Source organism: Athene cunicularia (genome assembly GCF_003259725.1).
Source record: "Athene cunicularia isolate RWA chromosome 5 unlocalized genomic scaffold, athCun1 chr5_part1, whole genome shotgun sequence".
NCBI classification, from domain to species: Eukaryota; Metazoa; Chordata; class Aves; order Strigiformes; family Strigidae; genus Athene; species Athene cunicularia.
In genome coordinates this window covers 11,554,036-11,605,614 of record NW_020799101.1, presented here as the reverse complement: position 1 = coordinate 11,605,614, position 51,579 = coordinate 11,554,036, and the positions used below count along the sequence as shown (strand labels likewise).

Below are 51,579 nucleotides of genomic sequence, written 5' to 3'. Positions count from 1 at the left end.
AACTGCATCTAAGAGAAAGATGCTGATAATCAGAAGAATCTCATAAACTACATCCACAGAGAAAGAGAGGTTTGCTTAACATTTGCCAGTGCAGAGCAGTGGCCTTAAACCTTTTTGTCTACAGACTAAAAAAGTACTTCCAGGGAAGGCACAGAGCACAGACACAATAATTGTCTTCCAGTCAGTTAAAAAATTGCAGTAAAAGGGAAGGAATAAGCTCCTCTCTATTTTCTGTGAGGGTCAGGCATAGAGAAACAAGATTCTGCTAGAGCAAGTAGATGCAAGTTAGATGCAGCAAAGCCACCACTAGTGCTGACGGGGCTGAAGCACTGTGGACAGCGTGGTGTCTGTACCATCAGTGGCATTTAGCAGCATGCCAGGCACATAGCTGCAGGAGATGTGCCGGCATGGCTGGTCCTGCTCTGTGATGGGGACAGACGTGCTGCGTCCCTTTCAGCAGTGCTGCATGACCGCAGACACCAGAGCAGGAGCGCCTTGGTGACCTGAGCCACCAGGCTGATAACACATGGTGACACTGATGCTGTGGCTCTCTAGGGCTAGAGGGATGTGAGGGACCGTGAGGCCATAACCAGCCCCAGGGGTTTCTTTTGCTTTAAGATGCCAACCTACAATGAGGAGCTGCATCTTCAGTGGCCCACAGTGCCAGCAGCAATAACAAGACCAGGGAGTTTCTCTTGCTTTGACATGCACATATTAAGTGATGCTTTCTGGTGATACTCATCACAGGTAATCCCAGAACTGAAATTAAAGAAAATCGAAGTAATCACAAATGCCTGTCATCCTGAACAAGGCACAAAATGTTGGGGATCATTTCCTGAGTGAGCAAACTCACAACTTTACAATACTTTTTCCATAACTCAGGAAAAAATATTTCTGCTACAAACAAAAGCTCATTCAGTAGATAAGAGGAAAGCATAGAATTAATCATCAGAGATTCATTAGGAGGAGCAAGGCCAAAAAAGCTGGTGGCTTTTGTCTCCAAAAGAATGTCACTTGCACATGGGGACCGTCATCTCCCCCTCACAGCCCTGATTACAGCTCAAGAATGCGTTACACATGCTTTCATATTGAGAGACCTTTAAACAAACGGGCCTTGAGCCCTCCAAAGCACTACCAAAAGCCCACAGTGCCTCTTTCCCTCAGTGATCTCAAGGCTGAATCCACCCTGCACGTGTTCTTGCGAAGCAGCCATTAGTCACACTCCGAAACAAAGACTGTTCCCTGGGATGACGTGTGTACTGCTATCAAGGAGACAACAACCCAAAGGGTCAGGCTCGATTTGCCTGTGGTGAACAGTTCTCCCAGCAAGCTCACGGAGGAGCTGTTATTTGGAAGCACGATTGCTTGTGGCAGCTGAAGGATGCACAAGACACTGTGTTGTCTCAGGAGACCTCTTTTTTGATCTGATGAACTGGGTCCTGGTGGCATAGGGAGAGGGGCAAAGGGGAAACAGTGAGGTGCAGGGAGGGGGAGCACAGAGAAATAGTTTGTGCTGCTCACTCCATACATATCCTGCTCCTGACTTAGTCTGCAGCCCAGCGGGAGATGATGTCCCCGGGACAGGAGGCACCCACATAGCCCTGGTCCTGCATCCCCACCTATCTTGGGAGTGCCTCTAGCCCTAAGAGTGGATGTGCAGTCTTGTGGCATCACATGTGCAACTATCTCAAAAAACAACTCTTTTTTCCTTTTTTGTTAACCATGTGACCTTTGCACTTTTCTTCACTACCAAACAGCACAAAACTCAATTCAGCCCCAGCACATAAAAAAAGAATCATAGAATGGTTTATGTTGGAAGGGACCTTAAGGATCATCTAGTTCACACATACACCCCCAAGACAGATCCATGGGATTGTACCAAGTTGTGGTCTAAATGTCAACCTGATTATTCTGTGCAAGGAAAAAAGCCACCCTTGAGAGGATCCTGTGCTTGCAGTGCTGGCCAGGATCTTGGAGCAGCTGTATCACCCTCCCAGGGCGGGCATGCCCTTGGCAGAGCAGCACTCGGTGTTGTGGTGAAGGCTACATATGCCATGGCAAGAGAGCACCTCACAGGAGCCCCCATTGTGGACCCCCACATGCGACGTTTCAGCACTGCTCTCTGGGAGACTGCTGAACTTGAACACACTATTTCCTTTACTTTTGGCCCCGACCCTTGGGCCTGGGATTCCTCATTTCCATCAAAATGCCTTTCGCAAGTGGTAAGATACTGAAACAGCTCAAGGTTGTCTCTTCTAAGTGAATTAGTTAAAAAAAAAAAAAAAAAAAAAAAAAAAAAAAAAAAAAAAAAGGATTTATTTGGCTTGCAACAGGGCAGAAATACTTGAATGGATGCCTGGTTTTGCTCTATCAAACATCCAGAGCAGAGAAAAATCTTAACAAAACTGCTTACAGGCAGGAAGCAAAACTCACAACAATATTGTTCAATTTCCCAGAGTTATTCTCAACCTACTGCAAACAACAACTGCTACATCTCCACAATTAGCTAACCTTGGGCCTTGGTCTGTGGATTTAGATGCCATTGTTTTAGCAATGACATTAAAAATTAATCACATTGTTGATGTTACAGCTCTATTTCTGGGAAAATGCTTGCATGGGGTATACCAAATAGAATCCGTAAAGGAATATTATTTTCCACAGCTAAAAAAACCCCACCTTTAATACTATAGGTAACAGCCTTTTCAACCTCTTATTAGTGAAGCTGCTTCTTCCTAATGCAGGTAGATAGAAGCCTGAAGGAGTTAAAAGTGCATACTCAGGACTTACCTTTAAACACTGCATCCAAAATACCGCTATTACATAGGCATTGCTTTCATATCCATCACTCATCTTTACTCACTTGAGAGCTTTTCCTCTGTCTTATGAAGCGGATGTTAGAAATACTACATCAATCTCATCTGTTGCTGGAATCGTTTAGGAATTGCTGCTGTTGCTATTGGGACAGCTCCCAGGAGAGCAAATATGTACAAAGCACCTTCCCCTGCCCAGCAGTGCAGGCTCTGCCAGGCCAGGGAGAGGTGAAGAAAAAGGTTATCATCCTGAAAAGCCAGCAGAATTCCTAAGATGTTTGTTGAGGAAAGAGGAATATTTTACTGCAAGGTCAGTGGGAACTTCAGTCCTTGGGAGATCTGTAAATCTTACTTAGGAACATGCCACTATTTACAAAGAGATGAAGAGCCTCTCTACTGCCAGTAAATTTGATAGCAACAACTCTGTTGATTTCAACAGTGCAGGATAAGTGCTGAGTTCCTTACTGAGTCAGAGGTTTTGAAACAGAGGCTATTGAGTCCTCACAGCCACTTGGATTTCCCCCGGAAACTTCCCTCTGTGACACTCAGCAAGCCTGAGTTTGGTTGGACACACAGGGATAACCCAGCAGGAGAGAGCCCGGGAACAGCAATAGGTAAACCTTGAGGACCCAAAAGGAAGTTCAAAACAGAACAACTTCCTGGTGTCTTGTTTTCAAGACTTCAAAAAGAAGTACTGCTTTTGCAGTTTCCCACATGTTCTTCCCCAGTACTTTCCACCATGTGGTGATGGGGAGTTTGTGGGCAGCCTTTCCTGCTGGTCAGAAGGAGATGCCCCAAGGCAGTGAGTCCTGGAGCTGGGGAGGTGCCTGGCTTGGGGGAAAAAAACTGCAGTGAAAAGACATCCTGATTAGTCCCACCAGGTCTAAACTCCATTATGAGGGCCAGCTGGGATTTGGTCCCATCCAGTGACCTTTGGGATCAGTGTTTCATTCCCTGATCTAAAATTAGGTCTGTCATCCCCTGCACACAAGCTGTGTGCCAGCCCAAGCACAGCCATCAGTGTCTGGGGAGGACCTCTGAGCTGAGTGCTAGTGAGGACAGGCATGCCCTGGCCCTGGTTTTTAAACACGGATGGGCACATTTCTCCCGCACCAATGGGCAGCGGGTACTCAGGCTGCTCTGCCGACAGGGCTGAAGCAGTGCTGGCTGCCGCAGAGCGGTTTTGGCAGTGCTAGGGCTCAGCTGGCAAGGCTTGTTTTGCAGTGGCTGTTGAGGAGCACTTGACTTACAGGCAGACCAGTGTAAGTGTCAATCTCAAGCTTGGTTTTGTATTCAAGACCTGATGCTGCAGAGCAGGAGCAACAAGACCAGGAGACAGGCAACCCCGCCCCGTGCTGTGCAGCACAGCTGTGCTATCACATCTGGGAGCACCAAGCCACGTCACAAAGAGCACATATGTCCAAAGCTGCCCAGGATGTGGCTTCTTGCATGATTTGTTGTAGTTTAGCTGGTGAGGCAGTTCCCATTTGCCTTCCCTCAGCCCTTGGCTGTGCTGACCTCTGAGGGCATCCAGGTCAAAAGCAGTCCCATCTTAGTGACCCCTTTTCAGTGCCAGAGCACTGTGAGAAAAACAGCCTGCATCTTGCAAGCACACACACATGCACATGTCCAGCTTTACAGAGAGCTGGTCCTTGTGTGTTCATGCTGTCGCCCCCAAGGGCATTTAGGAAGCTGTAAACAGAGAAGCAGTGTTATATAAAGAAGCAAGAGTAAGCTGAGAAAAATAAAGAACTATGGTAGCAAGTGCCAGAGTACCTCAAAAATAGGGTGATAAAAACAACAGTGCTTTTCTGTCAGAGGATCTCTGAGGTTTCTCCAAAGCAGCAGTGTTCCTTCCCAAAACATCTGTAGTACAGGCAGATGTGACCCCCTCCAATTGCCCCAGCACAGAGCTCTTACAGATCCACTCTGAGTGCCTTGTTCAGCCCTGTCGCAGACCTGGTGCTGTGGCCCCACAATGTGCCCTGTTTCCCAACGGGAGCAGGTGGCGGGAAGCACGAGTTCCCACTCCTCTGAAGCGAGTTGTGCTGAGATGACTGGACATCTACACCAGGAAAAAGCATTTTGAGTTTCCTTCAGGTGAAGGGGAAAAAGCTACACCCTTCCCTTAGTGCCCACTGCTCCTCCCTAAGTCACCACATGGCAGATGTTGAGGATGCCCATCAGGTTGCAAACAGCTCAAACAAGGACAATATCACTACCTCCATTTCATGGGGGAGGGCAATTTGTCCCAGGCTATGAAACCATTTGGTTGAAGGTCCAGGGATAGCAAACTGGGAAGGGCTGGCAGGACAAGGGGACCTCTCTTCCAGCAGATGATCTCTCCTGCCCTCTTAACATGTCAGGGACAACTGGGCCCAGCCAGACACCTTCAATGTGTACCCCTCCTCCAGCCTCCATGTCAGGTGGAGAGTGGCAGAGCAACCTCAAAAATGTACACCTCCCTCACACAAATATCAGGGGGAGAGTTACCAGAGTGGCCTCAGAGATGGATGCCTCCTCCACCAGAAATATCATGGCAAAGATGTCATCAGCCTCAGCTATGGACCACTCCTCAAGCAGAAATATCAGGGTGGGGATGCAGACCATGCCTGCATACAAGCCTTTCCTTTGAGGAAGATTTAGGACATTCCTGACAGACTTCAATTCCTGGTTCATTACTCAGGCATATAGAATTTTTGATGTCAGTAGAAACCAAAGGAAGGCACTGTATATTTAGATCAGTTCAGATGTGGCTGAAGAGGGCAGAACTATCACCATATGAGGTTTGTATTGCTGGTAGCAAAGTTCTCAAAAGGGGTTCACACTTTTCAAGATTACCAAATCACTGCTTTGCTGCAGGTCAAATCTCCAACACTCACCTCCCTCGAATAGACCTGGGTAAAAACATCTATTCACCCTTTGGGGAGAAAGAGAAAGGAGCCAGAATTATGGAAGATGAAGATACACTGCTGCAGTGGCTGTTGCTGCTGAACATGGTTGGTGAAAGTCATCCTGCTACCTTTCACATCTAGATTCAGCAAAGCCTGAGTAGATCACTCTTCTCAGCACAAGGGCAGGCTTTTGCCTATGGCAACAGGGTCCATGTTGGAAAGGACATAGGATTTTGCAGGAGAAAGGAAACTCTTTGGATCTGAGAACACCAGTTTGGGTGAGTCCAATACTTTAAAAATACTCAATATGGTTTGACATTAAAGTGTTGAGTTGGGTGTTCCTTTTTTCCAGTAAGATATTACTAGAATTGGCCAACTTGATCGTTCCCTTTAAACTTCAGACTGAGTTATCACAGACGTGAGGGAAGAGTCTGATTCTCACCTACCACAGAACATAACCTGCACAAGAAGTTCTTTAGAGAAGGCCATGAGTAGGCTTCAAAGACAGCAGAAATCTGTCCCTTGGTGTGTTACTATGACCATTTTGAAAGCCAAGGGATGTTGTACTTAAAACCATATAACTTAACACATGTCTACAGACAAAGGATTCATTGCAAATGCATAATTATCAAGGGTTGTGGGGCACAAATAAAAACAAAGTTGGACCAGGGAAGTAGTTCATGAAATAAGAGTTAAAATGAGAGGTTATATTCTGTCATCTCGCAGGATGTGTTTCAGACTGGCTAGAAACAACAGTCATATTTGCCTGCAAGGCTTCAGACTTGTGTCTCACTCACCCGCTGAAGTTGGGCCCTAGGACATCTAGAAGAAGTCCAGTTAGCTGCAACCTAGGAGGTTCCCAGTTCATTGACACATAGAGAAACTGCAAGAGGAAGGAAAACTTCATCCTAGTGATTTTGGGTATTGTTTGGGAGAAGTCCTGGGTCCTCCATCTCTGCTCACCGTTACTTATTTATGTCTTTTACATGAAGTAGTCGTCACTTGCTGCAGGAACTTTCCCCTCAGTGGTTAGTATTGCATGACACAATCTGCACAGAGAACTCAGGTCCCCTCATCACTTCCCATTTGCCATGCTCTGTTCCCGACATACACAACCACCCTGTTCCTATGCTATAAAGCCAATGTCTGGGTATATCATCACAGCTCTTCTGAGCCTGGTCACTGATGGAGGAAAAGAGCTCTTATTTCCATTACTTGCAGTCATGAATACTGGAGAGGAAGACACCTCAATCAATCAGAAATAACATTTTGGTGAGCACATCATCCAAGCAACCCTTTTATGACCCAGGTGGTCTGAGTTAAAATGCACAACAGTCTTGAGAGCTGGATCCATTTCCTCTAGACCTCTCAGTTACCAGCTGCTATGCCTCAGCTGCTGAGCAGCAACAGTGCCTTTTGAGTCAGCTTCCCATTCCACAGCTTACTGACATGACATGTCCCTCCACTCAGGCACAGGAGCTGAGTCCCCTCATGACCTAGCTGCCATTGCTCTGGCCTGCAAATCTGAGTCAGTCATCAGAACTCAAACTTTCGGCCCTTTTGCTGACCCTGAGCTTTATAAACTTCTGGAGAGCGCCAGATAAGTGTGGCTGGCACGACCTCTTGGTCTTTTACCCCACAGTTTAACAAGGGCCCCAAATTCTCCTCTGTTACCCTGTTTGCACATGCCTTCACTTCTATCAAAATACCCCACAGTGACTAGAAATAAAAGAGGTAGTTCTGTGAACAGGAGTTGTGAAGCAACCAGGTATGAGTAGCTCAGGGCACAGCAAACACATCCCCCATTACATGCTCCTTCATGTGCCTCCATCAGCCCTACAGGGTGATCAGCCACCACAGTGGCATCCTTCTCCATCCCCCCTCCCAAGCTGCTGCACACCTCACCCCACATGGAACAGCTACTAGACATTACCTGTCCCTGGTTTTCCAGCCCAACCTCACACTGAGAGCATTTTCTGATTCTCTCAAACTCTACTTCAGGCATCTGTACTTGAGTTTCTGTGTGCCACCAGCTCCAGGAGACAGTTCCCAAATCCCCCACAGAAGATAACAATGGCATTTACTCACCCAAAGAGCTGCTGGCAGCCACCTGAACCAGACCTGCTGCTTTTCTATCACTGAAACATGCACAGCTGAAATTGCTTAGGACAAATGAGTTAAGCTCATGGAAAATCCCACAGGAAAACTAATAGTTCTCCTGTCTGGTAATAAAGCTGATTAAAACAAGCTTGAATGAAAATTTCAAATACCATTCAATGAATAAACATATTGAATTAATGGATTCCAGGAAGAAAACCTTTACCCTCATAACAATCTGCTTCTTGACACACCTTTAGCTGGCAATGAAGGGTAACAGAACTTCAGCATTGTGAAAGAGGAAAATAAAACTTCACTTCAAAAATCTCCTTATAAACACCTCTTGTTTATAGTATCTTCATTTTTACAGAAAAGACAAATATTTCATTGTCTAGTGGAAAGGATTCACAACTTTTTTTTTTTTTTTTAGTAGAGAACTGTTGCTTTTGTATGTTTCTGCCCAGCTAAATTTCAATATCAAGACTGCTAGTGAAAAAGTCTCTGATGATCAATACAGAAGAGGTGAACAATCCCATGCAAGTTTGCTGTTCAAATTTAAGGAAGCATCTGAAAAATTAAGTTACCTGAAGAACATCTTGTTTTTAGGTGTGCGTTGCAGCTGAGAAATGTTTCATATATATTATGGAAGTTAAGCATAAAATCCCAGATTTCTCAAAATTATGGAACCATAAAATCCTACAATGGTTTGAGTTGAAAGGCACCTTAAAGACCATCTAGCTCCAACCCCCCCTGCCATGGGCAGGGACACCTTCCACTAGCCCAGGTTGCCCAAAGCCCCGTCCAGCCTGGCCTTGAACACTGCCAGGGAGGGGGCAGCCACAGCTTCTCTGGGCAGCCTGTGCCAGGGCCTCACCACCCTCACAGGGAAGAATTTCTTCCTTACCTCTAATCTAAATCTACCTTCTTTCAGTTTAAAACCATTACCCCTCATCCTATCACTACACTCTCTCATAAAGAGTCCCTCCCCACCTTTCCTGTAGGTCCCCTTTAAGTACTGGGAGGCCACTACAAGGTCTCCCCAGAGCCTTCCCTTCTCCCAGCTGAGCAACCCCAATTCTCTCGGCCTGTCCTCATAGGTAAGGGAGGTGCTTCAGCCCCTGATCATCTTCCTGGCCTCCTCTGGACTCATTCCGACAAGTCCATGTCCTTGTGTTGGGGGCCCCAGAGCTGGACACAGTACTCCAGGTGGGGTCTCATGAGGGTGGAGTAGAGGGGGAAAATCACCTCGATCTGCTGGCCACATTTATTTTGATGCAGCCCTGGATACAGTTGGCTTTTTGGGCTGTGAGTGCACACTGCTGGCTCATAATCAGTTTTCCATCCGCTACTATTCCCAGGTCCTTTTCCACAAGGCTGCTCTCAATCCCCTCATCACCAGCCTGTATTTGTGCTTGGGATTGCCCCGACCCTTGCACTTGGCCTTGTGAACTTCATGAGGTTCACACAGATCCACCTCTCCGGGCCTGTCCAGGTCCCTCTGGACAGCACATCCCTTCCCTCCAGCGTGTTGACAGCACCACACAGCTTGGTGTCATCGGCAAACTTGCTGAGAGTGCCTTGATCCCTCTGTCCATGTCACTGAAAGATGTTAAATAGTGCTGGTCCCAAGACTGACCCCTGAGGAATGCCACTCATCACTGCTCTTCACTTGGACATTGAGCCATTGACCACAACTCTTTTATCCACTAATTCCCTACACAGTGAGTGGGCCACCCATCAAATCCAAGTCTCTCCAATTTAGAGACAAGCATGTCATGCAGGAAAAATTACAGACTTAAGATAGCTTCTTAGATAGCATAAACTATAAACACAGAATACTAGTGTAGCCCTGTGCAATACACTGAGTAGTTACAGAGCATAGAAGAATTCCTGTGTAGCACTAGAAGATGTGCAGCCCGGTATAACTTGGTTAGCCACTGCCCGATATTATGTAGGTAAATACAAGATGTCTGTCTCAGAAATCAGGCTACACAGACAAGCAATGTTGTGCTGGTGTATCAGCAGGAGGTCAAAGTGCAGTGTTAGGTTTGTTTTGGGTAAATAAGGGCACCCAAATAATGACACCTAAGCTCTAGGCTTTTAATTTAAGACCCAATTACAAGATGTTTCTTGTTCCCCTGTCTGCTGACAGAATTGCCCTGCCCCACTGAACTTACTTACAGTAGCTAAAGATGAGGCCCAGGAACAGACCCCACTATGTGAATCTACTTTGGATCCCACATAAACCATTCTGTATAGACGTTTATCCAAGAAAAGAGCCAAGGATGCCCACAGATTTGCAGCTACATTTGCTAACACCAGCTGAGCATCAGCCTTCCTTGGGCCTTCCCACATTGCTTGCTGCAGGAGTCCCCTACAGTCAGGGCCTCCTGTGTTAAGCTGGGATGAGACACTGGTCTCATAAAACAGTAGTACTGCTGCTGAGCCAAATGCAAAAGACCACCTGAATATTTAAAGAGAGGTTTCTGTGGGCCTGAGACATGTGCCACTGAGCCCCTTCCCACTGCAAATTCACAGCATGTGTGGGGACAGACACCCCTGTGTCCTGCAGAGATCATGTAACTGAGGCTGTAACCAGCCCCAGGGTCCTCTCTGAATTCAGAACAACATCCTCTGTTTTCAGACAGCCATGAATACTGCCTGCCCAGCCATACCCAGAGCTGTGTGTGTGTAACTGCAGGCTACACCAGGCTCCCTGGTGCCTCTCAGGAACCACGTCCTTTTACCTCTTGCATGAAAGGGTCATTGGATACAGCATCAAGCTCACCTCCAGCTGCACCGAGCTGCCCCAAAACTGGCTGTAATGGCAGATGGCAAACCTTGCCTCTCCCCTTCTCATTGCCATTGGAGGAGGTGAGGAAGCACAGAGAGAGTTACTGCACTTCAGTGCCAAATCTTGCACTGTTTCATGTTTCCAGTGATTTCTAGGCTGACCTGGCACCGGGCTTTTCTGTCCCATGACAATGGTTGTTTCTGACCACCAATTGTCAAATAGCGAGGGGACCCAACCCTGAGGCAATCCCAGAGGGGAACCCTCCGCCCAGCTCAGTTGCACGCTGCCAGAGATCAGTCAGTGTTTTCCAGAGACCGGAGAACATGGGCTTGCCCATCGAGGCGGCCCCTCTGCTTCTGCTTCCTGTTTTGGCAGACATTGTTGAGGGGGGATGGTTTTTTCCCTGCCACCATGGTCTTTTTCAGGAAAGTGTCCCAGAGAGGAAAGCAGCAGCCCCAGCAAGCAGCTTGGCTGCCAAAAGGCACAGACCAGGAGACACATCTACTCTACCGAACCGTGCCCACTCAGCCGGTCACCTTCCAGCACAAACACTGGCCCCAGGCCACGTCTGCTGCTGGGGAATGTCCCCATGTTGGGCCTGCATAGCCCCCCAAGAAGTTGTACAGCCACACAGGCACTGAATGTGGGCATCAGCAGCACCACGAAAGCTCACAGTTCACACTCAGCTTTAAGTGTCTGGACCATTTTTTTTTTATTTTGCATTAGACTACAGCTATCTGACATAAAGCAGAAATCATCCCAGGCTCTGGGACCTGCTGTGGGCCCCACTCCCTGCCCCACATCAGCTTCTCAGGAGTGAGAGAAGAGGTAGGTCCTTCAGGAGCACAATATTTTTATTTTCTGCCTGTAGGGCAGATGCTTTGGCCCAGATCTCACCCAGGTGGATGCAGAAGATGCTCCACATTAAGGCTATCTAAGCAAGGGATGGCACAGCCCTTGAACAGACCTTCTGCAATGGCCCCCCACAGTCATTGCTGTCACCCAGGCATCCCCTGGCTGTCCTCCAGCCATCCCCTGCCATGGCAGTACACACGCTTCCCCAGTGTAACGGGCTCACCACGCCACCATAGCCAGTGGTGCAGGTGCAAATCAGGGACAGAAATCTAGAAGACAAATGTCCCTTCTGGAAGTGGAAGAAGCAGGTTCAGAGGCTTTGGGGTGAGGAGGGAAGCCTGTGCCTCCCACACCTTAGGCAGGGACCCACCACACTACACTCAAGATGCTTGATGATCTTAGTGTCTCCTGGGAGCACCACGAGCCCTGCTCTGGGGAAGGCACGTCACCCCTGGCACGATGCTGAACCCCAATACGGCAGGCTGTGCTTTCAGGCTCGCACCTCATCCCTGCCAGCTGCCCGTGCCGATGCCCTGCTCAGGGAGCAGAGCTTTGGGAGGTGCCTGCTCCATCCCTTAGCGGGGGTTTCCAAGCCCGCAATGGGACACATCCCATACAAACCCTGGAGGCAGTGAGGCCAGGGTGCCCCCATGCCCCAACCCCCGGTCCCTCAGCCGGGGCTCAGCTCCCCCCCGGGGACCAGCCCGGGGCAGCCGCCGCCACCACCACCGGGACAGCAGCCACCCCCCTGCGCCGGGACTTCTTCCCCGTCGGAGGGGATTTCTCGCTTCCCTTTGGCTTGAGCCCATTTTTGGAGGGGAGGCGCAGCCGGAGTTTCCAGCCACCGGGCTCCCTGCGCGCCGGGTCCCCGCCTCCGCGCCCTCCCCTTATAGCCGGGCTGCCCCGGGGCTCCCCAGCCAGCGCCGCCGCCGCCGCCCGCCCCGGAGCCGCAGCAGAGTAAGTCCTTCGTGCCGCCTGTCCGTCCTGCGGGGCTCGGGGCTCCCCCCTTCCCCGTAGGGCCGGTGTCCCTCCCGCTTCCCCCGCGCCTCTGCCTCCCTCCCGGCTAGCGAGAGCCGAGGCTCCCCGTCGTGTCTGGGAGGGGGGCGGGGGGGATCGGCGGAAGGTGTAAAGGATGGATTCCAGAACTGTGCAACAGATTTCAGCCCCACCTTGTAGTTACCGGAGTAGAGAATAAATCGACCTGCTGCGAGAAGGACAGCAGCTCCAGACGCATCCCAAGGCTGGGGACCGCAAGAGTATGTGTCCGGCAATTGCTTTGCGACAGCTGGGTCTGATTTCTGTTGCTCACCCCCCGAATTTCAGGGCATGAACTCAGGCTGCGAGCGGTGACTCCTGCTACCCACTCCCCCAACCCCTTCCCAAAATGCAGACGTAGGTCTCGGGCACCGAAGCATCCTCAACCCAGATCAGGCACCGAGAGCCAGACTCAGCGTGGCACTTCCCACCCCCTCCTCTTTGTTTGGAAGTGGGTTTTTCCAAGATCACAGGAAAATAATTGGATTGGGATTCATTCAGCTCAGCTGCACTGGCAAAACACAATTTCAGTGCCTAAATCCTGTACGGCCCCAGGCAGCCCCTGTGCCCTGTGCCCTGCATGGGTCACTGCTCTGAGCTGATTCTGCACTGCCATGCTCACCATTCTGTGACTGTATTTTTTCCTAGTCAGGTTAGTCTCACCACCCCTAGGACCTGCCCTCTCCTGGAGCACTGAAGAGCCTGATGAAATTCCCTCCTATCCTTGGGCAGCTGTCCCACACCCACTGTGTCAGCTCCTCAGGCACAGATTGAAGGGTTCAACATCAGGGTTAGGATCCTTGGGGTGTTTAAAGTAGGATTTCTTCTTGAGGCTGCTACAAAGTAAGGAACTGACTTTTTGTGACTGGAGCATATGACTTTAGTCATATGGCATCTAGCAGCCATGGTCCCTCGCCATCACACCCAAGTTCAGAGCAGAAAACCTGAAGAAACAGTCATTCTTCAAAGCGTTCAACTGCCTGCCCCTGCCAAGGGGCTTTGAGGCTTGCCAGTTCCAACAGAGCCCATCGAACGGGAGCAGAGAGCTTTGGAAAACTCAGGTTTGGGTTTGTTTCAGTCACCCTCTCTGTAAAAAGAGGCCTGGAAAGCCAGAGTCTGAAAGTGCCGGCAGAGGCAAGGACTCCAGGAGCAGTAAGTCTGGTGCCTGGGGAATTTGTCTATCTTCTCAGTCACTGTTAGCTCTAGTAGTGAACTTTGCAAACTCCAGGCCTGAATGCAGGATTTGGCTTTGGGAATAGTAATACGAAAACAAAATCCTAGACAGCAGCAGCTGGTTTCTCTCTTGGCAGCAGCAGTTCAAAATGATACTTCCCAGATTTGAAGCAAGAAGATAAAGGAGCGTATTACACTGTGTTTTCTCTGCTTTTTCCCAATAACAATACATACGTGTAATTTTCTCTTTTGCTGTTTGAAAAATTCTCACTAACAACAGGAGATGCTGATTTACAAGATTATTTTCAGTTGTGCTTCTGCAATTTAGGGAAACCAAATTCTCATTTAAAAAATGACTGAGGCACTGTGTAGGCTATTCAAGTGGGATCTGCGATGTTCCCCAGACAGGTGATAACATGGTTTAATGCTGTTTTAAAGCATCTTACACCAGGTGAGATGCCCTGGGATCCTCTGCCTGGTCTGTCACCACCATTCCCATGGGTCCCTTGTGTCCCCCATCACCCCCAGCTCTATGGAGATGTCTGGCACTGCTGAGACACATGGATTGAGTCCCCTGGGGAGGCTCTGCTCCTGCATTGACTTTTCTACTGGAGAAATGGGTTTTGTTTCCCCTCAGTTTTTGGTCCCATTAGGAGCGGAGCTTGGCCACCATGAGGGTGGTGCTGGACCACATGGGGTGGTGGGTGGCCTGTAGGGCTCCATGGACAGCAGCATGGGTTTGAGCAGCACAGTAACATTTCAGGATGGGGCTGTTGGTGGCTCAGCTCATCTATGAACTGTGATTTCCCTGGCAGAGCCAAGTGGGTGCCCCCAGCTTCATGGTGTCTCCATTCAGTACCCAATCCAACTAACAAAAATTGGTAGGAAAACCCCCCACTTCCTAGGAGGGCTTCCCAACTTGCAAAGATTGAGGCTAGCGTCTCCCTAGACTCTTTGCTTTGATTTATTAGCACTTATTCAGCTGTCACTGCACAGTCCAAGGTACACTAAACTCTGACTGGCTGTACTGCTTTACGGCTTCACAAGATGGTTTGACCCAGTGCATTTTTCTTGTGTGGGCAGTGGAGACCCCACTTCCACAGGGAGCAGGTGGGGAGAGAAAAGGCTGATGCAAATGCAGAGAACAAACGTAGCTAAATAACTCTGGATCTCTGAGAGGCTGTGTGAGAGCAGGGGATTTCCACTAAAACGAGACATAACCCTTTGTGATCTAGGATGTCAGCAGGCTGGAGAGGACTAAAAATCCAAACAAATGCTTTTTAATACTGGCAGCAGCTCAGGAAAAAGAAGTCAAGATCAGCAAAAAATTTCAGAATAGAGGTAACTTGTAAATCTCTTTCCCTGAGTGCTCTCTGGCACACCACGAGCCACCCTTCATGAATGAGCTCATTTCTAAGCATGCAGTATAAAAGCTGTTCCTTTGAGGAAGGAGGAAACAGGAAGCCCACTGTGCCCACAGTCTAAGTTGTGTCCTGTGTCATGGCTCTGCTCCAGGTGTTTCCCTCACCCTTGTTGTCCACCTCAGACAAGCTCCAGCCCAGGGGTACACACCGTGATCAGCCCCATGCGGATAGCTCACTTGGTCCCACTCCAGCCACGCTGGGGGTCAGCAGCACTGCTGTCCTCATGGCACAGGGCCTCTGTGTAGGGTAGCAGAGGATAATATGTGAGCTGTGCTGCTCCTCTGGTTGGAAACCGTAAGCTGAATATACTATGTCAAAAATAATTGGAGCTAAAGACTCCTCTGGCACAAACTATAGTGCCACATAATGATGATGATGATGATGATGATAATAACAGTAAATTAACAGTAAATTAGTAATAATAGTGAGTTGGGATCTATGTCAAGTCTTGACCTTAAATCATGAAACTTCCTAAGATTTGAATTTGAGCTCTGTGCCTGGGAAATGATTCAGCATTTCCCAAAGTGTTAACTGCTAACATAATTAGGACCCTGCTGGATTTTTAACAAGCTTTGGTTTGTGAGCACAACACAGGCGTACAGGAGCAGCTGTGGCCATCCAAGCCACAGCCAAGCTCCTGGCGTGTCCTGTCTGCCGCAGGGGCAGGAGCTGGTGCTGGGGGGCACAAGGAGCAGTGCTGGCACAGGCCTCCTGCCCAGCGCCTCCAGCCGTAACCGGTGCCACCTCCTCCGAGCTGAGTGTTTCCTGTAGAAAGTGGTGCGCTTTTTCTATAAGAAAGTTTCTTATAGATGTTTCTTACAGTACGTGGTTGCCCATTTAATGATAAAAAGAAAAGATGGAGGGGGAATTTTTCATACCAGTTGCCACAAGTGACTGAGGCTGCATTTCAAGGCAGGACTGGGAGCTGAGGTTGACTGGTATTTCCTGCTGCAGATACAAACATAGGCAAACCAGCAGCGGCAAACTGATAAATGTTGGGCGAACATTCAAGCTGGCCAGATGTGAGTGACCATCAAAAGCCTTACTCAGATGCTTAACTCCTTTGGTGTTTATTAGTTCAAAATGAAAAAGCACACCCTGACATGCCACTATTGCCAACAGTTCTCACGCTGCTGGGCAAAAACGCTGGGAACTGATTTTATCTTTCTTCTTATTTGGCTGTGGCATTTTTTTAGGCATGGCAGGGCATAGGAACGCATGGCAGAAAATAGCTTGGTACTGCAGAGGGACCACAGGGGCCCACTCAGGCTGCAGCCCCCAGTAGCACATTCCCAGCTACCTCTTCACTCCTGGGCATTGCCAGACCCTGCGCCTCGCTCTTTCAGAGCATTACCAGGACAAAGTTCTGCCAGACGCTAAAAACTACACTTTTAATCAGTTTAATCATTCCCTTATGGACTCTTTTATATGTAGTGTCATTGCAATGGTTTTCAAAGATATGTGATGTTCATCTTAGTACTGAAGAAGAAGCAAAACCATTTTGAAATACACTTTTCTGATCATCATTCATCAAAACAAAAAACTCTGAAATCACCTTTGGCTTTAAGAAAGGGAGAAGTACTTTCTTTGCTTAGAAACAGCAAAAAAAAAAGAACAATAAATGCTCTGTTTGGAGTAATAGGAAAGAGAGAAAGGATTTGGCTGAGTCTTTGAACAAACAGGAAGGGATTTGGCAGAAGGAATCTAAACACAGCGTCATATTGGGAAATGCAGGCTAGGAAAATAGCCCTACAAAAATTAAGAACGTCCCAAAGACTTATAGAGAATCCCTGTTACCATGATATATTTTTGTAATGGAAAGGTAACAAAAAGGAGGTCTTTTCCACTGGTTTTAGGATTCTACTGGGGCATCCTGACTAGAACAGCCAGGGTGAACCATGGTGGTTTTGCCTGCCTCCCTGCCTCTCTCCCTCCCTCCCTTCCCCCCCAGTAAATGTGCTGGGGGAAGAAGTAGGTTTGTAGCTTCTGCCATGACTGCTGTCTCTGGGCAGCTCTGGTGCTGGGCCCACTTTGCTCACCCACAAGACCAGACCCGCAGCCCCGGGGCACAAGGGCTCTGCTGAGCAGCGACCCAACGCCTCTGGCAGCACCTTAGGTTTAGCTTTGCACCTTGCCCTGGGTCACAGACCACCAGTTTAGCTGAGATCCAGCCAGATCATGCACACACACACCCCCCTTTCTCTCCTTCCCAAATGAGTTTTCATCTTCATTGTGTTTTAAAAGTAATAGTGTTACTAATCTTGAACGTGACCTGGCAGCCAAAGCACGGAGTGGGAAAGCTTTCAGCGATGCCAGGCTCTAGCTGCTCTCTGTACCACCTGGCTGCTACCGCTAACTTGATGCTTCAAAGCTCTCCAAGCTGGCAGGAGCCAGCAGAAGGAATCACAATTCAAATAAAAAGCCACAATGTTCCTACCAGTTTTCCCAGAAATAAGTATCATGCCTTGTATCAGCATGATGCGTATCAACCGTATAAACTTAGCGAGGTATTTGAAGATCACCGCATTGTGGCCTTATAACCGAAGCCAAATTCTTCCTTTATTTAAAGCCTAATTCCTCTACCCTTAAGCAAAAACTTGCCTGAGAGTTCTTCAATACAGAAGTTTCCCAGAAAGTCACTTAAAAAAATCTGTTGTTAGAACAAGGCTTAGAAACTATGAAGTCACTTTATTTGTTTACAGTAATTATATTATTATAATCATATAAATGAATATACTTATGCAAATAAATATATGGCAGTATATTAAATTATACATGCACATACATAATTCTAAATATGAATTCTAAAAAAAATGTTACAATAACAAATTTCTATCATTAATCATTTGTAGCACAGGTGTGTTGATGGTAGAGCAGGACTTCGGCAGGATAATGACTGTTTAAACAAGACCAAACCACCCTGATCCTTTCCTGTTCCTGTTTCTCTCTCAGTCAGGCAAGGACTGCCTTGGACATGCAGCAGCCCTGGCCACTAGCACTAGTTTCATGTAGCAGCTTTGGGAATAATCCAGTCTGGTTATTCCCTGCTTATCAGAACCTTCCCCCTCCACCACCCCATTTCACTAGCATACCTTTCTGCACAAGCCACGGCCCACACTACAGCCCCACATTTCAACATAAATGAATGGGACAGGAATTGCTCCCAGGTATTTGAAAACACCCAACAAGTCACACTGAAGTTGCAACAAGCTGCGCTGAAGTTGCCTTGTCTTTGGGATGCCGTAGTCACACTGGGACTGTTTTGGAAAAGAGATTGCATAGACTGTGAGTGGGTTTGAAGGGTCTGAATGCATCCCTTGTGTCTTGTGTCTGCCACTGTAGGGATGCAGGCAGCATGTAGAGCATTGAAACCATCCTTCTGACTGGGGATTTTTTGGGCCTAAAGTGATAAGCCTTGTGATGCTCGTATCAGGAGATACTGCTGTGCTTCCCATCCTTTCAACCATGTTTTTCACATCTCCAACATTTCTGAACTCTCAGCCACCTTCTCTGGGAGCTCTCCTCAATAAAGCTAAGAAATAATTACTGACTTAAATGGGGACACAGTTAAACCAGCACGACTTTGGCTCAGCAAAGACTGACATGTGCCTGCCTTGGTAGGCTCCTCTCATTTTCATGGTGTATTTGCAAACTCAGTGTGCAGCAAGCTACATGAGTGCTTCCACAAGCAAATCTACAGCCAGATGAGCAGAGATCAGCAAAAACAGGCCCTGAGGAGGGTGGGAATTAATCCCGATGATGTATAAAAGTATGGGAGTTTTGTGGTTGCTTTGAATAAGCACAGTCCCACCCACTCACATCATTCATGTGCAGCATCCATGCTCACATCCGTACTCCCACAGCATCCCATGGGAGAGCCCTGCTCTCCTGTATCCAGACAAGATTGAGGTCTCAGATCAGGCCATCTGAATCACCCTTAACATCACTCATCTATTTTCTCTAAGTTAGTTACTAGACCAGAGAGCTGCTTCCATCCGTTCAGTTACCTGAGGTGACGTTGCTCAGGAGCTCTCCTGCAGAGCTGTGCTCATACCAGATGTGTGTAGCACTCCCCACGCCACCCACACAGGGACAACTCATTCCAGAATTACGTGTTTTTTAATAGGAATACACCTTGTCACATTGTTTCATGGTAGTTTTTATGCAAACTGTTATAATCTGACCGATTCTTTCTGAAATTTACAGGCTAGAAGGAAAATGATGAAAATGTTACCTTTTTTCCAAAGTGGTCCTATTGGAATACGCAATGGATCAGAGAGTTGCATTGGTGTAAACAGGCAGCTTGAAAACCGTTCAACATCAGTGCCTGAGCAAGTTCCTGCCTGTCCTGAACCTTCTGGAGATGAGATCTGGTCCAGGGACCAGGAAAAGATGAGTGAAAGGCCAGAGGCAGCCTGTAGACCCTCACGTGCATCTTCCATCACGAGCAATGGGAGCTGCACCTCTGCTGGGGACAGCCCTGAAAAGGGGAAGAAAGGAATAAAGGGAATCCTTACAAGTGCACTGAAGAAAATTAAAAAGATCAAGCCACCAAGTGGTAAGTGCTCCTCCATTCTCCTTGCACCACCTCATAGGCCGTAGTTACCTCCAGAGGGGCTGCAGAAGGTGGAGAATTGACCCCTTGGGAAACAAGGGCACCGACAGATCTAAGTGACTTGGCCAAGGAGCCTGGGGAAACACGGGCTGAGAGAGACATGTCCACCTCATGTCGCTCATGTACCAAGGGCACACTTCTTGAAGAACTATCATTTTGCAGGTTTTCTGTCCAAAATGAAACATTTCTACCTCTCATGGGGGCACAGGGATCTGTGGGTAAGAAAGAAACCAAGGCATGCCTCTGCTCTGTTCCTCCACAAAAACACCACCCTGTGAAATCTCCCCTTCTCCCAGGGACAGGAGTGAGCAGCATGCATAGGTCTTTGCCGGGGCTGATATATGGACATACAGCTCCTCCAGTCACAGGCAGGGTGCTTAGAGAAGTAGAAAAATACCTGCTTAGAGAAACCCAGAACTGGAAAGTGTCTCTTGGCACTTCCAAGGCTCACCTGCCACTTCAGGTGATATATCTCATTACCTGGTTCATAAACTTAGCAAGCTACACCTTAAAGTAAGTTAATTTGTTAGTCCTACCTCCTTTACTGGGATGCTTTTCAAAGTCTCACTGTTTTAGTACAAATTATCTGATTTCCAGGCAAGCTTTTACCTGTCTAATTCGTATCTCCTCGATATGTCAAATGTTTTCCCTAACTGGTGGTTTTCCTTCTCGGCCTTGAATTTGCTCAGCTAAACAAACCTAGTCTACTGAAAGCAGGCCCTGCGTGCCTTTGTTCTTACTGCTGCATTGCCCCATTCCCAATGTCTTGTTTCGAAATAAAGCAACCAGAATTGCAGAAAATATTCCAGGTGAGATACCACCAATGCCTAATACAATATGTTACCATTTTCCTATCTCAGCTGGACATTCCCCACTGGATACATCCTAGGGTCATATCTGAGATTTTCACCATCATATCTGAGACTTTCACCATCATCTCACAGTAGTGATTTACCAGTTCTACAGGCATCTCTCTTGCTCCTCCATCTCAAGCTGATTCACATCTAGCTTGCAGCAGAAAATCCTATTTGTTGCTAAGTAACTTTTGTTCTATTGAATTTGTATCTTACACTTTGTGCTATTAAATTTCAGCCCATTTACTATTCAAGTTATCCCGTTGTTCTTGCATAATAGACCAAGCCCTCAGTTTCGATAATGTTTCTGAATTTTGCATAATCAGCAGATGCCAATAGGGCACTCCCACCTTTTGTGCAGCAGTTTCTAAGGAGAATGTGAAGTAAGATGAGTTTCATGAATAATGTAAGCTTTCTCCATCCAGGATTTTCCATACAAACCTTACATACCTAACAAAACTTATTTGGGGATATAACTTCTCCAGTTTAACTAATAATTTCCCAGATTGTACTGTATCAAGTAACTGGCTGTAGTTCACATAAGGTAGTTCAATTGTATTTATCTTGCTTGCTAAATGTGTCCTCCAAAAAAATTTCACAGGTCAGATTGTGCCAACTATTTCTGGAAAACCCATATGGTATTTCCTCCAGCACACCTTATTTAGCTGCATCTTTCCATCTACAGCTTTTCTAAAGCCACGCTTCTGACTTGAGGTCATATTAAAGGGAAGAGGGATAATTAATAAATCAGTCAATAAATAAATAAATAAAACTCCACAAATCTAAATTTTGGAAAAAAATTATAGGTAGCTCATGATTATCTGTCCATATGTAACACACTGGTGATGGGTATTCAAATTTCCATTGCCCCAGTTAGAGGCAAGCTAGAAATAATCTGATCTTTAAATAAACAGATTTTTATAAGGTGAAGGACCCTAAGATCTAGCATTATCGAAATATAAAAATTTTTTTAGAAAAGTATTCCAGAGCCACCATTTTTTATAAAACAGAAAATTAAATCTTTGGTATTGGGTAAAGAAAGGCTGTTCTTTTTTTCCAGTCAAACAAGTCATGGAACTCCTTGAAGAGCAAAAGCTTTGTGATGCCACTCAGCAGCTGATTGTCCTGGAGAAGAGCCTGTCTAGCAAATGTGAGGAGGGAATGAACACCAGCCACCAAGACATCGAGTCTGTTTATGAAGTTCTGAAGCACAAAGTCTTCACCATCTTGAAAGACTCCATGCTGCTAGCAAAAACAAACCCAGAACTGCTCCAGCAGGCAGTGGAGGCACTGAAAGAGCAGGAGAAAGAAGATCAGAACTACACATCAGAGAATCCACCTGACCAAAACATACACTTTAGACCTAGAAAATGGAAAGAGCTTTGGATGGCTACAGTAAAGGAGTCAGTAGAGACTCGAATGAAAGACACAAGCCATACTGCTAGAACTGAGAACCTCTCTACAGTTGGCCAGAACCTTCTGCACATGGGAAAGACAATGAAAGAAGATTTGACAGTAGTTGTAAAGTACATTAAACAGCTTTATCCTCCTGAGTTTAACGTGTTCAGCACATATGCCGAACTCTACCACAATTATTTTGCCTCCCAGGCAAAGAAAAACGCTGAGTCTCATCTGGAAGACAAAGATATTTACCTTCTCCTCTCATGGGTGCACAACATTTATCCAAAGTAAGTGAGGCTTTTTTATCCCTGGTGATCAGCACAGGTTCACTGGATGCAAAACCAGGCATTTGCTCGATTTATGTATCGGCATGTGATGAAGTCTGGCACCTGGCTAGGTTTTGGTGTCACTGGTGTTGTGCTGATGTACACTGGCTGGCCAGGACAGCCAGAAGGGACACACTCAAGGCCTCTAGTCTGTAAACCAAGGGCTGACCCCACCATTCAGGCTTCTGGGCAACAGACATACACACAGATGTTTAGGGCTTCACTTGTGGGGTAAATCGGGCGAGTTCATTGCCCTGATCTCTATTCCAGTTGCAGACCTGAACTCATGCATGGAAAAATTGGAAATTTCAGCCCACTGGACTAGAGGCCAGCCAATAAATAGAACAACGTAAGATGCAATTATGCTGGACATGGAGGATGTTGCTTTGGTGTTACCCCCAGTCTGTGCTCTCCTCCTGCTTAGGAAGCCAAAGGGTGCACCCCTGTGAGAGGACATCATCAGCCAAGAGTCGCCCCTCATCCTCACAAGCCCTCTATGTTATAGAACTGAAAATACTCCTTGTTGTGGCTTATAGTCCTGGATGGAGAATTGAGGGCTCTCATTTCTTAGGTGAAAACCAGTAAATACACCAGCAATGTTTCTTCTTCTGTTCTAAAGCCATTCAACCTTCACCTCCACTTTTTCCTTCTTGTGTTTCACTGATGGAGTATAATGAGTCAGTGTTGATCTAGAAGTTTTCCAGAGCCAGTGCTGTGCTCTAGGTCAGGATATTCAGGCCAGAACCAGCATGTGTTTGGAAATCAGTAGCTGTGAGGAGCAGGGCTCAGCCGGGCAGCACAGCCCTGAGCTGGGGATGGTGTTAGCCAGGGCAGTTTTGCTAGGTGTTCCCAGAGGCCACATCCAGGTCTCTGCTGAGGGACCACCTCTCTCCACAGTCAGCAGCAAACAGAACAGTGAGGAGGAGGAGGAAGGTTGTACAGCAGCCTGGCTCCATCTTCCAGTGTCATATCAGAAACAGCCCATGTGTGGGAAGCACGTCAGTGTACCCATGCAGATCTGGGTGATGTGCAAACATGGGACTCAGGAGATGTATGGGGTTATTCTTTGCAGCTCCAGAAGGAGAGGCTGCTTCCATATCAGCCCCCTAACAAGTACTGGCCAGAGCCCCCCATGGCTGGCAGGTCTCTTCACTTGAAGCTGCTCAGGGGCACCCGGCTCAGCCAGCATGTGGTGGGGACATGACAGCGGCTATGAAACTGCCCGCTCCAGTCCCATCAAGCTGCAAAATGCCAGGTTTTCATTTGATCACCCCTCTATATTTATGGAGAGTGGTCGTGTCCTGGGGCGAGACCCTCCTGCTTGCTTCAGGTCCCCTATCCCCACCAGAGCACAGTGGCTGGTGCTCAGGAGCTTGGCAGAACATGACTGCATTGCCCCGGGTTGCTTGGACGCCCATCTTCACCAGTCCCACTCCTGGCACACACTCAGCTCCTACGAATCCTGCCTGGACTAAGGACAATGTATCATTACCATCTGTTTTTTCACTGATAGCCTCAAAAAGTGTTAGTGACTTGCATCAACAGCTGTCTTGAATTACACTGTTCTTGGAAAATGTGATTGTTTGGTTTTTTCATTCCAGAGATATGAGAAAAGATCATGTTTTAGCTGAGGAGTTGGAAAAAGTTAAGCTTGGAAGCCTTTTGCCATCAAGTCTGAGCAATGACCTTGAAAACAAATACCTCGACAGTGAAGAGGTGAGAATCTGTCCAGTCCCTCCTCTTTCCTTTACTGATCCCATATGACTCCTCGGAGATGCTCTGACTTGTCCTGCACATGCACTTCTCACCTGTGAGCCACATACCCTTTCAGAGAGAAGCAAAAGCAAGAATGCTTTTGTTTCTTTTTGTGGGACAGGTCGTTTTTCTGCTAGATGGGACTTGCAGAGCAAACTTCTGCTTAGCCCTGGGAGCCATAAAAAAGAACTGCTCTGTTCTTGCAAACCGTGTGGTAGGAAGGTGGGGAACAATCCAACAACAAATCTTTATGGGTAACTTTCCAGTTATCTGCTAAATCCCCAGAGGGATTTAAGCTCCCTCTCCCAGATGATGGATTCAGAATTACTTCTGGTCTCTAAAGCGGTGCCAGGTGAGCACAAACCATGAAGGTCTGGTCTTGAAAAATCTGTTTCTTTGATGCAGAATCTCGTGGTCTGCAGATAATAACAGTTAGTCTGGTTTTTGGATCACTCTTGCTTTAATGGAAACAAAAAGCAACTTTAACAGTACTCCCATAGCTTAGTGCTTTTGGCATTTTGGGCTGGAATTCCTGGAAAATTAGAAGATAAATTCCAGGTTTAGCTGTAGCTTGTGATGGTTTACATATGGGAGAGGTGGGTGTGAAGGCTGAATAATCACACAAACAAGGCTCTTAGGGATCAGAAATATATCCCAGCCACTGTACAGACCATTTCCAAAGCCCCAAAGTGTGCACAAAAGAGGGGTCAGAGCAGAGAAAACGTGAGAACATTTTGTTTTACTCTCAAGTGCTCATAAGACGTCAGAAGTGGTCATGAAAAAGGATTGCAAAACCAGGCCCAGAGGGTAGCAACTGAGCGTGACAAGCAGGCAACATGTGGCTGGGGAAATCTGGGCTCTGGCACACATAGCTGCCTGCAACCTTCCTACCTACGCTTCCCTCCCCTGCCTTACACATCACCACTGACGTGATGGGGAGGCGGGCAGGGACGTAGATCTTGATCTTCAGTCCTACCCTGAAATATTCAACTCACTGTTGCATTGGTGGATATTGGGCAGGGGGTTGTCCTTGGTGCTGTGAAGTGATGGGTAAGGCATCTATGTAACAAAGAGCCTTTATTTCTCAGCCAGGACCAAGGAAAAAGTCTGCTGAGCCAGACAAATGGTGGGTGGGAGAGTAAAAGCTGCATAAGGCAGAAGATGCTACATCCACTTTGTGGTAAATGCTGTTGTTCTTCCTTCCCTAAAGGCTACTATCAAAAATTCACTGAGCAAATGTTTAGATAAAGAAATCCAAAGATGGAAAGAAGACAAAGAACCAGAGAAACTAAATGGGCATTTTCAGAGCGAACTACTAGCAATATTTGTTATCCAGGTAATAAAGATATATATTAAAAATAAACAATTGCATCCTGCACATATTTAGGATTTGAGACCAGCTATGGTCAATGCCGGAAAGCAAAAGGCAAGTCACTTTTGTAGGGCAGTAATAGAGATGGGCCATACAGGGAACTCCAAACCCATGGTCTAGCATGGTCCTGGTCTACTGCGTGCTGGGGATAAACTCCTCTATAAGCAAAATGATCAGGGAAGCTGCCTTCATTTCCCCCTGTGCAGTCTGTTCTGCACCCCCAGCCAGCACCAAGCCATCAGACGCTGGGTAATGTAACAGCAGAGACAAGAGACAGGCTTAGCCATGCGAGGAACCAGCGCGGTGCTGCTGCCCTGCTTCCTCCCCGAGAGACTGTCATGGGCAGAGCTGCTCTGAGTGCTCACACCCTTCCCCCGTGCTCAGCACTCTCCCTCCTCTGGCTGCAGAGGATTACTAGAGTTTATGTTTAAAAAAATAAACCTTTCATGTATTGAGGATGTTGTGCTTAATTTTTTTTTTTTTTAATGCAACATTCAGGAAAAAAAGCAAAAAAACCTCAAGTGTCACTTTCCCCATTTTATCAGCTATTTTAAAGACTTTTTTTTTTCATCTCTCTTCCCATTTGAAAATGGAGTTCAAAATTGGCTTGAACTCACCAAATAAGTATAGCAGGTCTTCCTTACCCTGCTCAGTTGCAGGGATGGATGCAGGAGAGCTGGGCTCTATTAAGGAAGTTAAGGCTCTGTGGCCTTTTTAACCAGTGAACCTGGCCTTTTTGGAGCAGACGACATTTAAACTTGATCTTGTTTGTTAGAGTATCTACAGTGGCCAGAAGCGAGCCAAGGACATCAGCGCAGCAGTGGGCGAGGAGCTGTCACATCGCCTGTGGAAGGAGCTGCCCGCCTTCCTGAAAAGGTGCGGCAGGGCAGTGTGGGGCAGCAGGGCTGGCAGAGCCACCTGTGGCACGCACTCACCTGCCTCTCCTCTTCCCTTCTCCCCTCCAGCTACAGGGATGCTTTTGAAGATTTTAAAGAGAAAGGCAAGAAGCACAGATACTACAAGCCTATAATTATTGCAAATATTAACAACTGCTGGAATTTTAGGTAAGGGTCCAAAATAAAAGATTTTGCTCCTTCCTCTGAAGGATAATAATGTGATGGAGGGGAGGTACTCCAGAGTGGGGAGAGAAAGCTCTGTCTGCCTGCAAAGGAAAGTTTGGAGACCTCTGAGTTTCTCTTCTCATTTGAGGACAGGCTATTCTGACCTTGCTGATACTTCCTTGCAGAGACTACACAGAGAAAAACATGGCAGAAAAGGATGACAATAAAGCTGGTATTCTCAGCACTCTCGGAGACATTGAAAACAGCGGCTTTGACGTGCTGCTTCAACAGCTCTTTGCCCAGCTGAAGGTACCGTATCCCTGCCCCACACCTGCCTGTCCCATGGCTCAACCTGTGCCGGGCGTGTTCTCCTGCCGTGCTATCAGTTGCCCACATCTCTGATTCAGAAGGGCTCTGAGCCAGGTCACCTCTCAGCATCGGTCCTAGCTCACGCTTCTGCCAGAAAACTCAGACTCACCTCTCCTTGAGCTGGTCCTCAAGCCAGCAGGTAAAATGGGTGCAGCTACACAGGCATGACTGTGCAGGCAAACATAAAATGTGCTGATCACATCTAAGATAACTGCTGCAGGAGGGAGAGTCTCAACCTGCAAGTGTTTACACTCCAAACTGTAGGAAGCAATCACAAATGACATGAACTGCAATTACACAGCTTTTGGTTTCCTCGTAAAGGTGGCCTGAAAGGCACTTTTGGTTTCTTCCTTTTTTTTTTTTTTTTTTAATATACCACAAGCTTTTTAAGTTAAGCAAGTGTGGTGGAGGGGGAGGCGTAGGAGTCAGGAATGTTCATCCACAATCTTTCCTGCTTTCTCTGTAGGGCCTTTGGAAGGCATGACAGATCGGAGGTGCTTTTTTTTTATTTTCATATTTCTTTACTGTGGCCAAGAAAAACTGATTGAAAACACCTCATAATGATTCGGTTTTTTCCCTGACAGTTCTATAATTCTCTAATCAGACAAGATGGTGTGGACAAAACATTAAAAATGTAGAAATAAAAAAAGCATCTCCAATATGAGCCTTTCAAACCCTCAGTCTTCTTCATCATGAGGAACTAAGAAGGGAACACAAACAAAATACAGCCCCCTCTTCCCCTCCCCTGTAAGTCATCATCACACATCCCTGCACAGTACTGCATGCTGTGCTGTCACTATGTAAGATACTGTACATATAGAAATGCTAAATATACGTGTGAATAGAATCTGTTTTGAGAGAACTAAGCATATTTTCCTTTTTTTCAGCCAATTTATAAGAAATTTACAGAAAATAAGTGGGACTCCAGCAATGAAATTATGAATGAGATCATTAAAACCACCAGCAAACATATTTCAGACTTCCAGACCCTCAAGGACCCTTTCTACCATGTAAGTCTAAGGGAAATATTGAAGGGATTCTGGGATGCCGAAGCTGCATTATCAGCTCTGATCCTCTGTGACTTGACCTGTGTTAAGCTGGTGAGCTGGCCTGGCATCACAGAGTCCTCTCAGGCAGGATTTCCATGAGCATGCAGTTTACCTAGACTAGCCATATAAATCTTCTCCAACAGTAGACTCCTGTAGCTCTGCTGTGGCGTTTACAGAGAAAAACACCCCTGATGTAGAGAAAGTGCTTTAGGAACCACCCAAAACATCATTTTATTTATGTATGGGTTTGGTTTAGCAGCCTTGAAACACAGATGCAATGTCATGGTTCTGTCTCATGGCTCCTTTGATTCCCCTAAGGACTGGAGGAGATGGATGCAGCTGGGTCTAATCCCAGATAACTGAGCCATAACCACATCTTCAGTGGTGCTGGAGTATATAAGAACCATCACCATATAAAAAAATCTTTGATTTCCTGCCTTTGTCTTTTTAGTAGCTGAAACAAAATTACAATGTTTGGCATATTAGAGAGAGGAACAGGAGGAACAGCATGAATTCCTGTTTTTCTGGAATACTGTTACTTCTCTAACACATAGGGATCTTTTCTACACTTTAAACTCTTCCCGGAAGGAAACAATGTTTGGAAATTCCCACACATCATTAGTTTGAGTACAAAGAAATTCTCAGCATCTAGGATGTCACATAACCAGTCATGGGGAGGTTGGCAACCAGCATCATTCCTCACATGTGATCAGCAGCAGGTGTTTGGTGTGGCATGTCTTACAGCACCCAAGACATTTTTGTCCTCCATCCACACACATGGTTTGTTTTGTCCCCAAGCAAAAGATAGATGGATGATCCCCCCTCTCCTTCCCAACAGGCTATTGTAGAGAAGATCCACACCCGTTTGGTTAAAGACTACATCGTGAGACTGCTGAAGAGGAAAGTCAGCCTGAAAACCCCAGCACAACAGCAAAACCTGGCCCAACACATCTCCAAGAACGCTGCCGACCTTGAAGCCTTCTGCACCAGTAATGTACGTGAGTGCTCGCTGCAATCCACAGCAGCACAGGGCATGAGCACACTGGAAAACAGGAAAATAAATTTCTGGGACCTCTTGTTAACCTTTCCAACTCCCTGGAAGGCAGGACATTGGGCAGAAAGAGGTCTCCAAGTGCCTGCAGCAGGAAGGCCTTCCCCTCCCCCAGATGGAGAGCCATGATTTCATCCTCCTTTGTCCCATAGTCAGTGGTTTCTTCTTGAAGATTTTTATTAATAGGGTCAGATGATTTAGCTAAAAATAGCACTGCTCTGCTTTCAGTACAATGTGTGTGGAGTCTGGGTTTTGACGCTTTCCCCCCGCCCTTGATTTCCCTAACTCCGCTGGTTTTAGGTCAGGCAGGGACTAGAACGAGCAGTGCAGGGTCTCTGGTACACAAGGGTTTCCTCCACAGGAGGCATGGCTGAAACACCCCTCTCTGTCCTCTGAGATCACCTCCCTCCTTCCATGCCTCTAAATTTGACTACGAAAAAGCTAAAAGCTAAGCCTAACCCTGTCCTTTTCCACCCCATGCACATTTGCCTGGAGAAGGATCAAGCCTGAGCATCAGTCGGCATGGGCAGGAGGTCAGGTAGCCAGCACCATGGGATATCCCGTGGCCAGAAAACAAGTCCATTCAGGGCAGGGAGCAGATTTTGACAGTGCCTGGAGATGCTAAAGGCAGGGTTGTGTGCAGAGCTGGGAGAGAGCAGCATGTGGCAGTGTGTTGCCTGGCCTGTCAAACCTTGTACACACACTGGGCAGCATAGAAACCCAAGGAAAGGAAAACACGATGGGAGGGAAGAGCAGAGAGAGTCTGTCGCGGTGGAAATGGAACCCTCTACCTTATGGCAAACCCTGCAACACTTGTGTAAGAGGATTAAAACCCACTACAAAGCTAATCCAATTTCTTCAAGGCTGGCTGAGGCTAGAAATGTCACTGAAAATGAGGCACCTAAAATCACTGCTGTGTCCTTCCCCCTTGCCAGGAAACAGCTTCAGGACCTGTCTCAGCTGCACGCACCATGAAACAGAGCTCCTGAGCTGTGTTGAGGTTTGCACCTCCACAATGCCCTGCTGATCTCTTTCTCTTCTGGCAGGGGTCTCAAGCCACATGGCTGAATTCGGCACTCCCCAAACTGGCTGAAATAATCCGACTTCAGGATTTAGGTGCTATTAAAATTGAAGTTGCAACACTCGCCACGACATACCCAGATATCCGGTAAGAGACGCTGAAACAGGTTTGCAAATACTTGTATGGAATTTTAACTGAGCCAGGAAACAGTCAAATCTGAGTATGGGTGAGGTTCCTATAGCCTGAGTCTATAACAATGGGTGGGGGCTGCCTGCCAGGCTTTCGCAATCCCAGTGCCATTGGACAACAAAATAAACTATTTTTAAAAGCCCATTTATATATTGCAAATTCTGGCCTAATTTTCTCCTTTGTCTTGGCGATTCCCTACCCTACTCCAAACCTCCCAGGACAGTGCTGGGTCCCATGCAGGACTGCCAGATGCTGAGCTGGCATCCACTCGGGACCTCAGTGCTTGCCACGGGGTTGGGGCCACATCCTGGTGCAAGGAACCCAGCACATGGAGATCTGCAGGAGGAGATAACAGCTCCCATTTCTCTTCTACAGCAAAAGGCACCTGGAAGCATTCCTCTACATCAAAGCCAATTTGTCACGTGGCGAACTCAAGAGCATCCTGGGCTACTTGGCAGACAGCACAGCATCCACGCCACCTGGGGCCTCACTCTTCTCCAACATAAATGTGTCCTAGGCCAAGGCACGCCTTAGTAACCCCTTGTGCTGGACTGTCGGCTAAGCCGGGGATGAAGAACATCCCCTAGAGTGATGCACAGCACACACTGTCGCCTTTTCCTACGGAAAGTACTCTGTCCTAAGCTGGTGCTCAGCATCTCTGTGGGAACCACTGTCCTCCATGCAGAGGAGGGTGTGCCCACAGGAGAAGCAGTGCCCATGAGGACCAGGGCTGCTCTTCACACCAGTCATGGACAACCCCAAGGTCTCCTTGGTGCCACCATGTTCTCGGCCTGGACACTCTGACCTCTGTCTACCTCACAGGGTGCTGTGAAGGCCACGTCTGACTCCCCAGCTGGCCCAGACAGAGCAGGCATCTCCTATGTAGCTTTTCATCTTCTAAGGAAACAAAGGGAAACAAAAACTGAAGCCAAAATTTTGAGCTGTTGGAAAAGTCCTATGTGAGTATGCTTGCACTCCACCTGCCTTTCTCTGAGCTGGGCAAGGGTGGCTGCGTTAGGCTGATGGGAGAGGCTCCAGGTTTCAGGTCAGGAGGAGCTTTTGCTCAGCCATGGCAGGACTCCTGCTGTCCTGCTGCGCTGCAGCACCCCCAGACCGGGGGCTTGGAGTGGCCCCAGCTGCACGTCCTGCCCCATGCAGCAGCCCTGCCATGGGGCATCGGCACTTCCGAACGGGCCCAGAGAGCCCTGGCTGGCCTTGCAGCAGCAGTCCAGCTGGGGCAGCAGATGCTGCCTTCACCTCCATGAGGTGGGAGAGTCCAAACCCCCCAGCAGCCACCAGCCCCTCTACAGTGACCCCATCCGGTGGCACCCTGCTAACAAAGGGTTAGGAACAAGCTACCTATTGCAATGGATTATGTGGGCTAAGCCCCAGCATCCAGCAAAGCACTTGGATATTACTTAAGTCCTCCTTATCAAGGAAAGAACTTTTCCAGACCCTGTTGACATCATAGGCTTTGAATGGGTGGTGGAACTCTTCTCAAATGCCATTAAAACTTACTGAGCATCACCATTTCCTTGCTTGCTCTTTCCCCTCTTGCTGTGAGGTAGATATGATGTGAAAATAGAAATAGGTCTGTTGTGAAACTATGTTTTGTATTTACAGCCCAGTTTTTTGGGAAGTGAATCACGTAACAAAACAATAATGTGTTTGGCTAAAGACCTTTCCCTTCTCTTAATCTGTTTCAATTTTTCTATCAGTCTATAGAAAGTTGGTCCGGAAGGAAGATGCATAATGACTGTGCAAACCATGTACTATATTTATATGCATATGCAGTATACCATTGGTGTATTTTTGCATCCAATTTTATTTTTTCTCAGAGATATTCATTTGCAATGTTTATATTTAAACAGTATTCAAATATGCTAGAAAAGTGACTCATTTATTCTGTTTCTGGCTGTTGTTTACTGCGTTGCCACATGTAGTCCTATGTACTCCTTCAAAGGGTCAGTTCTTCCACTAGTCCCAGCCTGCCCTGGTGAATGTCACCCACTGGTTCCAGGTGGGGAGAGTCTTGCTGGGCTACAGACAAGCCGAAAAAGCAGAGGCACGCTCTGTTTGTGCTGTGTATGTGTCTCATAGCATGTCTTTCCTTGCTCTCTAGAGCAAAGACTGCCATGTGCACTGTGTTTAAGGTATCTGGTGTAACAAGGTCCAAAACGTCAGCACTACTGCAGTCTCAATGTTTAATAATAAAAAGATATATATTCAACATACATCTCATCCTTACTGCTCTGGCATCCCCCTTCCTCCATCTCTGTTGCCTCCTCCTGTCCATATGAGTCCTTAGCAGATGCAGCTCACAAGAATTTGGACCCAGCTGGCCCTCCTGTCCCATTTTTACCCTCCTAGCAGCTGCTATTAAAACAGCGGCTTTGCTGCTGTCTGCGTTCAGACAGCTGTTGAAGTCCTCTGCCAACAGGTTATGTGACAGAACTGTACAGTGGGTGTAAAACAGTGCTTTGGTGTCAGTCTGCTGCCTGGCCATGGGCAGTGCAAACCCTCCTCCTATAAGCACACTCACGCTCCCACAAAACTTCATACATACTGATAATTTAAAAAATTGTTACACATTATTTAAACTCTTACTCCACTTACAATTTAAAGCCAAATGCTGAAATGACTTCTGACAGTGCTGAGCACTCATGACAACTGCCACCTATTGTGCAACATTTTCTTTCCCAATTAGTGAAAGGTCATGTTATTGCTATAAATAATTGTATTTTGATTTAGAGATCTGTTAAGAGACTACAGAAATGCATCATACAAGTGATTATGCTGGTCTTTAAAATAAAAAATAATATTCCAGCCAAGTAAGTTCTTGAAGGAAAATAGTGAATCTATTTATATAGTATAATTAGGATGGGTAGGAGAAAATGGTTTTCATACACATTTCATAAGCCATATGGAACTGCATTGTGCAATTCTCTTCATCCTGCTATAAAACCTCAGCTTTCAGCTCTAATGAGCCCAGGAAACTACTTTATTTATCTTCTTGTATGACTCGACATTTACAATGGCATTTATTTATATGTGGCATATTACACATAGCCAGGTAATTTCAGGAGGTTGCGTGAATGTCTTCTGATAACAGTGTTAGATTAATACTGATAAATATCACTCCTATAAAGTAACTAAATAAAATTTTCTGAGGTCAGTGTGGCTGGATTTTCTTTAGCATGCAGCTTCTGCTGATGTTCATGTCTGTCCCTCCTTGGAGGCAGAGCAGATAGCCAAGATGAAAAAAATAAAATCAGCTTTATAAAATAGTGAAGAAAGCTGGTTCCTGGGCACAGTTGCTGTGGCACTGCCAGCTCTCCCAGTCAGTTGTCATCAGTGCCCCCAGGACATCAGCCTGAACAGCCACCATGTTGAACATGCATTGAGCTCACACATGCACACTCCTGGCCCCCTATCCATCCATCCATCCATCCATCCATCCATCCATCCATCCATCCATCCATCCATCCATCCATCCATCCCACCTGGCACTTCCATCAGTTGCAATTCGCAGTGCAAAAGATGCAGAGACACAAACCACAGCATACCAGAGGGTGGACCGAGGCATCACTTGCCTCCTCTGCTCCTGCAGGAGCCACCTGGTACACACCACGTCCCCAGTGACACCTGGGGAACCTCTGCCCTTGCTGCAGGGGAAGCCAAAACCAGACAGAGAGCACCTGGACTCCTGGGTGTGAGCATGATTTTAAAAAGCAGAAACTTTCTGTTAGAGCCTGCTGAGAAACTCTGGAGTCTGCAGACCTGGAAACAAAGTGTTAAGAAACCAGAATGCTTGCAGTTCCTCCCCTTTGAGGCTGGATCTTCTCACCAGGATCCCCTGAGATAAAACAGCACTGGACTAAAGGCCGCAGGACTTACTGATGTGCTGATTTTAAGAGAGACACACTAAACCAAAGTTCTTTGATAACTGGGCTTTTCCAAATTCAGCCTGTATCTCTGGGTGGACAGTCCTGGCTTCACTGATGTGCACAGTGACATGCACAGGTGGCACCTACTAATTGATGTAAAGCAGGAAGAGTACGTGCAATTACATATTCACAAAGGGTGTGGCAGCAATTTGCTGACCTCCATTTGTAAATCTTGTATTTAGTTTAACTGATACGAAATTTAATGGGAGAAAACCTGGAAACTGCACTCCAGGGGAAGAGACCACGAAGCCTGGCAATGTGTGGAGTATCCCAAAGGAAAGGTGCACCTGCAGTGGATAGGACAGCAGAGCTCCTTCCCTAGGGGAATTAGGGCTCACAGGCTTCAGGTCCTGCATGTCCCAGTACAATTTCACGTGCTGCCTCATCACCCACCCCCCTTTTGCACAGCTTGGGTCAAAAACCAGTGCTGGGGACCAAACGGGCAGGAGTCAGCATCACTGAGCATTGAGAAGGAAGGATATTTCAGGAAGAGGCTAGAGGCTGGTAAGCTTGGGCGTGACTAGCAAAATAGTGCTTTGTCACAGTGTAGATTGAAACTCATGAAGAGTAATTGCTTCCTTCCTGCATGGCTTAGAAGAGGATGTGGCCACACCACCCACACTGATATCCTTGAAATATAAAATAGCTCTTCTGTATCCACAATAATAGAGACGGCAGCTAGTGTTAGGGGATTTAAAGAATTACTCATCAGTGCAGCGATCACAGATTTCCCCCTTAGCAAAGGTGCAGCTCCACACTGCTGGGGAGAGAGACGAATCTCACCTCCTGGGGGAAACCAGAGGAAATGCAATGGAGCAGATGCACACATCAGGCTGTTCAGATGCACATTACTGGAGGAAGGTTAATTATGTTTTATAAAGCAATATTTTTAAGCAAGTTTTTAAGGCTACTGTGAAGTCCAGCACCTGCTGGGCACCATTTCTCCTTGCTACCCAGGGCTTTCTCCTCTAGAAATCAGGTTTAAGAAAAATCCTTTCGAATTGACCAGATTGGAGACTTCCCTACAAACCCATTTTTCATCTCTTCTCTAGGTCTTGCCCCCTCAGAGGTTTTCAGTTGCTTCTTTCATCTCTCCACGAGTCTTATATGTTTGCCCCGGCTCCCCTCCCAACACTACCCAGTAGTGCCCTTCGACCATGTTCTGCTAATCCTCCCACCCTTCATGGAGCAGATGGGACACCCCAGGGCACATCATGTACTGGCACCCAGAAAGACCATTATTTGAGGATGAGGAATTCATTGCTATTTATCTAAGTAGTTTTCATCCAAATAGGACAGAGCACTTGAGCTGTAATAACTCTCCTAATGGACTAATAAAAGAGGAAAACGTATCATTTAGCAGAAAAGCTGAGCTCTCAAAAGTACTCATTAATGTTGGAACAGCTGTGATGGGGAGAGATTAGCTCTGAAAGGGAGGAGATTATAACAAACTCTCGGGTAGAACAATATTGGTCCTGGAGTCTTCCAGAGCTTCTGAGCCCTATCCCAAAGGCTGGAACCCTACCCCAAAGGCTGGAGGCCAACCTCCAAGTCCCACTGGCAAGAGCAGTGCAGCCTGAGAGCTAAACCAAGTGTGCAGATTAGAGAAAATAGCAGGGTAAAGTTTACAGTGCTGTGTCCTAGTTAAGAGAGTTGTTTTGGCTCTTTGGTTTCGTTGCAGTCCCCTCTGCCCTACACGAAGGCTACAAGAAGTGGTGACAGCCACCTGAGCTGTGGGACAGAGACTGTCATCTTCACAGTCCTGCATAGCAAACGCTTTGTCTTTGGTCAGATCCCAACCCCAACTTTACACGTTGTGACTCAGCTCCTTCACAATCTGCATGGGGGTGTGCAGACCCTAAAAGGTTTGTTGAAGCTACCCACTCCCTCTGTTTAACATGTGGGGAGAGACAGAGGTGTTTCCAATGCCCCAAGAGAGACATTCAACCCAGCAGGATCCTGGAAGCCACCCTTTTGTGACAAGCTTGTGCAGACATTCCTGGACCACACCGGCCTTGTGGTCCCTTGGTCAGCAAGCAGGTGTGAAGGGAAATGTCATCTGCAGGGGCCACACTTCATTCAGAGATGTCATTGCTGTCCTGCCTGTGCACAGGTGGTTTGCAGAAAGCAGCTCTGAGCAGTCTTGTGTCCCTCCCCCAGGATGCTCTGGATGGGGCATCCAGTTCCACCTCCGAGGGATCACAGGGCTTGGGATAACTCAAGAGAGGCGGGTCGGACCCATGGACTGGTCCTGTGATCTCATTGTGAACTCACAAGACTTCCTGAAAAAAAAGAAGGCAAGCTGAACTGGGATAACTCTTTCACACGCTGGGTGGGCTAGACCTGCTCCTGGAGGAACCTTGGTAGCTTGTGAAGATCTCACAGGTAACACTGTTAATCCTGAAGCAGGGAAAACAGCGCACAAGCAGTTATCCAGATAACTTTTGCTGTATATCACTAAGAAAAACATACGACGTACCCTAGAGAAACAAGACTGTAGAAGTAGAGACTAAGGTGGGAGAGCAGCCTTCAAGTACCTGCCATGCCTCCAGCTGTACTCAAAAGTCTTTTGTTGGTCTTTGTTTAACTGCCCAGCTCAGCATCTCCTTCTGATCCATTAAAATATCACAAAGACTAAAGTATCACTGTGGAATGCATGAACTGCCCAAGCTCCCATTTTTGTTTGATTTGATTTCTCTATGAAGCCTCTCTCAAGGAGCTCAGATTGCATTTTACTTGGGGAACATTTTGTCAGATCAGCACATACAGCACGAAATCAATAGCAGTTTTTGAAGGAATACCAGATTCATCCGTCATCCAGAACAATCTCTTAAGCCAATTTTTCTTGGGTAGAAACCACAGTTAAGAAAAGAAAAAGTTCCACCTTCCCTTCACCTACCTCAAAACTTCACCTTCTGTGTCCCCTGTGGACAAGGGGCAAAAGACCATCATTCCAAGTAACACCATTTCTGTACCAAAACCTATTTTTGTACAAAATAACAATATTTCTACCCAGGTATGATGTACTTTTTTCCAGTGTAAGTTTCTACTAGCTCATACAAACAATTCTATACCACAAGCTTCAGTTTATTATTCAGAATTACACTAATTGCCCATTTTCATACATTTCAATATAGCTTGTCTTGAAAAACAAATTTCTGCTTTCAGTAGTGCATGAGCAATGTTTCCATGTTAATGTGCAAATTATCCTTAAGAGAATCAACACACAGCTGATTTCTGCAATCTGTTTACCTCTCTATACACAGAAAAAATTCTTCATAGGGATGCTTTCAAGAAATGGATACAATAAAATCTATAGGTTTTTGAGAGTTTATACCTGGAGTTGGATACTTACAATTTCTTAGTCTAAGACTCCTGCATCACACATGTACACAGTGCCCCCACACAGATGTTACTACCATAACAACTGTTTTTCTTAGACACTGTATCCAGCCTTTTGCCCAGTTTCAGCCCTTCAAAGAACACTGGTTTTTGGAAATTCAACATTTTTCCCCATGGAAAGTGGCCAAATCAGGGTATTTTGTTTGGCAAACTCAAACTGTGACATCTGGGACCTGAGAGCTGGTTGTGCCGATATGAGAAACCCCCTTCCTCCTCCCACACTCTGCCACAGAGTGTGCTTAGACAAGTCCCAGAGTGGGTTTTGGTCATTATTCCTTCTGGTAACTTTCTCTTCAAGGAAAACATTAGAAAATTCAGGCCATGCAACTTCACAGTGTTGTAGGAGCTTTGACATATTATGAAGAAATACAAATAATGTGCAGAGGATTTCTCTGACAACATTGGAATCCTGAAATTCTGAATTCTCTGAATTCTGAAGCTTTTTTGTAGACAAATACATGTATATGCAGGGTATGCCCAAAAGGACAAGGGTGGGCATCAGTCCCTAGAGGCTGATGTGACTGGTTTTGGGAGCCAGTGATGAGCTACATGGCTGTTCTGTTTAGGTGTTCCATCTGCATGTCATCAGGGCAGCCTGTGCGGTCTGGTGAAGGAGTTGTTCCTCTCCAGGATAGGCTGAGAAGTCACCCAGGGGCTGGGGGCAGTGTCACCTCTCCCACCAGCAGAGCTGTTTGTTGGATAGCTGCTGGAGGAGAGAAACCCCTGCTTATGTATGTAAGGATGGGAAACAACCATTGCTGTAATCAAGTGGTTGCCTATCTCCTTGATAAGAAAGGCAGAGTTCCCAGGAGGAAGGTGATACCTGTCTGGATGTCCTGGGACAATGTCAGAGGAGGATGGTTGTGCTGTTGAAGGGGAGCACCAGCACCAGCACCAGCAAGGGAAACCCAGAGCTGATCTCTGAGCAAAGGTCTTTAAATACTGCCTCTGTCAGAGGCTCCCAGCAGGCACAAGCCAGAGCACAGGAACAGGAAGAGGCACAGAACTTTGCTGGTGCAGCATTAGTGCAAGTGGCAACACTGCACATCTTTCGTGTCTTCATTTGCATCTCTCATGAAAAGTGCAATGGTGTTCTCAGGAAGAACAACTTACGAACACCTGGCTGTGCTTGTGCTCTTACTTTAACCTGGATTGGGTGACTGCAGCATGAGGTGACTGGGTAGCAATGGGTTATCCTGACAAACCATGGCATTCCTCCTCCACAGTCTTCAAGGTCAGATGATGACCAGTTTAGGATGTGTGGCTCTATATTTGGCAGTGACGCAATTAGGTAGAAGCAAATACTCATTTTCCCTTGATCTGTAGGCAGGGCAACCGTCGCTAAAGGTAACATGAGCACCATCAGTGATAGATGATACACTGTCGAGGTTCAGACTCCTGTGTTTCTGTGTGGTCAACAGGTCTTAATGCAGTTTCGCTTCTCTTGGAAAAAAAACAAATGGAGAACAGATTATTTCCCACCCTCTGTATAGTACTAAGCATGCCAAGAAACGGTGTGCTATTTCCACAACCTGAGGCAGAGGTTTCTATTTCCAGCCAGGATTTCTTTGTCAATCTGCAAAGCTTTGGTGCTGTCAGCCACAGCTGTGCTGCACACAGAAGCCAGACTGAGGCCAAAATGCTTTAAAGGGTGAAGTTTCAGGAGCAGTGTGTGCCGAGCCAAAATTTAGCTAAACAGCAGGAGGAACCTGCAGGAGGGAGTACCCTACCCTGCCCTCTGCTGCCCCTCAGCCGCAGGAACCGCAGCCCTGCAGATACACCTTCTCCAGTCTGTAAGCGACCAGTCGCACAAACAGCATCTTGTCCTAAACTCACACTGCCTTCAGCCACAACATCTAGAAAACAGAGGCCCTTCTTGAGCTGCTTGGCCAGAGCTCTTTCCTAGCCCTGATTTTAGCTGCCATCTGCCCAGATCAAGGCATTTTCTTTATGGCTGAGGACTGTGTCGCTCAGCATGTGTCTGCTCTTCCATCACTGTCTGTCCTTCATCCAGCTGAATTCAAGTAATGTCATTAATGAAGGTCATCAAGCATCTTTTATCATCTCTTATAGCCAGACCAAAATGTCTAAATGCTGTACATTACGCAGATCGGTTAAGGGGGGAGCAGGAAGGAGGGGGAGATGACTGCAGAATGAAAGAGCATGCACATGCATTGCACAACACTGGAGCCATGGGACAGAAGTGCCCCTGTATTACACCAAGCCAGAAATATGATGAGCTGTGTCTGCTGGGGCCCTGAGGGCACCTAGAGGAAAAGAAACCTAGGGATGAGCTGTGTTTGTGCAGCATGAGGAGCTGGCCATGGGGAGCTCAGAGCGCATCCTGCCGAGGTCTGAGGTGAAGACTGTGGCCAAGCTTCCAAGCTTCCTCCTGAAGCCAGGTGTCAGGGACTCACGGTGTTTATCTCAGAGGGGATCTGATAACTCTAGAAAGCAGATTGGTTTCTCTCACTTATCACATGGAGGAGACAGGCAATTCATCAGCAGTGTGTGAAATTTTGAAAGTCCCCAGTGTGGCTGCTCAGCTGTGAAGAGGAGGAAACCTTTGCAGTCTTACCCCGGGTAGAAGTTGCACTTTTGGCTAAAAAACGCTTCTCTAAAGAGCTACCTAGAAAGATTGTTGTGGGCAAACAGAGCACAGAGGCCTGCCCAGAACCCACAGCAGCTGAGCATCCATCATACCAGCAGCCAAGAAAGTGCTGTCCTCAGCCTCCCTTCAGCCTCCACCACAGGACCGTGGGTGCAGTGTTTACCCTGCACAGAAGCAAGACAGATGGAGATTTCATCAGCCCAGGAATGCACATGCCCTAGGAGTCCTCAATCTCATGTTCCTCTGCCCTCTGCTCTCTCACTTTTCTCTCCTGTCTGTCTAACACGCACTTAAGCCTGGAGCTCTTTGGGAAAGAGGCTATCATGTGTGAGGCTGGCTTGGTGTCTAGCCAAACCCAGTTTTCAAATATAAGTGGATCTGTCAAGCATCTCCAACGGCACAGCAGAGCAGTATGCCCAGATTTCACTGTGCCCTAGTCCGGCTAACACAGCCACAACATGAATCCATCAGGTCAGCCCACATCAAGCAAAAAATTAGAACATCAGGCATTATTTGTATTGGCTTTGCTCCATGCAGTTGAATTGTGTTTGCTTCTCTTTGTGTTTGTTTGCTTTAATTTATCCTTCATTACAGGAAAGAATTGGCAAGAGAACTTTGAACAATCTCAAGTCTCATTAAGTTAACAGTGGCTGGGAGAAACTGAACCCAAACAGCCTGTGTAGTTCAGTCAAAAACCTGTAAGTATATATAATAGAGTCCATATTGTTACACTTATACTTAATCTTTAACACAAAAGTGATTTTGAGTCATGTATTTCTGCATAGATTTAAGCATGTAGATAAGCTGGACAGGACTGGGCTTAAAAGGCTTTTTTATACTGTGCTGTCTGTTTTATATCTCCAGTACAACGCACTTGCCTTATCCTGTTGAAACATGCTTCAGTTTGCAATGTAAATGGAACCAAACCATGCCAAAACAATATTAAAGAAGTGGACTGCACATTTTTCAGGGCAGATGTGTAGCAATAACCCTGCAGAAATCACATTATGCTCCAACTGACTTGAACCACACTGCTGTTTCACTGGGGAAAGATGTATTTGGCCTTGTTCCTCGGAACAGCCAGCTATTTAGATGGCACTTTGTGCCCAGGATCACAGCCCAGTGCTGAGTATTTATTCTCCCTGTGGGCCAGAAAAAAACTGTGCTGCATTTGACAGACCAGGAGATGAAACACAGATGTGACCTGCCCTTGAACACATATCATGAGCTTGCAGCCAGACAGACTTGAACTCAGGCTCAAAGGTCCCTGTGCAATCTCTGGCCACCAGAACAACTTAGATTTTCAATCAGACTAAGGCAGCAAGTTTGGAAATGGAGAAGAGTACCTCACCATCCTCTCTTCTTACATCTATTATGCAATACCAATGTCACTGTAGTGCAAAAGGCACTTGCAAGGTATGGCTTGGGAAGTCCCTTCATTGCACACTGCTGGGGGCTGGATGTGCCAGAGACCATTGCTGTGAACATGCCCAGGTCTCACATTCCTTCCCCAGACACCACTAAAAGCTGGGGTTTGTTTGCAGTGGTGATTTGTTTTTTTCTTTAACTGTTGCAAAACTTATGTGGCAAGGGTAGCAGTGTGCAGGAGGAAGGACACCCCATGAATAACATAAACCAGTTTAATCACGCACTATGAGGATGGTTTCAGTTGTATTGGACCATCGTCATTCCAGGGTTTCCATCAGATGATGCTGTTACCACATAATTGCCACCGTCCCTGATCATCTCCTGTCCTCCCAGTACCTCTATCACCATTTGCAACCAGATTCACGGTGGGGGTCTCTGTGCAAAACGGAAAGTCAACCTGAAAGAGCAGTTCTTGCTCAAGCATGGTTAACTACACTCCATCATCCTTGCAGTAGGATCTAGATACAATATTTTCCTTCTACACTTGCTGCTCTACACCCCCCTGCTGCATGCCTGAGACCTCCCAGAGAGCCAGTCTTCACTCTTAAAAACAGTCATATCCAGAGAATAACAGAAATGATGGGCATGGGAATCAGAGAGCATCAGGTCTTGCAATCTCTCGTTATCACAATGAGCCCATAGCTCTGCCACAACAGCTTACTTCCCCTGTACTATCCCTGTGTCACTGTCACTGACTGCTCAGTGGATAACTGAATTTCTCTCTTGCCGTGACTCATTTCATGTTTTCACTTCTTCTTTATCATCTGAAAGCCTCTGATCTCATGCAAAGCCAGTGAAGGTTTACACGCACAACAGCAAGTTTTTTATTTTCCCTGACAGCGTCTGTTCATGTTGAGTCAGGATGGCTGTGACACCCCACACACTGCTGGACACAAGCTGAACCTGCAATGCAATCAGCACGGGTTAATTGGCTATGTGGGCCAGGAAACATGCTCGAGCTGTCTGTGCTGGGAAAGGATCAGAGTGTGGAAGGCCATTAAGTCTTGAAACACTGTCTTTTTCCTCAGAAGGTTATCTCCAGCCAGCTAGTACATTTTGGGGCAGAATTTTCTTCCTGGAGCACTTTGGTGTATTCCAGCAAGGAGTCAGTTTGGCTGAGGGCTGGGTGTCACAGCCTTATAGGTTTTACTTTGTTTGTAAATTATGATTTGCAGACTGAACATTTTTGACTACTCCATGGAAAGGAAGGGGTGGAGAAAACTCATTGTGTCCTTGGCCAAGAAGAATGTAACAGACAAGCCAGGCTGGGCAACATGTGGAGGAAATAACCCAAACTGCACCCCATGCCCAAGAGCAGCTGCCCACCTCCACACCGGCCCAGGATCCCAGGACCCATCTGAAGAAACATTACCACTTGAGGATAATTTTGCTTCTTGGGGCTCCTGGAAATCTGACAATTTAAATCACTTTCCTGGATCCAAAGTTGACTGCATCTTGCTCTGGAGGACCTCCACTGAACCCGTGGGCTTTGCACTGCTGTAAGCTAGCAGCAGTCAGAGGCCAGCCCTGCACAGGACTCACTGGGAGAGGATGGCTGTCACATCAACAGCAACCCCAAACATGTGCACTCCCACTCACAGCTGGGTCATTTCCCCATCTCAACTAAAACTACTGCTTTACCATTAAGTAACCCCAGAAAAGCACTTGAGTGTTTTCCTTAGTTGCCATCTGTCTGTCTCCTCCACAGATAACTTTCCCGCCTGCCATGACATCTCCCTTAGATAGTGATCTTCCATTTTAAAAAAGAGCTTCTCTCAACAGGGTCTGCACACTGTGGCCCCCTCTCTGTGCTTCCTGCTTTAGCTTCAAATCCTGTTTGTTTGAAACTGAGTGAACAACCTCCCGGGTTATCAGAAGGAAGGCAGGCGGCCATTGTCATGGGTGTAGTGGACTCTCTCCAAGGGCTGTCCTCCAGACTTCACCTGAGACATCTCTGTTGTAAGGCAGCAGCATGTCCCCATCTGCCCCTCTGTGGTTCTTAAGAAACAAAACTCAAAACTTTGGGGATAACAAGGAGGGACCCCTGCACCCTGAGATACAAAGCTCAAATGTAACCTGCGGATGGAGAAAGGAGGGGTGTGGCAAACTCAGACGGGCACGGTAAAAGCCTTAGGAAATCTGGCGGATCCATCTCTGTTTGCAGCAGATTCATGTAGGAAGGGTGCTCTGCATCCATCAATGCAAAGCTGTTGGGTAGGCCTTGGAGAAGCACGAAGCAGCTGTACCTGATTTGCACCATGGCCCCATGCCAGGAAAGGCTCCTCACCAGGTTCCCTCCTGCGCCGGGTCTGTGTGGCGGTGGGCATGGATCCTGCTGCAAGGACAGCCCTTGGATGTTTCCAAATAGCCTGGAAGACACCCACAGAGCCTGGCCCCGTCCCGTCGGGTGGCACAGGCACCTGGCTGGAGCTTTTGTCACCTTTCTCACAGTGATGCATCGGGGAAGAGCCAGCCCTGCTCGGCAAGGAGAAATGGCACCTCACAAACCCACAGGTGTTCTTGGAGGGGGTGAGCAAGGGAACTCAAAGGAGATGTGGTTGCTCTAACCTACTGAGGTTTCCAAAAGGCATTGGACAAGCTGTTGCCAAAGGCTCTGAGAGAAAATAGGAAACAATAGGATGAGTGAGAAGGGCCTCACAGAGACAAGTAACAGAGCAGAGATGGGAAATAAGGAGCAATTTTCATACTGGAGTTGTGTCCTTCCATGCAGGGTTGTGCTGGGGTCTCTGCAGGAACCCGAGCAGGGGTGGACAGGCAGGTGACCCTATAATTTATGAATGATACCAAATTATTTATGGCAATAAAAGTGACCTTATGAGGCTGAGCAAGCAGGTGTTCAAGTAGCAGAGGAGATCTATGCAAAGGGATGCAAAATCCTTATTTTACATAGAAAGCAGGGGAGCCAAATGAGACCCTGGGCAGACAGCACTGTGGAAATCTTACTTAATGCAAGGAAGTCAGCAGAAATCTCAAACTGAATGCTAAGAGTTACTAAGAGAGGAAAACTGAACAGATCAGGAACAAGAAATTGTGCCATAACACAAACTTGTGTCAGCCCCAGCTCAAGGACTATGCACAGTTTGGGTCCCTCCATCTCAAAGATGTGACAGCAGAAGTGCAGAAGGCCCAGAGCAGAGGTGTGGGACTAGCAGAGTCATGGCAGAGCTTCCGTGTGAGTAGGATGGGATCCTCCATTTCCAGCCTGGATCCTGTCCTGACCAGTGGAGGTCTGAAAAATAATGGAGGTCTAGAGAAGATGGAAAGAGGAAAATCTCTTCCTATACAAGGAGTATCAGATACAGACAGTAGGTGCAAGACCCAGAACTAGAAAACTGAAGCTTTTTTCACATACTGCATAATCAGGCTTCAACAGCAGCTCCTGCTGCAGGATGCTGTGGCTGCTAAAAGCTAAGCTGAATGCAGAAAGCAGACATACAGGGACAGAGAGAGAGCAAGAGAAACAAAATAATGTTGAAGGCTTTTAAATAGAGACACAATTCTGGCTTGGAAAATGTGTTAGCTACAAATTGCTGGTGTCTGGGAAAGTATATGGGGGTGAATCATGCTTCTCTCATGCCTTTTGCTTTCCCTGGGCATCTATTCTGGCCACTGTAAGGAAGCAGTCACTGCTCTAGAGAGATGTTTGGCTTGACCCATGCAGCTGTCCTGCACCCGCTCCCAGACTCCCCAGATGTTTGAGGCTTGTGGATTGTGTCATTTGGCTCCATACTATCAGAATTTTGTGTTTATTTTAATTATTTTGATGTAGTGCCCAGAGGTTCAGAAGAAGTAGTGAGTGCCTCTATGAAAGGTCACCCTCAGACTCTGCCAAACCTCAGTCATACTAGTTTTCAAGCTCAAAAGCAGTCTGGGAAGTCAGATTGCTAAATCAATCTTCTCATAGTTTTTCCCCAAAAATATCTTCTGTACACTTCCTTCTTCTCACCCAGCAGAAAAACAAAATAAGGCTGATACCATGTTAAATATAGAAAATGTCTTTACAGGAGAGGAACTGCACTTATAAATTCAAGTCAACTTTAGCTCACCAAAAGCTCCCAAATCTTTTCACAGTGGAGTTCTGGTTTCATGGGAGCCTGGAGCCCTGCGTCACATCCCTGTGTACAGCTAGGACATGTGTTTATGCTCCAGTCACGTCAACAAGAACAAACATCCCAAGCAAGTATCACTTCTTGGTTCAATGCCTTGAGAAAGCAGAGCCTTGTGGGAAATTCCACTCTTGCCACAGGCACTTGTGAGACCTCGCTTCCCAGGAAGCAATTCAAAAATGTAGGTCCTCGATGCCAACAAGCTTCAGAATGGGAAGGACCATCCAGTGGCCCAAGGAAATTCCTGTCCTTCCTCTCTGGTCCCTGGCAGGACTTTGTCTGTCCCATCTGGTCCCATCCCAGTGTGATGTGTGGTGAAGAAAACAGACTCCTGAATTTGAAGAGATACAAACCCCTCTAGTCTACTCTTAATTATGTTTCCCCTCTCTTTATTTGCTCTTTCTCTTAGAACAATAGGTCAATGTCTAAAAATTACAGAAGGATGAGAGTGTTCTTCACTCTGGCTTGCCGCTCCATGAACCTCCCTCTTATGCCATGCCTGGGAAAACAACTCTTCAGACAAAGTCCACAAGAGCCTTCACCTCATATTTCTTTTCAGGCGGGTAAGAAGTGATGATCCATTACACATAAGCACTCAGAAAAGCTGTAAGTAAACTTGGCCTGGCTGCAGTGCTCACAGGATGATGGCACTGCTGGAAGGGGTCTCTGGGGTCCTCCACTCCACCTTCCCATTCAAAGCAGGACCATTGCCAGTACTAGCTCAGGTCAGCCCATGGTTTTGCCTAGGAAAGTCTTGAAAACCTCTGAATGTAGTGTCACCACCTCTCTGGGCTGCATCACCTCCCATGCAGAACCTGAACTTTCCAAACCACAATCTGTGCCTGTTTCCCCTTGGTGTATCACCTGCTGCTACTGAGAAGAGTTTGCCTCTGTCACTGTTGTAACCACCCTTCTTGTAGGTTGCTATCAAGTTGTCCTTTATCTTCCTCTTTGCCAGGTTAAGCAAGTCCAGCTTCTGCAACCTCTATTCATGGTCTAGACCCCTCAGCTGGACCTTCTCACTGACATGACCATTACTGGGGCAACTCTCTCCTGCATGTGTTTCCAGATGTGGAGGACTTCAGTGGAGATCCTTCTGGCCAGCAACTGTGGTTTTCCAAAACTAGGGGCCATCAGAGAACAGACTGCTGCTCCTGTCTCCAAGTCCCCTGACATCGGCTCCCAACATGGCCCTGGGGGAGCCGTCGGAGGTGTCAGCCCAGGCTCAGGGATGGCCTTTGCTGTTAGTGTCTGGTGTCAGCACCTCAGGGGTGCAGCAGTGCTGCCCTGCCTAGGCTGGCAATCTGGTAGGCCTGGGGGAACCTGGCCAGCAGAGAAACTTGTGCCCAGCCCTCATTTTTGGCCAAGAGGGAGGTACCCAGCTGCATCCTATCTGAGGCAAAAGAGGAATTTCATCAATGCTGAAATCATAGCAGTCCAGCTTTGTGCAAAACATCTGAGGCTAACATAAACATCTCTGCATTTATGAAAATAGAAATCAGATGGTGTTTAAGTGAAACCAGAGTGCTGTTCCTTCAGGGCAGCACTCTGTCATTTCTCCACAGATGGAGGAGCTGCTCCTCTGGAAAGAGCACAGCTCTTCCAACCAAATGACTCAAGCCATGCTCTGCCTTTGTTGGTAGCTACAGCCTTGCTTTGACACAGCCCTTAAAGCATGCAAAAATATGAGCTTGCATCATGCTTGGCAGCCTTGACTGTTTCCAGAGGCTTGGGCAGACACGTGATTTCCCAGAATCGCTGCTTTTCCCGCATCCTTCTAGCCCTGACAGCCCTTAAACACAACCCCAGTGCGCTGTTGGGATTGGAGAGGGAAAACCCTAAACACGTACCTCAGCTTAACCCTGGAGAGTTTGGCAGCTCAGCCTCTGCTGAGGACCAGGACACACACAAGCTAGATACCAGATTGGGTTTACCTGCACAGCCTTGCAGCAAGACAGGACGGGACAGACACACTACCTACACCTTCCTACAGCTGGGACATGCACGACAAAACATGGCAGGGCATGCAGCAGCAGTGCCACAGCTTTAAAATGGAAACTGAGGCACAGTGTTGCTGTCTGACAGGTCTTCCCAGGGCCATGTACCAAGGCCTCCCTGGGCTTCCCACAGTCTTTTCAGCCCGAAGCTCAGCTGCAGAAGTGATTTATCTGGAGTTCATCCACTCAGGGTAGTTCCCATTCCCAAAACAGCCCTGTGCTGCCCCAGAGGCTGTCAGAATTGGAGGCACCCATGTATGTGAGGCAGCCTGGCTGCCCAGCCTCTGAGCTATCCTCCTTCTCAAACCTCTTATACCCCCAGTCTGCTATTTTGAAGACTACCCTTTTTCTTTCCAAGGTCCCCTGCTTTGCTGCCCTCCTCATCTTCCATAGAGGCTATGGAAGCCTGTACCTGTGGGCTGCCCTGCTTCGACCACAGGGATGCTTCTCATAAGCCTGAGCCTCCATGGGTGCCTTGGGAAGTGCTCCTCACCCCTGCACTAAGTATGCAAGGTTTAGCACTGCTTCCCTGATCCTCCTCTTCATGGGGCAAGAGAAGGGATTGGGCAGAGGAAGGCAGGCACTGGGGATGGGAAGACCACAGAGATGCCAGTTCTCAGGACAGGAGGAGCTGGAAGAATTAAGTCAGTGTGGGCAGGTTGCAGCAGACACAGATGCAACAGGAGAGACCACAGGAGAGGTCGATCTAGGGGAAAGTGGAATTTAGAGGAGCAGGCAGCTCCTCAGGAAATAATATTAAAGTCACGAAGAAATCTCTCAGTGCAGAAGGAGGATGTGCAGCATGACAGGAATTCAGCTGAACCATAAATTCCTTAATGCCCTGAAGCTTAAGAAGGAATTACAGAAAGAAAACAAGTTATTCAAATTCCAGGAGATTCATGTAAAACTGTGGTACAAGCATCTGGGGAGCAACTGTAAAGCTGAAGTGCAGATGCCAGTACTGAGGGATGAGAAGCACAACTGTAAGTTCTGGGAGGTGCATCTGCTTCAGCAGCAGCCTTGACTTAAGCAGCCTTTGTCACCCCCCATCACTGCTGCCCCCTCCCCACCCTTCAACAGCTGCGCTAGCACCGGAGGGGAACATGCAGTGGGGGCTGCTTACACCAGTGATGGTGCCAAAAAATAAATGAAATAAGATAATGCTAACAAGCTGTGTGTCCAGCTGCAGCCTAAATAAACCAGAGACTTCCAGAGGCAGATTTCCTCCACCCAACTTGTCCCAGCATGTTTGGAAACGTGTTTTCCAGCATGTTTGGAAAATTGGTCGAAGCCATCTCGCAGCTGTCCACCATAATGACCACGAGGGACATGGCTCCCTGGGCAAGGGCAAGCAGTGCTGGTCTTAAAAGAGGGTTAGGAGTAACCACTGGGGTTATTTCCTGGAAAAATACTGATATAATTAAAGAGTTTTAAGCATGAGAAGGATACCAAGACAATATACCAAAATTGTTTTAATCAAATTTGTTCTGCATAAACCTATTTTCTTTCCCTCCATGGCGGGAGTTTCTCCTTGAGCGCAGAGCAGCTGCAGATGTTGGGACTCTTGACTTTAGTAAGGTTTTGGACACCATCTCAAGTACCATTTGTGCAAGTAAGTGAGGTAGGAACTGTGATCCCTGACAGCGGCAGCAGGGACAAGGCAGCAGAGCAGGAGGGGTGTCACTGCTAGCCATGGCTTGGTGCAGGTCTGGGGAGCACCACAGGTCCCTCTGAGTATACAGAGCTCGAGTTGGGGGTCTGCTCTTGCAAAGCGTCTGGGAAGCAGACACAAAACTGGATGGAGATTCATGGTCAGAGCAAAACTGCATGGGGTGTTGAGTCTGATCTGAGTCAGGTTCATTACTGATTTGGATGCTGAAACGCAGAGGATGCTCACAAAAGATTAAGGAACTGCAAGTGTGGTGGCCAGGGATAGGGGACAGGATCTGATCATGGAGTTATCAAAAAAAAAAAAATCAATAGCATGCAATTCAACTAAAACCACAACAGCATACAGCAATGACACAGAAGAAAACAACTGCACAAATACAGGGAGGAAATTGCCTGTTCAGTAATGACTCTGCAAAAACCCAAATACCCTGGGTCATGAACGGGTTGTGTCAACACATTGCTGTGAAAAAGGAAACCTTTAGCTGGGACTTGCAAAAAAGAGTGACACCTGGACAACACGGAAACAAACTCCCCTGCTCCAGCTGTCATAGTCAGAGCTCGGCTACTGTACAGTGCTCTTGGCACTCCAGAGTCCAGAAGACAAGAAAGAGAGAGAATGACTGACAGTCCAGAAACATGATGGCTGAGTAAGCACTGAAGGAACCAACATTGTTTAATTTAGGAAAGACAGCAGGACTAGACAAAATGTTGGCCCTCAAACCAGTGAAAAATGCTTCTGGAAAGAAATGCAGGAGGGGGAAGGGAAGGCAAGCCAAGGCAAGGCAGTCTTCAGGGAAATTCAGCTCCATGCTGGCTTTGATACCGAGCCCTGGTGGTGTGATGGGAACTCATCCCCGATCACTCTCAGGAAACGACTGACTCAGGGCTTCCTCGTATGTTGTGAGTGCACAAGGATTGCTGGCAGCTCTGCACTCCTCTAGGGCCCTGGATTTTGAGCAGGCAATAGGGGAAACGGTGCCAGAGCTCTGCCCCTCAAGCCCCCATCTGCCCCACAGGACATGGGCACTTGGCTCCTGCAGTCACTGTCACCTCTCCTCCCTCCCCACAACAAGTGTCTGATACACAGAGATATTTCCCCCTGTGCCCACACAGTAATCCCAGCCTGTGTGGCTATATCAGGTGCTCTTGGGGAAAACATCTCAGTCGTGACTATTTTTAATTATGATCTCGTAGCCTGAGCTCCGCCTGGCCGAGCTTGTTTTGTTTAAGGAGCCAACAAGTAATTGCTGACAGGGCTGGTTATTAATGACCATACAGGACATAAAACAGAGCAGGAAGCTCCTGGTTACATCCCTGCCCACCAGGGACAGCCTCTACAAAGAAACCACCAAAGGTTTGGACTTTGACTTAATGCACTTTCTCACAGGGTTTCTCCCCTTGCAGTGCAGACTCCTACTACAGGACCCCCCCAGGGCTGAGCCACCAGCAGCAAGTGCCATGGACTGGGCACAGGGCTGAGCCAGGGCCAAGGGACAGCCAGGACAGCCACAGCCCGGGATGAGCAAACCCCACTGCGGCAGGGGAGCTCGACTGCAGGGCTTCCCCCGGGCAGGGAACAGGCTCCAGCTGGGGAGCCTCTGGGATCAGGTGAGATTTGGCCACAGGGCAGAGCCAGGATGGGGACAGACCTGGCACAAGCACTTTTGCCATGGCTCAGGCCTCAGGGTGAAAAGAGGCGCGAGCTGGTGGGGATTTTATGTGAGACAGAAGTGCGAGCATGACCGGAGACGGAAACACATCTGCGGGGGCCCCTCTGCCGCCACACCGCGCTCAGGCCCACTTCGCGTTTCCCTGGCAGGAGAGAGCAGGGTGAGGCTGCTGGCAAGGGGCTCTGCAGCCCCCCGAGGGCTGGGGGACCGCGCAGCCCGCCCCAGGGCCTGTGCTGGGTGTTTGGGCAGGACACAAGGAGGTATTGGTCTTGCAGCGCTCCAGACAGGAGGCAGGTTTGCCTCTGCAAGTGAGTCCAAGCTCCCCCGTTGTGTGTTTTCCGGCTGAAAGATGGTGGGACTGAGGTCAAGCATGTGCCATACCGGTGAGCGATGGGGCGAGGGTCAGCCTGGCGCTGGGCGCACGGTCAGAAGGAGAAACCCCCCACGCCTTCCACCGCCGCCCGTGCCTGGTGCCCGCAGCAGGCAGGGCACTGCCCGGGGCCCCCGCCTCGCCCAGCAGCCACGGGCAGGCGGGAGAGCGGCCCCCCGCACCCCCGGGGTGTGGGCACCTCCACGGGGCA

The 51,579-nt window shown here is 47.6% G+C and overlaps 1 protein-coding gene across 1 annotated transcript; it reads left to right on the top strand.

Moving 5' to 3' along the window:
* The first annotated feature begins 12,302 nt into the window (after positions 1-12,302).
* TNFAIP2 (TNF alpha induced protein 2) lies at positions 12,303-33,308 on the top strand. The gene is made up of 12 exons (XM_026850048.1): positions 12,303-12,407; positions 19,289-19,640; positions 21,612-22,239; positions 23,880-23,994; positions 25,244-25,369; positions 26,181-26,281; positions 26,371-26,469; positions 26,652-26,775; positions 27,723-27,845; positions 28,723-28,878; positions 29,982-30,103; positions 30,521-33,308. The coding sequence occupies exons 2-12, from the start codon at positions 19,301-19,303 to the stop codon at positions 30,660-30,662; spliced, it is 2,076 nt and encodes a 691-aa protein (XP_026705849.1). The 5' UTR covers positions 12,303-12,407; positions 19,289-19,300; the 3' UTR covers positions 30,663-33,308.
* The last annotated feature ends 18,271 nt before the right edge of the window (positions 33,309-51,579 follow it).

Coding starts and splice junctions, on each gene's coding strand:
- TNFAIP2 (XM_026850048.1), top strand. CDS start 19,301: ATGATGAAAATGTTACCTTTTTTCCAAAGTGGTCCTATTGGAATACGC. Junction 19,641..21,611: donor AAAGATCAAGCCACCAAGTG/GTAAGTGCTCCT, acceptor CTTTTTTTCCAG/TCAAACAAGTCATGGAACTC. Junction 30,104..30,520: donor ACGACATACCCAGATATCCG/GTAAGAGACGCT, acceptor TCTCTTCTACAG/CAAAAGGCACCTGGAAGCAT.